This window comes from Lactuca sativa, chromosome 8 (assembly GCF_002870075.4).
Source record: "Lactuca sativa cultivar Salinas chromosome 8, Lsat_Salinas_v11, whole genome shotgun sequence".
Taxonomy (NCBI): Eukaryota; Viridiplantae; Streptophyta; class Magnoliopsida; order Asterales; family Asteraceae; genus Lactuca; species Lactuca sativa.
In genome coordinates, this window is record NC_056630.2 from 90,349,710 (window position 1) to 90,414,437 (window position 64,728).

Consider the following 64,728-nt stretch of genomic DNA (forward strand, 5'->3'; position numbering starts at 1 on the left):
AAACAACAACGAGGCCTCTCATCTGTTTATTACACACCAACTATCTACCCATGTTCTACCCAACATATTAGTAGATAAAAATATACATTTTTATACATAGTTTAAAAACCTGTATAGCATGCTTTAATCAATACATATTTCACATAACAGATGAGGCACACACACACATAACACGTATTTCATAGAGAATAATCATATCTATGAGATAAAAAAAAGTGAATACACATTCACACATATAAACAACAATATACTTAATACACTCAAACCATACTTGTATTATTATCGTGTTTATGAAAGGTAGTATACACTCACTTGATTAGAAGATGATCAGACAGCACTACGAGTTGCAGAAGTAGTAATCCTCAGCAGATCTGGAAGATCTTCACAAAAATCGAACTTCTCGCGGGCAGAGCTTCGGCTCGGGAACCACACTTCTCGGGATCTTCGGGATCTCGGGACTTGCTTCGGGGCTCAAGAATAATACCGGGGCTTCGGGGTATTTCTAGCACGCAAATCGATGCAAAACGGGAGAGAGAAGAGAGAAAATACCAAAAGAACTCGGCTGCCCTCGCATCCTATTTATAGGAGGCTGGAGCCTCGGAGTACGCGGGGCGTACTGCTCCGAAACGTCATGGCGTTCGTCATCCGAAGAACTCGAGTGCGAGGTGCGTCATGCTTCGCTGTACGCGGGGCGTACTTCGGATCAGATCGGTGACTCCTTCGGATAATCATCCGAATTAAAGATTAAATTTAAATACAAAATATTTAATAAACTTCGGAAATTCATATCTTCTTCATACGAACTCCGTTTTCGACGTTCTTTATATCCACGCGTAGGTGAGACTACGCTCTACAACTTTCGTTTAGACTCCGTCGGCTAATTTTAACTTTATTTTTATTATTTATTTTTAATAGGACGGGACAGAAAAACTTCGTTATAAATTCATAACTTCTTCGTTTGACGTCCGTTCTCGCCTAACTTTTCATCGCTTCGATACCAACAACGAGACCTTCGATCCTCGTTTAGATTGTTTCGGCTAAAAACCCCTCGATCTCAAATTGAGTATAACAGGCTACACATCTCTAAGTCGAAACTTCAATAAATCATAACTTCCTCATACGAAGTCAGATTTGGGCATTCTTTATATATTCGGAAACCTCGTTTCAACTACTACAACATCAACCAAAGATATCAAGTTTATTTTACACTTAAATTTTGACGCTTATTTTTATTCTTAATTAATCAAACCACATAATTAAGCAATTAAGCACAAAACACATAATACTCAAATAATATACTTCTATTATTTCAAAACGGGTTACAAAGGTTAACCTAGACTATTACATTGCTAAAAATGGCAAGCCCGGAAACACAGGCGTTACAGCTAGACTCGGAGGGTGGACCAGGTGGACTGAAGGCTTGGTACGACGGACCAGTCACACAGTAGACCCGAAGTGCATGGCTATTATGTGTCCTATTATGATATGACATGTTATGTGGTTGGTATTTTGGGGGTATCTCACTAAGCTTTTGGGCTTACAGTTGTGGTTTAAATGTTTCAGGTACTTCAGGAGACTGTGGCAAGGCGAAGGCGTGATCATACCGCTCCTCATGATTATGTTTTTATGATATGGTTCTGGGAAAACTCTGATAATAATTGTATTGAAAACCTTTCTGTAATAACTTAATGAAACTAGGTTGTTTTTGAAAAGTTTAATTTGGTTGGAATTTTTAGAGTGTTACAACATGGTTCCAAAATCATTAGGATGATCATAAAAAATGATACTAAAGTACTCTCTTTTGCTTTCTAATTGAAGAAACTTTTATCCATCTGTCCAATGGATTCTTCTTATTCGTTCTGGTATACTTTGAATCTTTTCAAGGTATCAGAATTACACTTAATCTTGTAAGCATAACCATATTCACTGAACCAACAATAAATCATAATGAATAAAATTTATTGTCCTTTGTGGTGGATCTGACCAGTTCACATCAATGTGTACTAGATCCTTTATTCCTTCACTTGACTCACATATACACGTGAGCAAGAAACTTAGTCTTAATTTTCCAAAGATCAAGATTCCCATACATCACACAATTCAAATTGTATGATTCAAAGACTCTATTCAATCAAACCTTGGGTGATGAGAATCCTTTCTTATTTGGTAAATTATGACACTACCACAAGGTATATAACTAAGAATCAAATCCATTTTCAACATTTCTAATAATAGAAATATAAAAACCAATTTTCATAAATTCCATTGCAAGTAATCATAAAGTAAATAAGATAAACCACATAATTTACTTTATTGATAATGTGCGGAAAACTTGTTCTTACAATACAAATACACATGAAAACTATGTTTATAAATATTCCTAAGCAATCTATCATAAATCCTAAGTAGCAGCTCCGAATCTTGATCATTCAACCATGGGACCGAATTCCATTTCTTCATATTAGAATCAACCTACTCTTCTTTTAAGCTTCCTTCTTTCTCTTCGATCCTACAAAACATCAAAATGTGAATAACACATCATGTAATAAGAATCTATAAATAGGAACTTAATAGATTTAGATAGTGGACGTACCATAAGTAGAGTCATACAATTTGACTTTACCATCTCTAAGATCTCTCAGGTAGTCAGGGCAGCTTTGCTTCCAATGCCCCATCAATCGGCAATAGAGACTGATGGACTCTTTAGGAGTGACACATGAAACTGTCTCATCATCGGCCTTTCTCTTACGGTCAAACTTTTTGACCTTGGCCGATTTCTCTCTCTTAGGAGGAGAAACCATTTCTGGAGTATCACCGTTGCCATCACTAACGTCCATGGAACTTTGGGAAATAGATCCTCCAAACATATTTACTTGACCAGTTCGCCAAAGCATTGCTGCTTCAGCAACAATTAGCAAATATGTCAAATCAATATGGGTTATGTCGTTCTCTGTTATATAGTAGTCCTTAACGAACAGATTATATGGCTCAGGAAGCGATTGAAGAACCAAGTTAACAGCTAGTTTCCTTGGGAAAACAAAACCCAACATTCCCAGTGTTTCAATGTGTGACTCATCTTCAGGACGTATGCACACACAAAACTTCCATCTCGATGTTGTCATGCCAATAGGGCTTGCGTGGCTTTGAACTTTTCCAGCCGATGAAAACATGGGTCAGGGAGAATCACTGGAGGAGGTGGAGGAAGAGAAGTATGATTTCCAGTTCCACTAATGCACGGAGAAGGGAACATTTTTTCACCTCGATCGACACGTGGAAGATCATCTACAAAAGGAAAGCCTTTTCCAAAGGAATGAGGAAGACCATAGTTATCTAAAATCGACATCTATAAAGGGATAAAATTCAAGTTAGTTGCTTTAAATCCTTAATATAACACTCAAATGAAATATTAAGGCTAGGACCCAACACAATAATTCACAATTGAGAAGAGGGATGTCGTAATTCAATTGTTAAATATTTGAAGGTATGTAAATGACGATTTACCAATTTCACCACGAAAACAAAATTTTAAACGAATTAGGTTTTAGATGAAATTCCTAGATATTTTGAGATTCATTTAACTTTTCAATGGGATGTTTAATCTCGATTATGCTCTCACTTTGTGACTGGGATGCCGAGGATCACAAACGAGATGTGAATAACCATGCAAATTAGCTTGGTACCATCGATGTCATTTATCATCTAATTAATATGTCAGTTAACCACACACGCTCCATTAATCAACGATAATTTACAAGAAACCCATTGCCAACAATATTAGTCCCATATTAGTGTGCCAGTTAGCATCAAATTCATATTTTCCTAAAGTAACTAAGATTGAGAATTTAATAAAATCATTTAGTTACTTTATAATTCATTATACTTTTAATGAGAGTATAATGCCCTATCCTACCCATTCGGCTAACGGCCCTCCACTAGTCAAGGGTGCGGTGGGTAAGAGTGGATACCCAATGGGGGTCATTTTACAGACCACTTCCTTAAACACCCCTTATAGACCAGCTTCGTGCATGAGGCCTACTAACGGTTAGACTGACTTTTCTTATATATATATATATATATATATATATATATATATATATATATATATATAATATTAGACTTTTAATTCTATATAGTATAAGGGTGTATTTTAAACTTTTAAAATACTAAGGTTTATTCTTTTAATAAAATAAACTTTTAATTTAATTAAATTTAAACCATTTTATGGATTTATGAATTGTCTTTTAATTAATTTATTAATAAAATCCATGAGGGTGTATTTTTTAACTATTCAAAAATACTAGGGTTCTTCCATTTAAATTTTTAAAGATAAAACTTTTAATTTCAAATTTAAACTATAAAACCAAAAGGGTGTAATTTTAAACATTTAAAAATTACTAGGTTAAATTTCAAATCAAATAATATTATCATTATCTAAATTTTGATAAGGATATCATGTTGCCATTCAAAAAAAATTCGATTTTAAGGAGTAAAAACGAAATAAGGCAATTATCCAAATCAAACCCAAATCAGAACATCAAAAAATTCGGAAACTGACGAGTCAACTCGTCGAGTTCATACATGAACTAGTCGAGTTCCAACGTCAAACAGAAAAATCGATTTTGATTCAACTCTAAATAATTCACTATTGCATAAATTCAATTGAAAAACATCCTAGGCTCTGATACCATTGATGGGTTATGAGCATATCAACATTCCTATGTATTCGTGCAACCCTAACTGCTTTGGATCTAAGTTTTTCACTAATTAAATATGCAAATTGAATACCAAAGCAATAACCCTAAAACTAGCATATAATTTTGAAATCCATATGAAATTAGGGTTACAATATTACCTCACTTGTTATGTAGCAATAAAAAGAATAATCTTAAAGATCCTTGACTCTTGAAAGCTTAGTGCCCCAAATGTTGCACCTCTAATAGAGTAAAAAACATCCAATGCAACAAGATGAGAGGAGAGCCAAGGAAAATCGGCTAGGGTTATGAATCTTATGCATAGGCCGAGAATCCAAAGGTATGGGGTTCCTTATATAGTTGTGGGCTGTTAGGGTTTCTGGAGGAAACCCTAATTTCCTGCTTAAGGCTTAAGCAACCCATGGACCTCTTACTAGTAGGCCTTGGACGAAATCTATAGGACCTCCCTATAGGATTTCGTCCACTCCTAATTAAGGAGTCCATCAACACAATTTTGTAACTATCAATGATTTGCAAAACACCCCTCCATTATTAATCAATTCCTTTAATCCCAAAATTTATACCAAATTAATTTTTGATTAAATACTAATCAGTAATATGATTTATAAATAATATATTAATCTTATAATATATTAATAAAATCATTTTGAGTACCAATTTATTATTTTAAATAAGAAATCTCACTCTCTCTCCACCAATCATCCTATCAACTTGCATGAGTGAAGGCAACCCAAAAGCACTGTGCTACTATCAAATCAGGTACATACCAATTATAGTTATGTGCTACTATCAAATCAAGTACATACCAAATATTAATTAACTAGAACATTTGTTTATTCTAATTTTTCAAATGCTCTAAGCATTGTGAGAATAGAAGATAGTATCGTCTTAGAATTACTCGTGAGAAGATCCATGAATTAATCTATCAGCGTGAATTTATCCAATACATAAAATCCCTATTTTCAAAGTACTCATGAATACTATAACAATTCAAATTGCAATGTCTTAACCTCAATCGACAATCTATAATCAACTCATGACAGTCTGAATTTACTACTTACTTCCAGAAGTATGATTGACTATGGAAGTTTTAATAGTTTAAATTACTCAGGAAGTGTAAACATGAAAAACGAAACACTAGAATAAATAACTAATTAACTATGGCATCATACCCATCGAACATAAATAAATCTCTATTGTTTAATCATCATAAAAATTATGAATTTATCCATTGTATAATGTTTCAAGTAATTAACTAACCACTTGAATTAGATAACATCGGTAATGCCAAGTCCTAAACATGCATACTATGCCTCTCAATGGTCCTTCCTTTAAGAATAGACCGATTATACATTAGTCTAATGATGCTCAATTCACGATTCTAAATTCTTATCGTTATCCAATATGTGGTGGAATTACAACTTTACATGCATTGATCTCTTGTGATATTGAGATTCTAAAGTCTCAAAGACCGAGTCTCCTATATTATAGAATATTCCACTGGAACATTATTTCTAGAAACAATTCCATGGTAATGATGTCTAAAATTCAAGGTACACTCCTTGAACGCCTTTCTTACATTAAATTTTCCAACTCACATGTAGATTTTATAGCCAACTCTTATCATGGAGACATTTCAATATACCCATCTCCCATTATGGAATCATTTCCATATCCCATATGAACATCAATTCTAACCAAGAATCATCTCAATCCAAAACATTTCACTATGGTTCTTCCAAAACAATACCATACTTTGAACTATCCACAAGTAACCAGTCTTTAGTAAGCCTCAGAATGTTCTTGACAATTTTTTTAATAACTCTAGTCACTTAAAATTCAAGTCCTTTTTTCTCACAATGCTTAGAGAATCTGAAAAATTAGAATAAACAAATATTATAGGACATTCAATCAATCCTATATCCAAAGCATATGGGACTCGATTCAATATTACAATGGTCCAATATTTGTTCAATTTCTTGCTATAATATTTCCATATGTTGAATCTCCAATGTTGAATCATTTCAACATGCTATTAATATGTGCATTTTACTAAGTTCTATTAAACTATACAATCTAAACCATTAGATATGTAACAAAGTATGAGCTCAGTCTCCCTTAAGTCCATTATAACGTAATGGTTCCCAACTTTTGCAAATTGTACATTAGAGACATTGTTCCCTATCGATAGTATTTTCAACATGTAATATCAGGCATAACAATTATGCTCCCACTAACTTTGAGAGGTACTCAGAAATCAACTAGACTTCTAGAAATCAATACCTTTTGGATTTCTCATGGAAGTACAAATTCCTAATTCACGATGCTTCGTCAAGCCTCTAATTAGGCTTCTTAATATTATGGACTTTATCTGGATAGTATATGTGTTCGAACTCTTTCAAGACATGATAAATATATCTCTTGAAAGTTTAAACATTTCTTTGTCATTCCTCACAATTTGAAATATGAAGAGGGATGCCATAATCATATTGTTAATTTGAGAATGCAATTAACACAACCAATATCCATGTTGATCTTTATAAGATCCTTAAAATCTATCAACGAAAGTGTTTCCTCATAATCATTTTCTTGAACAAGAGTGAAACCTTGTGTCACCTAGATTTGAAGGTACATATGTTCCCATCCTTTTAGAACTTTATTTTTCAACCTACAATCATAAGTAAAGGTTTAGGACAAACCAAAATCACATTTAGTTCTCCTTCATGGACTAAACCTCGCTTAATGTAAATTTCTTGCCTTATGGCAGCTCAAAAGCCCACCAGTGCTTCCATGTTGTTACCAACGCACCCATATTGATCAATATACTTTCACTGACCAACATGCTTAGCATTTTGTAGTTAAATGAAAAACATAGAACTCATGGGGGTTGCCAACTCAACTCGAAGTGCACAAAAATTAGAATGTGTCAATATTCACAACATGTTATCAACCTCAGGTCACGTGCTAGTGATAATTAAAGTTGACTCTTGAAACTCTCAAGATCAATAAGACTCCCACTAACTTCTTGACATATGAGTTTTTTTCTCACTAAACATTCCTTGACGAGCTAAAACAAATATTCAAAAGTTCTTGTGGATTTCCGACATAAAAACACTTCATAGAATAGGTCTCAGCTTGTTTTCGATCAATGAAAACATCACAACTCCAATTCTAAATGTGCTAGAGTAAGAAAACATTATTACTCCCCATTTTACGAGGTGCTATTATCCTTCTTAGTTTTTGAAATGAGTTTCATGGTTTGATTCTTTGTTACTAAATCATGGCTCTAAAACTTTGACTGGGAACAAAGTATAACTCATCTTATGATCGAACCATTTATAACAATGTTCTATTCCTCTTCTTAGTCATATAATTGCATTAAGATGTTCTTGGAGGATTTATTATGATACAATTCCACAATTACTAAGATGATCATAAAACATAATACTAAAGCATTCTTCTTTCTTTTTAGATTGGAGAATCTTTTATCTTTTTGCCTGACAGATTCTTCTATTCGTTCAGCTACTCTTTAAACTTTTCAAATATATTAGAATTCTGTTTAATCTTATAAACAAAACCATATTTATTGAAACATCAGTCAATCATGACGAATAGAGTTATCGTCCCATCTGGTGGATCTGAAGAGTGTATATCAACATGTACTAGATCCATTAGTCCTTCACTTGCCTCATATAAACATGTGAATAATGATTTGAGTCATAATTTTACAATGAACAAGAATCTCATGTATAAGACAATTCAAATTTTACGATTCCAGGTATCAGTCTAGTTGGTAATGAGATTTCCTTTCACTTGGTTAATTATGATATTACCACAAGCGATATCATAAGAATCAAATCCACAATTAATATTACTATTATTAGAAACATAACCAACACTTTCATTAATTCCATTGCAAGGAAATAATATAAGGTAACTATGTAAACCAAAACTTCATTTTTTTGCTAAAAAGAAAATTGAAACTTGTCCTTACAATGCATAAAATGAAAAATTATATTTCTAGACATTTCTAAAGAGTAATCGCAATCTATTAAATTATCCTAACTCCCTAGTAGTAGATCCAAATTATGACCATCGAACCATGTGACCAAAATCTATTTCCCACGATCAGATTTAACTCACTTAACTTAAGCTTCCTTCTTCATTTTAGAGCCTGCAATAACATCAAAATGTGATCATCACATTATGTATTAAGAGTCTAAGAATAGGAACTTATAAAACAATGGAGTTAGATACTAGATGTACCAGAAGTAGAGTCATACAAATTGACTTTACCATCTCTGAGATCCTTCAGGTACCTTGGGTAGGTTCGCAACCAATGTCTCTTCAATAAGAAATAGAAACAAATGGACTCTTTGGGTTTAACACATGGAACTATCCTTGAACAAGCCTTTCACTTAATCATACGATCAAACGGCATGACCTTAGACGACCCCTTTCCATTGGGAAGAGAAATCTTTTTTGGATCACCAAAGTCACCATTGCCAATGTCCATGGAAACCTTGGAATCAGACCCTATAAGCATCTTTGCTTCAGATGTGTTCTTGAGCATTTCTGCCTTAATAACCACCAACATTTGGGTCAGATGTATTAGGGTCACATCGAGATTCATCATATCAAAGATCTCAACAAACTGACCATATGACTTAGGAAGTGAGATAAGAACCAAACCAATGGCTTGCTCCCTTGGAAATACGACACCCATCCTATCCAATTTATTAATGTACGACTTCATTTTCAAAACGTGCGCACACACAAAATTTACATATTCATGTTTACATGCCAAAAGGGCTTGAGTTGTTTCATATCTTTCGACTCGTGACGTTGGGAGAGTCACGTGAGGAGGAGGTAGAAGATTTGAATAGAGATGATGTCCATTTCCATCATATCCTAAGGAATGAAAAAAAAAATTCACCTTGAATTGAAATTGGAAGACCAACTCTAAAATATTGAGGAAAACCATTTTCATAAGAACGAGGAAGACCATTTCTATCTTCATAAGACATCTAAAATGGGAGAAATAGAGAATTCAAGTTAGTTGATTTTAATCCATAATTACTAACCCATAATTAAATTAAGGCTAGCATCCATATTTTCAATTCGACATTTGAAGAGGGATGTCGTAATCAAATTCGAATCTATTTTAGGTAGGTAGAGTAATCTCACCAATTTCAATCACATGAAACTCCTAGATCTTTTGAGATTCATTGAATCTTATCAACGACATGTTTAATCTTGATTATGCTCTTACCAATTGTGATTGGGATGCCGAGGATCACAATTAAGATGTGAATAACCGTGCAAACCTGCTCAAACACCCTCAATCGATTTTTGCTCTCGCATTGATGGGTCGGTTAACCACACACGCTCCATCAACAATCATAAAACTGAGTTGTTTCACTACTTCACCTTTATAGTCCCAAATTAGTGTGTCGGTTAACCACACACACTCCACTAACGACTCATAAGGAAACAATGTGAGTTTTCATGGATTATCTTACAATTTCACATTTTTTCCTAAAGTAACTAGAGTGAGATTTATAAAAGGTTTAGTTACTTTATAGTATCATACTTTTAAGAGGTTATATCCTATTAAATCCATTCGGCTAACGACCCTCCACCATATAAAGGAGCGGTGGATGAGAGTGGACACTCATTCAACGATCATTTTATAGGTCGCTTCCTTATACCCCCCCCCCCTTTAGAGTATGGCTTCGTGAATGAGGCGTACTAGCCATTTGATTGATTTATCTTACTAATATAACATATTAATCTTTTAATCATATATATCGTATAAGGTGTATTTTAAACTTTTTAAAATACAAGGGTCTAAAATTAATTTTATCGAATTAAACAATTAATAATAATTAATTTTAAACAAAATAATGATTTAATCTTTTATCTTAATTAAACAATTAATTAAATAAGCTTAAATCATATTATTTACCAATTAAACAATTAATTAAATAATTTTAATTTCATGGATTAAATAATTATTTACCAATTAAACAAATAACTTAAATAATTCAAATTTAATCCTAATCCCTTATACTTCGTTTGATCAATTCATTTTAGTGCACAATCAAATAGCATTCACCCGGTTCTCGAGCAATCGTGTGAGCATGGTAAATCTATGTTTGGCCATACTTCCTCTAGGTGGGATTAGACCATGGCAGGTCAGGTCATGAGACCATGGGAAGACCACAACATTCATGGAAGTAAGGAAGGTTGTGGGTCGGTTGAGACCGGTTGTTATATGAGACAACAGCTAGGCATGTAGCATTCACATATAGCAATGTGGATTTGGTTGCAACAGGTTTGAAAGTTGGTTATGTTTGGTTGGATTAGGAGGGTTGTTAGAGCTAGTATGGCATGCTAGCTAGTATAAGTCATACCTAATAAGACCCTCATTCATAGGTCGCGTGGTGCGACTATGTGAGGTTATTAGTCTTAGCAACCGATTGGAAATCTGGTATATTAGGTAGTTGGTAGGTGAGTAAGAGACCTTGGAGGCCTCAGTTGCGTCTATAACGTGACTATGGGGAAAATAGATGGGCCTGAGGTGGTGCTAATGATTAAGACTCGTGTCTTGATTCGCTTGGCATTCACTGAATAGGTTATGTCACTTATTGTATGGGTTAAATAATATCAGAGTAATTAATTTGATCCTACATCATAACTCTTATTTGATTCTAACCATTGTAGGGATGAATCTTTTAATCAAAGGATTATCTAGGCCCTCTATCAAGTGAAAAGTTTCCTGTAGCAATGGATAGCCAATGATTCTATCTCAGTGGAAACAACAAGATATCCAGAGGTTGGTAATGTTATGATTAGCTGGTTTATGAAATGGGGTTGGGTTAGCAGTTATTCAAAGTGGGATGTCTTTTAGGGAGTCAAGCAAGGTCTTAGGATCTCAGATTTCGGGTTTCGGGCAGGATAGTAATGGTTGTCTTAAGGGGTTGTGGAAGAGGTGTTCTAGTTGTCTGGAGTATCGGGGAGGTGGTAACGAGTGATTTTGAGGATCAAATCTAATTTAAGTGGGGGAGAGTTGTAATACCCTGTTCTGGGTCGTTTCATAATTCAGGGTTGTGAATCCGAGGATCAAGTATCATAAACCTTCGGGCCTTGGGGAAGAGAGGTTTAGACCTATTTGGTGATAGATAATGTAGATTGTGGGAATTGTTGTCACACCCCCAAACCAGAATGGCGGAAATGATCGGGGGTGGAGGACGTCATGTACAGTATCATAACAATTGAATAGTAAAGAAAGTACACACAACCATCATATACATAATTGAAAAGTTGACAAGATAGTAGTATTACATGTTTGGAAAAGTCAATTACAATATGATGTCCAAAAGATTAAACTAACACCTGAGCGTAAGTCTTCGAAAGAAGTTGCTAACCTGGTTTAGCGATTCCCTGAGAACACAAGTTATTTCAAAGAAAAAGTGTCAACATTTAAGTTGGTGAGTTCATAAGCTGTTATTTGTTTAAATGAATGTCATTGGAAAAGTCCGCGTTTGTTTTCAGAAAATCCGATATTTTCTTAAGAATGATATTGTAAATCGTTATTGTACAAATGAATGTATTTGAACCAGGAAAATCCTATATTTTCCAAAAAGTGAGGTGTAGTCTTATATGAACCAAGACCGTGAATGTAAGTAAATATGCGATACTTACAATGAATGTGTATAGGTTTATCATTTAATAAACTATAAGAGGCTTGAAACGATACGTAAAAGCAACTGTAATATTACTTTTCCCGTAAAGATGAATACCATAATAGTTGTCTATCCTATGAGTTTTCATAACCATACACACTTATCACGTTCTCCGGGAGGAGATTCTGGTTATAAAACAGGGCTTGTTGTATACCTTGTTAGGTACGATGAAGACGAAAGACTCACATATTCTCAACTAAGTCACGTATTTTGAAACGAACAATGTTATGATGAAATGGTTACCCGTGTTTATGATATGTTATATGAACATATAAATGAAACATAGTTTTTTATATACATATATATATATATATATATATATATATATATATATATATATATGTATATATATATATATATATATATATATATATATATATAAACATGTTTTATTCCACAAGGGCAAAATGGTATCGTGAGATGTTTTCCATGCTAATGTTTTTGTATGATAGTTATAAATCACATATGATTGATTATATAATGAAAAGTATAGCAAAAGATTTTTGAACATTTCATTTTTTATGCTATTTTTTTATTACTTCACAAAAAGATTACAATATTTGACTTTTAGTCATTACATTGACCTGAAATAACGGGTTGTTACATCATCCCCCGTTAGAAGGAATTTCGTCCCGAAATTATTTACAAAGTAATTGTCTATGGACTAGGGAAAAGATGTGGGTACTTATGTTGCATCTGATCTTCTCGCTCCCAAGTAAATTCAGGTCCCCGCTTAGCATTCCAGCGAACCTTCATTATTGGTATGCGACTCTGCTTTGTTCGCTTGATTTCCCTATCCATGATCTCAACGTGTTCTTCCAAGAAGTTAAGATTTTCATTAAATTTGATCTCCTTGAGTGGAATCACGAGAGTTTCATCAAATAGACACTTTTTCAGATTAGACACGTGAAACACAGGATGTACGTTGTTAACTTTGAGTGGTAGTTGGAGTTTATAAGCTACTGGACCAATCCTTGTAGTAACTTCGAAGGGTCCAATGTACCTTGGGTTTAGTTTTCCACGCTTACCGAAGCGTATCATGCCCTTCCAGGGTGAGACCTTCAGTAGAACGCGGTCACCAACCTAAAATTCCAAGGGTTTTCGTCTTTTGTCGGCATAGCTCTTTTGTCTATCTCTTGAAGCTTTCAGTCGCTCTCGAATTTGAACGATCTTTTTAGTCGTTTCTCTAATGATTTTCGGACCAGTGAGAGTGCTATCAAGGACTAGACCTCTCGCCAACTGTGTGTCGCCCACTTCCGCCCAGCACAGAGGTGATCTGCACTTGCAGCCGTAAAGGGCTTCGAATGGAGCAGTCTTGATGCTAGTGTGATAACTGTTGTTATAAGAGAACTCAACCAATGTGTAATAATTGGTAAAAATAGGAACGATCGTACGATGCTATGTTTTGATTATTAACCAATATGAGTATTTTATCAAGAATGATTGAAGGAATTTAACCGCTTTTATTTAAATAAGTTATTGTGAAATATAAAACAAGTAGCTATTGATAAATTTCGTTATGATGTATGGCTACGAACCATCACCGGTTTGTGAAATTAGCATATAACATCATTTGAACGCAACAAACTTAATTTTTGTATCAACATGTATCTAGTTGATAATTAAGTTAGGTTCTATGTAAAACGTGTGCTTAATAGTTGTGTAGGATCTAAATTCGACAAATATACGAACCAAAGTGACAAAACGTGTCTAACGATATGGTTAACCGGTTAAATGTCACGAAATTATACATTGGTCAATAAATTTTATATTTAAATAAATTAAAATATAAAATGAATTATTATAAGGTATAATTAAAATGTATCTAAGTGTTTTTGAATAAAAAGAATAAAACATAAACATTAAAGTTCAAATACACAAAAACTACATTGTTATTTTATACTAAGTATACATGTATGTATTTGTACATATGTATTATTATCTAGTGAATGACTAGTTATGGGTCATTACTTAAAGTGATTTCATGTAAGGAATATGATTTCTAAATCAATTAAGATAAGAGAATTGGTGGAGATAAGTGTCAACTTAAATAATAAGTGTTTAATCACTTAAGACATTTTACTAAGAATGCTTATTAATCCCTCTTCTAATTTTCGAGATTAAGACCTTACCTCTCCTTAACTAGAACTCCTAACTAACTAAATAACTAGTAGTTAGTTAGTTAACTAACCCTATCTCTAAGCAACCACCCAAGCAAGTGGCTAGACAAGATCACATCACTTAAACTCACATCCCATCACAAGCTAGTCTTGGTTTTGTCCCCTTATCCTCTTCCACTCTTTCCTCCTTCATATCCACGAAATTTCCTCTTCATTTTACCCTCATTTGACCAGCCAATACTCCAGGCAATTACTCTCAACCTTCATCTCATTTTCAAGCACAAGAACTTCCTTCCAAAGCCATCAAAATCATGAACTAAAGGGTTGTTGTCCCTTTTGTGTTTAGCCACCATTTCACCCATCTACACCTTCCTTTTTGCTTGATATTTTTACCACAAAATACCCCTGGAAGTTACTTGTTATGATACTCAAAATTATTGATTCAAAACAGTGAGTAAACTAGCCTTTTTCTTGCTCTTTTGTTGTGAAATTTTCGTGACAGCAACATAGCCAAAAGAGTGGCTGTTTTGGAGCATCAAACCAACAACCAAAAGTTCATCTTCAACCTTCCATTCTTCAAGTATTCACATAAGGTGAGTTCATAACCCTACATTTTCATGTTTTCTTCAAGTTTTAAGGGGGGAATACAAGTTAGAACACTAAACATAACTTAAATTTAAATGACAGCTTTCTACAGAAAAGTTGAGTCCTGTTCACGGACTGTTTTGACCATCTTAAACTTAATATATTTCAAAACTATAAAATATGCAAATAGTTCAAGTTTATACCTTTCTAAGGACTACTCACACGCGTTCATACGATTTTTCTACAATTTATGGCGATTTTTATAAAACTGTCTGTCATTTCAAAAGTGATGTCGGACCAGTATGTGAAGATGTTCATTTTCACACTAGTTTGAGACCACTAAAAATCATAATAAAAATTGGGAACAAAGTAAACTCATTTTAAAAACTCTCAGAGGTGACGGATTCAGTTTTTGACTTACGATGATTTTTCTATGAGTTTTCTAAAAACAGGGACAGTAAAGGGTAAAACTGTCAAAAGTGGTTTATAGATTTATTAACACCTTCTAACATTTTTGAGCAATGTTTATACATTAAGGAAGTTAAAACACGATCATTTAAATATGTTTAATTACCATTTTTACAAAAGTGATAAGTACAAAAAGGTCTTTAGTATCAAACTTAAGGATTATTTCATGCAAAGTTTCTAATAAAAACGTAAGAATATGAACAACAATTACGAAACATATCAAATCATCTTTTAAAACTTATACATATATATAACCATATACATATATATGTTTTGTTTACAAACTTGTCTTCTACATCAAAATTTTCACTTTACTCGTTTTTATCAAATGAATCACTTGTGATTTATTACTACTATGTGAAAACTATTGTCATACTTTGCATGCACTAGATTTATACAAAGTATTTAGAAATTCCAAAGTATCCTTCATTGTTAAACCGTTTTAATACATTTTAAAAACTTATGATTTATGCATTGTCAAAACTTTGTGAGAAAGGATGATCTTTGCATACAAAACTATTACTTTAATACAGACTTAGTTGAGAATCCGTGAGACAAGTACATCTTCAAACACTGCCTTTTTGCTAGAAGGTATCGCTACAAGTCCTGTCTATAACCAGAGTCTCCCGTTCGGAGAACGTGTCAAATGTGTATAGATCTATACGGGAAGTCATGATCCTGCGCCCTGACTGTTAGCTACAGTCCGTCCTTTGGGGTGACAGTTTGTCATAACGCTACGACGCCTGAAGAACGTCACTACAGGCATATTATGTTTAGTATGGTTATAAAACTCATCGGATATACAATTATTATAGTACTTCTGATTGATGAATGAGTAGTTATTAAAACTATTCTTCATCTAACAAACTGAAATCTTCTAATAGGTTTCATTATATAAATCTATGCTTCAACCTTCTAAAGCATGTCTTTTGCTTTCGGTTTTTAGTCTGGGACATTAGGCTAACGATTACTTTAGGAAAATATGGGATTTTCCATGTATACAAAACAAACAACTAATAGGAAAATAAGGGATTTTCTTGATTCAACTATCTATATTATTCAATACATATATTCTCATGCATTTCACACTTTTATAAGGAAATAAGGGATTTTCTTGGAAAACATACACTCAATTTGGAATGGCATACAAACTTTCTAAACCACTTATGAACTCACCAACTTAATTGTTGACACTTTCTCTTGTAAATAACTTGTATTCTCAGGGAACCGCTAAGCAGGTTTGGAAATCAACTTTTGGGGATTAACGCGCTGGCGTTAATTACTTCTTTTGAAAGATGTTTATGCATTTATCTTTTGAGCATGTAATGAATACAATGATGTAAACATTTTTAAAACCTTTATATCTGTATGGTGGTGTGTACTTTCCTTTCTATGAACTGTTATGATACTGAATATGACGTCCTCCGCCCCCGAACGTTTCCGTCGTTCTGGTTTTGGGGGTGTGACACAATGGTAAGTGGATGTACCATGCTATACCAAAGTTGATTAAACATGCTCGCAACATGTCTTTTAGGGTTTGGATCATTCTCTCACTCTGCCCTTCAATTTGCGGGTGATAGGCTGTACTCATATCTAGCTTAGTACCTAAGGCCTTCAATAGTGTTTGCCAGAACCTTGAAGTGAATCTATTGTCTCTACCCAAGATGATAGATATCGGTACTCCATGAAGTCACACGATCTCCCGGACGTAGGTTCTTGTTAGTTTCTCCATCTTATCGGTCTCTTTGATTGGCAAGAAATGGGCAGATTTGGTTAACCTGTCGACGATCACCCAAATGGTATGGTTGATGGGTTTTGAGCATTCTAACACTTCCTAAGTGTACATGCAACCCTAATAACCTTGGATCTATGTTTTTCTAATTATCATGAAAAGTTGAATTTCCAAGGTTATATTCCTATCTAGCATACATGGGGAACAATTTTAACTTGAATGAAAGATAGAATAACTTACCTTGTTGTTGCTTATGTTCCTTGAAACCTTGTGAGCCTAGCACCCCAAGTGTGATGCCTCAAATGCTTCACACAACACCAAATGCTCTTGGAAAGACTTTTGAGAGAATACACACTTCTTAAAATCGGCCAAGCCCTCTAGTTTCTTATGTGTAGCCGATTTTGGTGGAGAATGGGACTCTTATATAGTGTTGACACATCTAGGGTTACACCATGTAAACCCTAATGTGTCATGACTCTTCATTTCCATGACCCATGTGTTTGTAACTCCCATGGAGCATCCATGGAGCATCCTATGGGTGGAACCCAACTTGATAATCCATGGAGCCTCTTAGCCCACTATACAAGATATGAATGATTTACATAATCAACCCATATATTTAATTAGTTATCCTTTGATCACTTAATTAATTCTAAATTAATTCTTGATCAAACTAATCAAATAATATTATTAATATATTAGAACTTATAATATATTAATAATCTCCAAGTGTTATTCCTCTCATTTAGTCTATCCAATTGCATGGTGCCATGCAACCCAAATGGACCATGCCGGGTCGGGTCAAGTACTAACCCGAAATAGTTATGGACTTAGACACCTTATCCAACAGTCTCCCACTTGGATAAGTCTAATAACTATAACTCCAGTACTTCAGGAACCAACCGGAAATCGTAGCTCTTTCAAGGTCTCTCGGAACTGAGAAGATGATGGTACGCCATTTAAGATAAGATATCATATAATCCTCCGTTCTAGATATCAGCCGGACAAATACATGGAACATTGTCTTACTTATTGTCCAGCAGTTTGTTTCTCGATTTCCGATTTGTTTGACAGAGAACTTAATTGAACACATCAACTTAGTTCTGACCGGGCCCGGTACATAGGTCAAAACAAAATCATCGAGGGGCCCAGATATCAGCTTCTAATCCAAGAAGGAACAGATAAACTTCGACTCATATGTTTGTTCTACCACTCATTGAATTACACACAAAAGCACGTTTTATAACATCGAGTTACCAATGCGTTTTCATACAATCAATGCATAACCACATACAAGACCAAAAAGCTAACTATACTCCCACATACAAGACCAAAAAGCTAACTATACTCCCACTAGCCTTGACATACATGCAAGACTCATCTTCACTCCTAGAAAAGCCAAATTCCTTGACCTTTTCATCAAAGCAAAGATTCCATCTGCGAGGTGCTTGCTTCAATCCGTAAATGGATTTCTCAATCTTACACACTCTATTAGGGTACTCGTTGCTGACAAAACCCTCTGGCTGACTCATGTAAACATCTTCAGCCAACTTTCCATTAAGGAAAGCGGTTTTGACATCCATTTGCCATATTTCTAGTCATGAAATGCAGCTATGGCTAACAGAACCCGAATAGACTTAATTTTGGCTACTGGAGAAAAGGTCTCATCATAGTCCACTCCAGGAATTTGAGAGAAACCCTTTGCAACCAGTCTAGCCTTATATGTGTGTACATTACCATCCATGTCGGTCTTCTTCTTGAAGACCCATTTGCACCCTACTGTCTTACGACCTGGTACATTCTCAACCAAGTTCCAAACTTGATTGTCATACATGGACTGTATTTCGCTGTCCATTGCCTCTTTCCACTTGGCTGACTCAGGGCCTGCCATGGCTTCCCCGTAATTTTTAGGTTCATCCAGACCTATCAGTGTCTCATCATCGATAAGTGTATCCCCTTCTGCAGTAATATGGAATCCATAGTAATGCTCATGAGCATTCCTAACCCTTGTGGAACGCCTCAGAGGTACAGACTTGTCAATTGGCTCAACAGGAGTTTCCTTCTCAAGTTGAGTGCTAGGGTTTGAAGTTCCTTCACCGCTTGACTCTTGAATTTCTTCAAGATCAACTTGCCTCCCATTGTTTCCTTGGCTTATGAACTCTCTCTCTCTAAAGAAAGCCCTCCTAGCTACAAAGACCACATTTTCACTAGGTTTGTAGAAGAGGTAACCAAAGGATTGTTGTGGGTAGCCAATGAAAATACACCTCTCGCTTCAGGGTTCGAGCTTATCATGAGTCTCGCGTCTCACGAAAGTCTCGCATCCCCAAATCTTGATGTGGTCTAGTTTGGGTACTTTACCAGTCCACATCTCGTGAGGAGTTTTGGTAACTTTCTTTGTAGGGACTAGATTAAGGATATGGGCGGCAGTCTCTAAGGCATACCCCCAGAATGAGATTGGTAGCGAAGCTCGACTCAACATGGAACGAACCATATCTAACAAGGTTCGATTACGCCTCTCAGCCACACCATTCAATTGTGGTGTCCTGGGAGGTGTCAATTGTGAGACTATCCCACATTCCCTTAGATAGTCAAGGAACTCTGAACTAAGATACTCACCACCACGATCGGATCGAAGCATCTTAATGTTCCTATCCAATTGATTCTCGACTTCCTATTTAAATTCCTTAAACCTTTCGAAAGTCTCTGACTTATGCTTGATCAAGTAGACATATCCATATCTACTATAATCATCAGTAAAAGTCAAATAATAACGATTAGCATCCCTTGTGGCATGTTTGAATGGTCCACACACATCCGTGTGTACAAGGTCCAACAAACCTTCACCCCTCTCACACGAGCCTGTGAAGGGTGACTTTGTCATTTTTCCAAGTAAGCATGATTCACAACTATCATCTGACTTTAGGTCAAATGACTCCAAGACTCCATCCTTTTGGAGTTGGCCTATGTGTTTCTTGCTTATATGTCCAAGACGACAATGCCATAATGACGCTTCATCCAAGTTATTATTATTAATAGAATCAATACACAAAACATTATTTCCTAAGTTATCTATAACAGATACAGCTTCATACACACCATCACAAGGTAATGCTTTAAAATAAAGAACATTATTAAAGAAAGCATCAATAGAACCAACTTCATTATTAAACGAAAAGGTAAACCCTTGTTTGTACAAAGCATGAAAGGAAATAATATTTCTTGCCATTCCTGGCGAATAACAACATTTATTCAAATCTAAATTAAGCCCACTACTTAGCGATAAAGTATAAAATCCAATCTTGGTAACAGGTAAAGCTTTCCTATTCCCCATGATTAAGTTTATTCTTCCTTGATCCACATTCTCACTTCTTCTTAGTCCCTGCAAGTCACGACAAATATGAATACCACAACCGGTATCAAGGACCCAAGATTTAGAATGGGGTGAGTTATTAGAAATGATAGTGTAAATACCTGCATGGTTGGGTTTAACTTTCCCATCCTTCACATCTTGCTGGTATTTTGGGCAGTTCTGCTTCCAATGTGATTTATCATGGCAATAGAAGCATTCAGCCTCTTTTGGGTCAGAAGAAGGAGTGATGAAACCTTTCTTGGTTCCACTTGAAGAAGAGCCATCAAGGGTCCGAGCCTTGGTACCCTTCGAAGAGCTCTTTCTTTTCTTCCCTCGACTTTTCCCGATTACCAAAACCGGAGTAGGAGTGTTAACAACCGACTTCCCCTTAAGACCTGTTTCTGCGGTCTTGAGAAGTCCCTGAAGTTTGCTGAGTGTGACCTCTTCCTTATTCATGTGATATGTCATGCGGAATTGATCATAGCACGATGGTAAGGAGTGCAAAATGATATCTATTGCAAGCTCCTCAGGGAAGTTCACATTAAGCTTCAGCAAACGATCCACATACCTTTGCATTTTCTGCATGTGGCTCGTGACGGATTCCCCGTCCTTCATCATGGCTGTTATCATGGAGCAGATGATTTCATGCCTCTCTTGTCGTGCACTTTGATGGTATCTTTCCATCAAATCCTGGTGCATTTCATAAGGGTAGAAATCCTCATAAGACTTTTGGAGTTCCACTGTCATCGTGGCCATCATGATGCATGCCACTTTCGTAGCATCCCTTTCATGTGCCTGAAAGTCAGCGATCTCCTGAGGAGTTGCAGTGGTCTCATCAATCTCCTTAAGCTCCTTGTCAAGGACATATTCTTTGTCCTCGTAGCGGGTAATCATCCTGATGTTTCTTATCCACTCATTGAAGTTGGATCCATCAAAAGTGACTTTCCCACACAAGTTCATAAGGGTAAAGGAGCTATTGGGGTTAGAGCCAGAAGCAGCATTGTTTGAAGACATCTGAAAGAAATGGACAAGATTAGTTTAGATGTTAGGAGAGTCCTTAATAAAACACCCAAATGTAATATTAAGGCTAGGATCCAATCACAATATATTATAACTTGGAAGAGGTATGCCGTAATCCAAGCTATAACATATTTGAAAGGTAGGTGAATGACGATTCACCAATTTCCACCACGAAAACCGAAATATTAGATATTAGGTTTTTGATTGGTTCTTAGAAATTCCTAGATTCTTTGAGATTCAATGAACTTTTCAAAGGCATGTTTCAATCTCGAGTGTGCCCTCCAAGTTTTGTGACTGGGATACCGAGGATCACAAAACGAGGTGTGAAGTAACCATGCAAATCACTTGGTACCCTTAAAGTTTATCACTCAATTGATATGCCGATAAACCACACACGCTCCACCGATACTATAATAAACCTTAAGTCACCCTTTACCTACCTTGTTAAGTCCAAGTTAGTGTGCCGGTTAACCACACTCGCTCCACCAATGACTTACATAAAGTGTAAAGTGTAATCTCATGGATTAGCACCTTATTCACATTTTTCCTAAAGTAACTAAGATTGGGAATTTAATAAAACATTTAGTTACTTTATAATATTCATCATACTTTTAATGAGAATTTATAAGTCCTTGTCTTACCCGTTCGGCTAACGACCCTCCACCGGTCAAGCAAGCGGTGGGTGAGAGTCGACACCCATTAAGTTGCCATTTTATAGGCAACAACCTTATACCCACCTTATAGACCGGTTTCGTCAATGAGGCGTACTAGCGGTAAGATGACTTTGTTCTTATACATGTATATATAATTATTAAATCATAATAATATAAGTATAAGGGTTGAATTTTAACTTTTAAAATTCTAAGGGTTGCAACTAAAGTTTTTAACATGACTTTACTTGTTCCAAAACTTGAGGGCAAGTTTTGTAAACTTTCAAAACTTTTCATTTCTTGTAACTTATGAGTTTATTAGAGTAATAAAAATGAAGACTCTTCATTTTTCTAACTCTTGTGTTCTTTTAATGGTTTTTAACTCAAGTGACTTTTGGTTTTCCATAACTTGAGGACAAGTTATGAACTCCATTAAAACACATTATGATCAAGAATTAAACTACCACATAGGTTACAAATAATTCCTATGATCATCTAAACATCATAAGATCAAGAACATGAACATAAGCACTTTCATGAATCAAAACTACACTTAAAACTTTGTAATTTTGATAACTAGTTGTTGTAAATGGAATAGCAAAGACATTAGACCATCTAAAACAAGTTTTCAAGTACCAAAACAGTTTAGGGTAATGTTTCTAGTCCATTTCCAGCAACTAAAGTCGAAAATCTGCACTTTGTGGCTCCTACTCGCCGAGTGCATGAACCTACTCGGCGAGTAGGTTGAAGATACAAATGAACTCGGTGAGTTCATCAGGCAGACAGCAAGTTTTTCGACTTTTTTCAACTTTTTAGCACAAATAACAAACAAACAAGCCTAGTCTCTGATACCACTGATGGGTTATGAGCATTCTAACACTTCCTAAGTGTACATGCAACCCTAATAACCTTGGATCTATGTTTGTCTAATTATCATGCAAAGTTGATTTCCAAGGTTATATTCCTATCTAGCATACATGGGGAACAATTTAACTTGAATGAAAGATAGAATAACTTACCTTGTTGTTGCTTATGTTCCTTGAAACCTTGTGAGCCTAGCACCCCAAGTGTGATGCCTCAAATGCTTCACACAACACCAAATGCTCTTGGAAAGACTTTTGAGAGAATACACACTTCTTAAAATCAGCCAAGCCCTCTAGTTTCTTATGTGTAGCCGATTTTGGTGGAGAATGGGACTCTTATATAGTGTTGACACATCTAGGGTTACACCATGTAAACCCTAATGTGTCATGACTCTTCATTTCCATGAACCATGTGTTTGTAACTCCCATGGAGCATCCATGGAGCATCCTATGGGTGGAACCCAACTTGATAATCCATGGAGCCTCTTAGCCCACTATACAAGATATGAATGATTTACATAATCAACCCATATATTTAATTAGTTATCCTTTGATCACTTAATTAATTCTAAATTAATTCTTGATCAAACTAATCAAATAATATTATTAATATATTAGAACTTATAATATATTAATAATCTCTAAGTGTTATTCCTCTCATTTAGTCTATCCAATTGCATGGTGCCATGCAACCCAAATGGACCATGCCGGGTCGGGTCAAGTACTGACCCGAAATAGTTATGGACTTAGACACCTTATCCAACAATGGTGACCACCCTGCGTCTTGGGTAGTTTGGTTATGAAATCCATGGAAATCTGCTCCCACTTTTATTCGGGTATTTTAGGCTGATGGAGTAGACCTGAGGGTTTCTGATGTTCTACCTTGACCTTGGCACAAGTCAAGCACTTGCCCATATAGTTTGCAATTTCTACTTTCATGTTTGGCCACTAGTAGAGTTGTTTGATATCTAGATACATCTTATCTGAACCTGGGTGCACAGAGTATCGGGTCTTGTGTGCTTCGTTCATAACTATCTCTATGAACCCACCGAACTTCGGTGTCTAGATTCGGTTCATGAGGTAACGAACTTCGTCACTCTTGATCGCAAAATTCTTGTCCATCCCTCTAAGTGCTTCGCCTGTCATGTTTTCGGGTTTCAAGGCTTCCAGTTGCGCTTCCTTGATTTGTGTTGATAGGTGTAAATGGATCTTCATGGTTAATGACTTCACTCTTCGACCAGAGCACTCCTTACGACTAAGGGCATCTACCACCACATTGGCTTTTCCCGGATGATAACGAATCTCACATTCGTAGTCGTTGAGTAGCTCAATCCAACGTCTTTGCCTCATATTGAGCTCCTTCTGATCGAATATGTGTTGAAGGCTCTTATGGTCTGTGAAGATGGTGCACTTTGTACCGTATAGGTAGTGCCTCCAGATTTTTAGGGCGAACACCACTGCTCCAAGTTCTAAGTCGTGAGTGGTGTAGTTGACCTCATGCGTTTTTCGTTGTCGTGAGGCGTATGCAATAACCTTTCCTCGTTGCATTAGTACACAACCCAACCCTTGTTTGGATGTATCGTAATATACCACAAAGTCTTTTGTCCCCTCTGGAAGAGACAAAACGGGTGCACTGCATAGGGCTTGCTTCAAGGCTTGGAATGCAGTATCTTGCTTTTCCCCCCAGTTGTAGGTTACACCCTTCTGAGTCAAGGAGGTAAGAGGTTTTGCAATGCTGGAGAAGCTTTGTATGAACCTGCGGTAATAGCCAGAAAGGCCTAGAAATTGGCAAATTTCGGTTGGCGTTGTTGGCGCAGACCAATTCTGGATAGCCTTGATCTTGGAAGGGTCCACGTGGATTCCCTCTTCGCTGACCACGTGACCTAGGAAGTCCACCTTTCTAATCCAAATCTCGCATTTTGAGAATTTCGTGTAAAGCTTCTCCGTTCTTAGTGTCTCTAATACTTGTCTCAGGTGCTGACCATGTTCTTCTTTACTTTTTAAATGGATGAGTATGTCATCTATTAATACTATCACAAATTTGTCTAGGAACGAATGACATACCCGATTCATTAAGTCCATGAACACGGTGGGTGCATTGGTTAGTCCGAACGGCATCACTACGAATTCGTAGTGACCATATCTGGTTCGGAAGGCCGTCTTAGGAACATCGCACTCTAGGACTCTCAGCTGGTGATATCCCGATCTCAGATCGATCTTGGAAAAGTAGTTTGCTCCTTGGATTTGATTGAACAAATCGTCTATCCGTGGTAGGGAGTACTGGTTCTTAATGGTAAGTTTGTTGAGTTCTCGGTAGTTGATGCACATTCTGAAAAATCCGTCTTTCTTTTTCACGAAAAGCACTGGTGCTCCCCAAGGTGAGAAGCTTGGTCGGATGAATCCTTTTCCAAGTAGTTCATTCAGTTGACTGGATAGTTTTTACATCTCTGCTGGAGCTAAGCGATACGGTGCTTTGGCCACAGGGGTGGCTCTAGGAATTAAGTCGATTTTGAATTCAACTTGTCTTGCAGGAGGTACTCCTGGAAGATCCTCAGGAAGGACATCGGGAAAGTCACAGACATCAGGCATGCTCTTGATGTCTTCTACTCCTCGATTCACATCCACAACATGTGCCTAGAACGCGTGGCATTCCTTGCGCATATATTTTTGAGCCTTGATGCAATAGATGATACGAAGATTGGTGCTAGTTTTGTCGCCATAGATAACAAGGGCTTCGCTATTCGGAAGGTTAAGGTGAACGGCCTTATCGTAACATAAAATGTCCGCACAATGAGTACTTAGCCAATCCATGCCTATGATGACGTCAAAACTTTTTATTGATACTGGCATGAGGTTGATTGGAAAGGATTTAATGTTTATTGAGAGGGCTTAGTTTAATTATATTTCCTTAGCGCCTTTTGTTTTCCCGTTATCCATTTCTACTACAAAAGTTCCACCTAATGATTGAGGGGTTTGTTTGAGTAGATTTTTAAAACTATGGCTCACGAAACTCCTCTCCGCTAGACTATCAAATAGAATTCATGCATAAGAGTTATCGAGGGGAAACATACCCGTAACTACCGTGGGATCGGCAACGGCTTCCTCTTGGCCCATTGCGAATACTCGACCTCTTCCAACAGTATTCCCATTATTTGCGTTCGGACAGTCCCTTCGGAAGTGTCCCGTTGCTCCACACTTGTAACAAGTATGACCTACTCCTATATTTGCGGTTGGATCCGCTGGTTGGGTTGGTTCCTTACAAAAGCAGACAATGTGTCCCTTCTGGTTACACTTAGTGCAATGCATCTCACGGCAGGGTCCGTGGTGATGAAATTTGCACCTATTGCACTTCGGCAGCTTGTTGACGTACGACTTTGTTGGTGTGGGGATCGAAGGGACAGTAATAGCGTGAGCTATCACTAATTGTTTCCTCTTGGTATTCTCTTGCGGGGCTTGCACCTTTCTCTTGTTCCAGGGTTTCCTTCGGTCCTCTACCTCCTTCGGTGGCTCAGTAGCAGCGGTAATAGTACCCTACTTAACACCATGATCGATCAATCTTTGATCCAAGCGCTTCGCGCTGTCGAACGTGATTGGGTTAGAAGCCAGGACATGTCCTTGGAACTAGGGTGACAATCCCCGAATGTACCTCTCCACCCTCTTCGGTTCCGGGCTTATCATGCCTGGGCACAAGGCTGACAAGTCACTAAACCTGGCTGTGTAAGTGGCTAAGTCCGATCCAATCATCCTTAGGTTCCATAACTCCTGTTCTAACTTTTGGAATCGCCCCTCGGGCAGTATTCTTCGAGCATCAAGATTTTAAGATCCTCCCAGCTCATGGAATTAGCAACTAGGAGAGATAGGGTTTTCACATGGCCTTTCCACCAGGCGAGGGCTCGATCAGAGAAAATGCAAGCGGCGAACTTGACTTTGCTTGTCTCCGGGAATGCACAGATCTCGAAGACCGTTTCGGTCTTCTCGAACCGTTGCATAAGTGCAATGACTCCACCTACCCCGTTGAAAGTCTTTGGCTTCGTATTCGAAAATTCCTTGTATGTGCATTCCCTGATATAACCATGGCCAGTGTCATGATTCAATTGGTTAGTACTGCTCCCAGTTTCGCCATCATCGTTAAAGTTTATTTGCATAAGAGCAGCTGCTACTGTTGCAGTGATAGCAGCCTATACCATGACGGAATCATATTATGGAGGTGGTGGCAATGGTGTAGGTGTTACGTTGTTGACGCGACGTGCAGATCTACAAGGAGGCATCTTGCTGCCAAAGAATTAACAATGATAAACAATAAGTCTCTGATGATTTGAAAGACGAGTGATAAAAGTTAGTTATTTAGAATTCTTCATATGTTAAGATTCGTCTCAAAATGAACTTGTGTTCGATTCATAATAGTAGTTTATATGATAATAGATAAACCTATGAATTTGAGTGCTAACCAAGAAATTTTACACGCAAAGGAAATACTTCATTATATATATATATATATATATATATATATATATATATATATATATATATATATATACAAGTTGGGTTACATCATAGCGTTAGGAAAATTTTGACCTTTCTAAAGGTCTCCGATACAGAAGTTAAAGAAAAGTAGAACTTTTAGCCGAGATCCTATTCTATAACAAAATTTTGGCAGTCCGGCAAGTACTACTTGCGACGCGGGTGGCGCTTGGAGCTAGACTCCGCCTCTGATTTTTTGGCTTCCATTAGACGCCTCTCAAAGATGGCTTGCTACTCCCTCATTTCCCTTATCTCATAGAGGGCTACATCCATTCGGCCTGGGAGTACATCGGTATGGAGTTGGGCATTTTCCTGCAATCCGTCCAGACGACAAATGTCGGTAGCGTTACCTTGTACTTCTACGTTGATTTCACGAACCCGGTTCACTGAGACTCCGGATTGGTAGGCCTAGTAAGCTAGCTTGCCCATAATGATTGGGAGTGCCCAGTCAGCTGAAATTCCATTGCTAACATTGTAGAAGTCCCGACACATCCCATATGGAGGATGTAATCCTTGTTGTTGACTCCAGTGGTGAATGTGACTTCCCCAAACGGGAGTTGGTCCCTGAAAACCTCTCCTAACAGCAGGAGGTCGGACGGCTGGTGGGTTGATTAGCTCTGGCTTTGAGTTTGTCCCATCCGATCCTTCCTCTTCCTCCTCTTCCATGGGTTCCTCATCCTCTTCTGGGTCATCCTCCACCCACCCTCCGTTGCCTTGATTTGGGTAGTAGTGGTCCCCTGGTAGATGGAATCCAGCCATTGTGTCTGTGCGTGAATAAGGATATGAGAATTGTCTCAAAATTTAAAACATTCAAATCTAACATGTAGGTTAAATTATTGTATTTACAAAATACTCCTATAGTATTCTAGACGTTATGTTTGATTCTAAAGTTTACAAGTTTGGTAAGTTTTAGACTTGTTGTCCACTGTAGCTATTCCCCGGCATACGTTAGTCGGTTCTTGGATAAATATAGTTGATCATGCTATATTTATCCCAGTTCCGATTAAATATCCCAAGGCATACCTGTAGTGCACAACTCATTTATAATACTTCTATATTGTTTTCCCTTATGATATTGTTATTGTTACGTAATGCATGCATGTGTACTTTTAATAAAACTATATTTTCAAAAGCATATCTCTTAATTAGAGTGTTTTTGCCCAATTGTGTTTATAGTTGTATATCAAAATATGATTTTGATATACTTAGTTCGTTATAAACAATGCTCTGATACCAATCTGCCACACCCCCAAACTAGAACGGCGGAAACGTTCGGGGGGTGGAGGACGTTATGTACAGTATCATAACAATTGAATAGTAAAGAAAGTACACACAACCATCATATACATAATTGAAAAGTTTACATGATTGTAGTATACATGTTTGCAAAATTCAATTACAATATGATGTCCAAAAGATTAAACTAACGCATGAGTGTAAGTCTTCAAAGGCAGTTGCTAACCCGGTTTAGCGATTTCCTGAGAATACAAGTTATTTCAAAGAAAAAGTGTCAAAATTTAAGTTGGTGAGTTCATAAACTATTATTTGTGTAAATGAATGTCATTTGAAAAGTCCGCGTTTGTTTTCAGAAAATCCGATATTTTTCTTAAGAATGGTGTTGTAAATCGTTATTGTACAAATGAGTGTATTTGAACCAGGAAAATCCTTTATTTTCCTAAAAGTGAGGTGTAGTCTTATATGAACCAAGACCATGAATGTAAGTAAATATGCCATACTTATAATGAATGTGTATAGGTTTTTCATTTAATAAACTATAAGAGGCTTGAAACGATATGTAAACGCAACTGTAATATTACTTTTCCCGTAAAGATGAATACCATAATAGTTGTCTATCCTGTGAATTTTCATAACCATACTGAGATAAATTTTCCTGTAACGACATTCTTCAGGCGACGGAATGTTATGATAATTTTCACCTCTTGGATTGTAGCTAACAATCAAGGTGCGGGATTATCAGTCCCGTATAGATCTATACACACTTATCACGTTCTCCGGGAGGAGATTCTAGTTATAAAACAAGGCTTGCTGTATACCTTGATAGGTACGATGAAGACGAATGACTCACATATTCTCAACTAAGTCACGTATTTTTAAACGAACAATGTTATGATGAAATGGTTACCCGTGTTTATGATATGTTATATGAACATATAAATGAAACATAGTTTGTTATATACATACATACATACATATATATATATATATATATATATATAAACATTTTTTATTCCACAAGGGAAAAATGGTATCGTGAGATGTTTTGCATGCTAATGTTTTCATATGATAGTTATAAATCACATATGATTGATTATATAATGAAAAGTATAGCAAAAGGTTGATGTTTTTCACATGATTTGGATCGTGTGTTTACTTGTATTCCACCCTAAAAGTATTTAAAAGCAGTTAAAAATGTATTTAAACAGTGTTTGTAGGGGTATGAACACACTTGGTAGAAGTGGTAGCTTGAAGAAGGCGAGACTAAACTCGAGCAGTACTTCGATTGGAGAAAGTCGATTTCTCGGGAATCTCGGGGGCGTCGGGACTTGCATCATGAGCTAGCGGTAATATTGGGTCTTTAAGGTAGCTTAGAGGGGATAGAGAGGCGTTTAAGGGTGAAGGAGTTGAAAGAGAAGCAACAAAAACCCGGAGCCCTAGCCTCCTTTTTATAGTGCTGGGGGCACTCACGAACGCAGGGTGTTCCTTTAGGGAACACAGCGCATTCCCCCTGTTATGCCAGCGCTTACAAATTTTGCTCTGATGGACGATGGTATGGTTCTGGTCGAAGGACGTAGGGCGTTCCTTTAGGGAACGCAGGTCGTTCCTTTAGGGAACGCAGGGAGTTCCTTCTTAGACCAGCCTTGGTTTTTGTGCCCCGAACTTGTATAATACGTAACTTTCATGTACGAGCTCCGATTTTGACGTTCTTTATATCCATGCGTAGGTGAGAAAATGCTCTACAACTCTCGTTTAGACTCCGTCGTCTAATTCTGACTTTATTTTTATTAATATATTTTTAACAGGCCGGGACTGGAAAAGTCCGTTAAAAATCCATAACTTCTTCATCCGATGCTCGTATTCGTCAGTCTTTTTACCGTTGTATTACCATTGACGAGATCTTCGATTCTCGTTTAGGTCGCATTGACTAAAAGTCGCTCGATCTTTATTTCGATTTTGTAGTTGTCTACTGTTATGTCTGAAACTTCAAAAAGTCGTAACTTCCTCATATGAAGTCAGATTTGGGCGTTCTTTTTATGTATGTTTGCGGTTTTGGGATATCTACGACTTTCATGTAGATACCTAAGGTTAAAGAGCATTTTATTGGAAATTCCGCGTTATCTACTTAACAGTGTTTTATCGGTATTGTCGCGGATCTTCGATTAGCCATAACTTCTTTGTTATAACTCGGATTTTAGTGTTCTTTATGTTTTTGGAAACATTGTTAAGATATCTACCACTTATTATACTCAAACTGAGCTTTTTGAACATTTCATTTTTGACGCTATTTTTTTTATTACTTCACAAAAAGATTACAATATTTGACTTTTAGTCATTACATTGACTTGAAATAACGGGTTGTTACAATTATAGTCTAAGTGATCCGAGAGTTCGGTAGTGTTTCGGAGCCCAAGGGTTTCATTAAACTCAAGTTATTTCGATTGTGTATGATATTTTTAGGGCCACGACATGGTGAAACCTCAACACGACGTAGCGAGAACTTTAGGGTCGTGGGATTTTTGTGAACCACCACGACGTGGTGATTTTTTCACGAAGTTGTGGCGGTTGTTGGAGAAAACTCTAACGTTTAAGGGTTGAGCCCTATTTAAACTCCTTAGCCTCTCATAGTCTCCCACCTATCAGCCTCCATCTCTCCAAATCGTACCTTACAAACCTTATATAGATCCCTTGTGTGAGTCTTTTAGCCTTAAAGTGTGTGTGTGTTTGGTGCTTGTGAAGGAAGAAGGTGGTGGAAGATCATATTGGGAGTCCAAAGCAACATAGATCCAATAGTTTATCTTCCTCAAGCATCTCAAGGAGGTATAAAGTTTTCATCTTGATGAGTTAGTTGATAGATCTATGGATTTTGTCTACTTTTCTGTATTCCTAGTTGCTTTAGAAGATTGAATCTCATAAAGCCTGCAACTTTATGAATCTCCAGGCCACTAGGAGCATTTAACTCCTTGGATCTGATTTAGATTTGAGTTTTGAGTTCATGCATGGAATCTTGGCCCTTTTGGCTTAATTTGACCTAATAAGAGTTCAAGACATGCATTAGGCATGCATGTCTGAAAAGCACATATTTTTATGATGTGTTTGGTGTTATAAACTCTTCTAGAGCTTTTAGTCAAGTAACCTTAAAGAGTGAGTGATTATTACTTAAGCCATGTAGTTTTTTGTACCTTAAAGTTGACATTTATACACTTTGGAGGGTTCTATTGGATAAAGTCGGAAACTTTATCCATCTAGACCCTATTTTAGGCCAGATCTAAGTTGGAGACCCTTTAGAATCGAAGAAAATGGTTGAATACGTTAAGCTGTTGAAAACCTAGTTACTACGACACGATGGTGGAGCTACTCGCAACTATTTTGTCATATTCGACGCCACGACGTGGCGGTCAGGTGAGTTGACTCATTTTAACTTTTTGACCGTTTGACCTAATTTAACCCACGGGTGTATTTTGGGTATTCTGCATTATGTTTGAGAATTAGTCTTTTCATGGATAGGCGTTGGTTAGAGCTGAAATTCGGAGTCGGGACCTCATCACTTATTGCTCAAATTCAAAGGTGAGTCTCCTCACTATACTATGGGTCGAAGGCACCAATGCCGACCCATTGTCTTTGATGGGTTTTGGTCCTAAGAACATCCTATATGCTCATACAAACCCTAATGCTTGGATCTAGGTTTCTCTATTGTACATGCAAGTTATCCAAGACTATAAACCCTAATTCTAACATTCAAGTAATCATATTAACATGAGAATAGGTTTCAGATGTTACCTTGATTGTTATGTAGCAATAACAATCCCAAATCTCCTTATATTGACTTTAGAAAGCTTAGAGTCACAATTGTCACTCCTCTAATGGTTCACAAACACCATAAGCAAGAGGATGAAGAGGAGAGAGGATGGAGGCTGCCCAAAAACGTCTACAAACCCTAGAATAAAGCTTAGCCACGTTTTTGGTCCTTAAGGGGTCTATATATAGTGAGGCTATTAGGGTTATCTAACAAGGAAACCCTAATTTGGATGCTTAAGCCCTAAGCAACCCATAGACTCCTTTAATTAAGGCCTTGGACGATTTCCTTATGGGTTTCCCCATAGAATTCGTCCACCCCTTAATACAAGGCAATCCATGCCCAAATTGCAATTATCTTATAATTACAATTCCAGTCCCTTAAGTTTAATTAATCTCTTTTAGTCACAAAACTAATTACCAATTAATTATTGACTAATATTAATTAAACAATATGATTTCTCCGTTAATATATTATTCCCATAATATATTAATAAATCATATTTAATCCTTTCTCTCCATAATTCATCATATCAAGTTGCTTTGGTGAAGGCAACCCAAAAGGACCATGCACCATCGGGTCAAGTACATACCAAAATAGTTATGGACTTAGACACTAATCCAACAGTCTCCCACTTGGATAAGTCTAATAACTATTCTGCGTATGACTTCAGATCCTGATCTGCAATCGTAGCTTTCCAAAGCCGCTGTCAACTCTGATCCTATCAGATACGTGTGTCCTTAGATAAGGGATCATATATTCCTCCTTTCTAGATATCGTATGAGACATGATTTCAAATCATTCTCTTTGTACTATATCTCGATTTCCAATTTATGACGACTGACTAATTGAACAAATCAAATTAGCCCTAGCCCGGCCGAGCATTTACGTTTGTCATCACAAAATCATCGAGGGGCCCAAAGATATCGCTTTTATCCTACTTTGGATAAAAGGAATGGATAAACTTTGATACAATGCTTGCTTGCACTTACTCACCGAATCACACACAACAATATGTTTTATAACACCAAGTTACTAGTGCGTTTACATATTATCAATGTGCAACCGATTTGCAGGATACAACTCACACATCTCGGTTTCAAGAATATAAGATGTTATCGTCTCACCAATCACTTGTGATACAATTCATAGAGTGATCCAAGTGAGCGTGGGTTTAATCCAATGCTCAAATCATATTCATAAGCACTCACGAACATTGCAGCAAACCTTTTCTATGTCTAATACGCTCTAGACAATCTACAAACCAATTCATGACAGTCTTCATTCATACTTACTTCCAACGTATGATTAACTATGGTCCGTTTGAATAATTCGATTATTCTTAATAAACTCAATTATTCAGGAAGTCAAAACATGCAAATGTGAAACACAAGAATAATACTAATCCCATATGTCCTCAAACCTTTGAGTATAAATAAAACACCTTTTATTTATCACCATATCGATTACTCATTATTTGCCGTTTCGGGTAATCAACTTCTTACTTGAATTATTACACTTGTCCCATGCTCCTAGCATGCACACAATGTTTACCTATGGTTCTTACTTGGTGAAATAGACCAAATTGAGCACATTTCCAATCATTCTCATTTCACAACTCCAAATCCTTTTCCATAAGTGAAAGAATATCAAATTCTTGCCACTTATAGAATATGCTAGATTCTAACATTTTATGCAATGATCCTTTCTTAATATCACTGCACCAAAGTCACAAAGACTATTGCCAATGATATTACAAAGTTCTTTATCGGAGATTGTTACAATACAATTTCGTAGATATGATGTCTCTCACTCAACGAACATTCCTTTGAACATCCTTTTGCATAAAAGTTTCTAATCTACACATAGATATTCAATTCCCAATATGGACACGTTTCCATATTTTCCATATGACAACTCATTCTTAATAGAATCTCATCTACTCATAATAATGTCGATATGATCCATCCAATATGGAAACATTTCCATATTTTCCAATACTATACTTCCAACAACTCACAAGCGACCAATCCTCGGCTAACTTTGGATTGCCCTTTGATAGTTGTTTAATTATTTTAGTCAAAACCGATTCTTGTCCTTTTTCCCTCTAAATGCGCTAGACATTTGGAAAATTTTAGAATGGTCAAATATCATAGCATTTGCAATCGATCCAATACCCGAAGCGTATGGGACACGATGCATAAAGATTTGATACTTCATCAATCTTCTGCCATAATATTTTATTTGCTATGTTCTCAAAATTCGAATTGTGAAGAGGAATGCCGTAATCATAATCGAAATTTTAAGAACACACTATGTACCCTTGACTAAATTTATTAACATTTCTCAACCTAATCCTTTAAATTTGAAATGAAGCATAATATTCTCTCACTTAATTATAGCAAAACAACTTTACAACCTTTACGACTTTGCAAGGTATAACTCTTGTTTTCTATAATTAATATTGCCAACTTGCAATATGTGCCTTAATAATCATACAATCATAATTTTTATGTTCCCACTATCATGATGATTATTATAAACATAACACTTATGCTCCCACTAGCTTCGACGTGTATTCAGAAACAGCTAACTTCCAGAAAAACAATACCTATTGAATTTCTTAAGTCCATGTTTCTAATACTTAATGCTTTTATAATCTTTTATCAAGGCCTTTTAAACTTACACACCTTTGCCTTAGATAGTTCATATGTGTGTCTAAACAATTAAGACTAATTGCCAAACCTCACAATTCAAATTATGGAAAGGGATACCGTAACCATAATCGAATTCAAGAATGCAATTTTACAATCACTATCTTCTTAAAATATTTCTTAGTGAAACATTTCCTCACAATCATTTTCATGAAGGAGGAAATCTTATGACACTTAGATTTAAACGGTGTATGTGTTCCTATCCATGTGAATTTGTTAAAACCAAGGTTTACGACAAACTCAAACTCATATGGACCGAACTTTCTTAATCTCGATTTCTTGCCTTATGGTAGCACAGCTGCCCACCACGTCTTCCAAGTAGTTAAGCAGCTCACCTTTTCTTATCAATGTACTATTCATTGATCAAGGTCCTTGCCTTTTATGCATTCAAACCTTCTTAATACTTATCACTCAATGTCACACTCTTACCATTAAGACTTGTTTTGGAACGAAGTATGATTGACTTATTGATTTAACCATTTCTTCAATCCTTGATTCCTCTTCTTAAACATACAATTGTACTAAGACTCACTTAGAGGATCAATTGAGATATGGTTCTTAATCATTAAGACCTATCATAAAGCATAAAAGGTACTCTCCTTTCTTCTTAGAATGGAGAAACTTTTATCTGTCTGCCTACTTGATTCTTCTTATTCGTTCTGCTATTGATTTAAACATTTTCAATCAATTCAGAATTACACTTAATCTTGTAAGTATAATCATATTTACTAAACCTTTAGTAAATCATGACGAATATTTTTATTATTCTTATGGTGGACTTGATCAAAACGCAACTTTGTGTACTCGATCTCCTAGTCCTTCACTTGACACTTTGTCAATGAATTAGTCAAATTTTCAAATATGAAATTTCTCATTCATCGTGCAACCAAGTTGCATGATTCCAAGTTTCTGTCCAATTGAAACTTGGGTGATGAGAAACTTTCCTTATTCGATAACCCACGGGTGTATTTTGGGTATTCTGCATTATGTTTGAGAATTAGTCTTTTCATGGATAGGCGTTGGTTAGAGCTGAAATTCGGAGTCGGGACCTCATCACTTATTGCTCAAATTCAAAGGTGAGTCTCCTCACTATACTATGGGTCGAAGGCACCAATGCCGACCCATTGTCTTTGATGGGTTTTGGTCCTAAGAACATCCTATGTGCTCATACAAACCCTAATGTTTGGATCTAGGTTTCTCTATTGTACATGCAAGTTATCCAAGACTATAAACCCTAATTCTAACATTCAAGTAATCATATTAACATGAGAATAGGTTTAAGATGTTACCTTAATTGTTATGTAGCAATAACAATCCCAAATCTCCTTGTATTGACTTTAGAAAGCTTAGAGTCACAATTGTCACTCCTCTAATGGTTCACAAACACCATAAGCAAGAGGATGAAGAGGAGAGAGGATGGAGGCTGCCCAAAAACGTCTACAAACCCTAGAATAAAGCTTAGCCACGTTTTTGGTCCTTAAGGGGTCTATATATAGTGAGGCTATTAGGGTTATCAAACAAGGAAACCCTAATTTGGATGCTTAAGCCCTAAGCAACCCAAAGACTCCTTTAATTAAGGCCTTGGACGATTTCCTTATGGGTTTCCCCATAGAATTCGTCCACCCCTTAATACAAGGCAATCCATTGCCCAAATTGCAATTATCTTATAATTACAATTCCAGTCCCTTAAGTTTAATTAATCTCTTTTAGTCAAAAAACTAATTACCAATTAATTATTGACTAATATTAATTAAACAATATGATTTCTCCTTTAATATATTATTCCCATAATATATTAATAAATCATATTTAATCCTTTCTCTCCATAATTCATCCTATCAAGTTGCTTTGGTGAAGGCAACCCAAAAGGATCATGCACCATCGGGTCAAGTACATACCAAAATAGTTATGGACTTAGACACTAATCCAACAGTCTTATGTTATAAGAAGACTAGGGGATGGCCCTTGGCGTTTGTAAGAAAGACCTGGAGGTGGCTCATGGCAAATCGTATGCAAGACCAGGGATCAGACCCTGGAAGATAAGTATATATATATATATATATATATATATATATATATATATATATATATATATATATATATATGTGTGTGTGTGTGTGTGTGTGTAGATAGTATGTTAGCTGTCTTTGCGATACTTGCATGGAAGACTAGGAGGTGGCTCTTAGCACTTGTCTATAAGACCCAAGGTTTTGGCCCCGGCTTGGCAAGGAAATACCATGATATGGCTCGTGGCATAATGGCAAGACTATGGTTGTCACATAGAATTCTCTATTGTGTGTATAATATGTGGTATTTTGGGGAAATCACTAAGCTTTATGCTTACAGTTTTCAGTTTGTTTCAGGTACTTCCAATTCGAAGGGGTCGGGCTCGGCTTGGTCACCGCACATCCACCCATGTTTCAGCAACTTTGTGATTTTGGGATTGTACGTTGATAACTGTTTTTACCTTATTACACATTTAAATAATTTGGATATGTTAATGGTGTTTATGGTTGAATTAAAAATGAAATTTTTTACCTTGGATTTTAGGGACGTTACAAACACCCTTCTTTTAAGTATTTTCGTTTTGAACCTTATCATATTCATTTTGGCAAACTTGGTCCTACGCAGGGCATACAGTTTCCCTCTAAGTAGGGCATAGAAAGAAAGTGGAGGCGGGGTTTTAATGCGCTACATAGGGCGTACATGGCCTTTACTCAAGGTGTAATGTCATAGTGCTCTAACCCTAATTTTTTTGGGTTTAGACCCTATTTAAATGACCGTAAGTCCTTGATAGCCTCCCCAAGCTCATCCTTTACCCTCATTTCCAGAAGCAGTGAAAACCTAGCCACCTTGTGAGGATCTTGAGCCTTTTGAGTGTTTCTTTTGTGTGTTTTGTGAAGAAGGATACCATTAGAGGAGCTCTTGGGAGTCTATTTCTTGTGGATCAAGACCTTGATTTTCTTCTAGCTTCTTCTAAAGGTAAAAAGTTCTCACCTTTGTGGGTAATTTGTTAGATCTTATTAATATTGGTGGTTTTTATGTGTGTTTACCATTGATTTTGGTTCATGTGAGTAAGAGCTACTCCAGAACTCTTGAGCATCATTTCTAGCCATTTATGAGCTTATGAAGTCATAAAAATGGGAACTTGGACACTCCCATACTTCCGTATATGAGATTTTAGACATTGGAGAGTAATTTAGATCTAGGATTTGATTTTATGCTTTATTAAGCCATGCAAAAGCTTTAATTTGATGACTTTATCAATTAAGACCTCCTTTAGATAAAGATCTGTGAGTTGAACATTTAGTCTTTAAGCATTAAGGACTTAACGAGAAAGTTGATGAAACAACAAGGTTATGCAGGGTGTAAACCTGGCTATGTGGGGCATAACCTATTGTTTGCCTGATTTCTGGATAAAGCTCTATGCAGGCCATAGAGCTAGGTGTATGTCATGCGTAAGTCAACAGGATTTGACCATTAACTTTTTGACCTGTTGACTTTTGGTCAACTAAGAGGATTTAGGACTTGGAAGGAAAAACAATATTTTTCCCAAATAAGTAATAGTATAAGAGTTGGACTTGTTGAGTTTGGATAATTACCTTAATTATTAATTAGGGTTGGATTTTATATGTATAGTGTGAGGAGATTCTCAGACTAGCAACTCGGGTGTGAGATTTATCTGTTATCGATTGAGGTGAGTCTCTTTGTTGTACTTGTGGATCGAAGGCTCCAATGCCATCCCACTGGATTACGTTTGTAGGATCAGGGTCGAAGCTAGGATTTAAGGATAAGGGAGGCTCACATCGCAATAATATAATAAAAGTATAAGTCTACATTTAAAAAAAAAACCACAAAGAATTAATAAACATTATTTTAAACTAATGGCCTATTCTTACAACTTACAAATTAATATATAGGACTTGATATATATGATTATTGATTAATAGCCAATTAAATTAAAATGAAAAGGGTGAAGGCAGTCTTTATAAAGTAAATGTGTCCTCATAATTTTCATACCTTGTTGACTCATTATTTTATATTTTTATAATAATAATTATTTCTTTTAAATAACTGAGAGGGCTCAAGCATTATCAATTAATCGATGTGGGATTCTGGGCTAATAGTTTACCATTGGCTTATCTTATCAATAACATACATTAGCAATTTGGAATGAGATTTAGGGGGGCAGAGCACCCGACAACCCCCCCCCCTACTGCCTCCACCACTGTGTAGGATGTTAGTTGTCTTTGTGACTCTTACATGTGCTTGTACGTATGTTGGGCTGGGTGAGACCTTGCAGTCGAAGAATTATCTAGTTCCTGTTTCATGTAATTGTATTCATAACGTAGTTAGCGGGTATTAGTGTAAGTTTCTTCTGCAGCTGGTGGTGGAGAGAGGTGTGAAGGGAATCCTAGGAGAACCTTGGAAATATATTAGCGTGTCAAACTCATGGTCTAGATATTACAAGAAAACGAAAGCAGCCCCAAGATATTGACTAAATTCAAGATCTTGGGCTCACGCAAGATGTTAATGTGTTATCATAAATCAAGATGTTATCATACACACACAGATATATATATATATATATATATATATATATATATATATATATATATATATATATATATAGGGGACGGTTCACTTGAGATTAAAAAAAAAGTAGAGATTTTGAGATTCAACCTCAGCCATATATTTCTCATTTGTCGCTCTAATGCTAGTGTACCGGCAGCAACGGGGTATGCCTAATCATAAATGATTATATGGCAGAGAGGTATAATCATATAGGATTATACATGTTTATATGTATATGCCTAATCATAAATTATTATACATATATGTCTGTTCATTCACAGATTGAGTAATCATAAATGATTATGACAGTTGGTGGCAGAAGGGGGTCCAGGGGCGTCCAAGAGGCGGCATTGGTTTGACCCTTATCCAAATACTCATTTTTTATGTCAGTTTTGGTAGTTTTATATGACAATTTTCAGACAGAGATCATAAATCGGTTTTTGGTCTCATTTTCTAGTACATTCGAAAATCCTAACAATCACATTCTCTTTTCTTGCTCTCATATTTTGAGTCTTATCCAATTAAAGATTGAGAGTACCACCAACATACTTTAATTTGAAAGTTATATCACAATTCTCAGTATTTCCAAGCCTTTCTATACCCAAATTTATAACAAATTGTTTGTTTTTCTCCATCGGAGAAACTCAGGAGTGTCTTTTGGTGGTGGAGTTTTTATTCCATCAAAGTAAGAGTTTAACTCCATAGTCATGAGAATTGTTAATATTTGGTGTTTCTATACCAAATAATTTTCCCCATTTAATTGAGTGAATATAAAATTTGTGATGTAGAAAAAGAAAGAAGAGTTACAAGATCACCCACGGTTGAAGAAGAATATGTACTGATGGTTTCGGAACCAATTGTCATGGTTGAAAAAAATGGTATGTACCTTGATTCTTGGATTTCTGATGTTGTATTTGTAGAAGAGGTCTTAATGTTTTACTAGAATATTTGAATTCTGATTGGAATTCTTTATAAAGTAATTTTGATGTTCTTGATGAATTCATCGATCTTTGAAAGTTGGATTGGAATTCAAAAAAGGAGACTGATGTTATTTCTTTGTTGTAGGTTTCAACGAAAAACTCTGAAGATGAATCGGAATCAATGAAAAAAAAATTGTTTGTATCTTGTGATCTTTTTTGATGGGTAAAGGAGAAAAAAAAGGAATAGAGAAAGAGATTCTTTTGTTGTTGGGCAATATGAAAATAAAAGTATATAAAAAAAATGATAGATGGAGTTATCTGAGTATTTGTTGTGATACCATAAAGAGATTAATTAATCTCCACATCTTGAATGTTTTCTGTATATTTCTTTAGAATAAAAAGATACATAATATATTTATAGTGTAGACAAAACGATTCCTAAACTAAAACTAAAACCAAAGAGTTTCCATAGTAATCAAATACTGATAGTTAATTTTTTAGAACCCAAAGACTTGAATTCAATTGAAAAAAACTTGCCTTCTAGATCGAAAAAGCCAAAGCCAAGAAGGTTATAATCATTTTAAAAGTGGAGTGTGTGTATATATATATATATATATATATATATATATATATATATATATATATATATATATATATATATATATATAGAAAAGTGAATATACATTACAGTTCAACTAAGCTTAGGTACTATACCTCCTGAAAATACATCGTTTTATTATATAAAGATTGCGATTAGGAGACTCACGATTAACACTTGAAGATGTAGATACAAGATCGACGCAATAGTTTTGATAAGGAAGTAAGAATATTAATTATATTCGACCTTCATGATAGTGAAAAAAAAAAAGTAATGTTCACTAAGGTGAATTAATAAACGATTACAGAGAAAAAAAAAACATGGTTGGTAAACGATAATGAAGGAAAGAAATGTTATCGATGATGGTATATTTAACAAATGAAAACCAAATTGGGTATATTTACTAACTTAAAACAGCATACTTTAGAGGTTTAGTACCTAAGCTTAGGTTGGGCTGTAATGTATATTTCATATCCGTATATATATATATATATATATATATATATATATATATATATATATATATATATATATATATATGTCTTTTATGAAACAAAAATACTTAATTTTATCTGGTGGTCACTTTGCTAAGATTTAAAATAACAAGTAATCGGGAAAAAAAATTATAACTTCTTCGAAAAAGAAAAAAGTTTTAAGTTTAAAAGAAGTCAAAACATAAGGTCTTTTATGTAAATAACCCAACAAAGCAAAATTGTGGAAATTACTACATCAAATTGCGTCGTGGACAAAACAAAGCAAAATTGTGGAAATTAGATTTAAAAATCCATGGATTCTGGTGAAAAATTTACACTGTCACCACGAGAAATCCCCAGTTAAGTTAGAGCATATGTGATCTTCACACATCTTATATGTGTTTCCTCCGGCTGCAAATCATCGATGGGTTCAGACAGGGCTTTGACTCATTGAGGATTTGTAGACGGTAAGGGTAGGGTCTTTTAGAAGTAGGGATGAGTGTGGTCTGATTCGACAATAATGAATGAAATGAAAATGATGATGAATGATATGTGTTCAGAGCAAAGAGAAAGCAAAAAGAAGGATTAGAAAGATGGACTAAAGAGTCGCCAAAAAAGCTCTTTCCAAAAAAAAAAGATGGACTAAAGAGTTACTAGGTGCTTTTCTTTTATTTATATTGATAAGGAGATAAGAAGATTATGTTGTTTTTCTAGTTTACTGGTGGTGTCAAACGCTAGAGCTACTAGAGCTCTTTCTTAGCTTGCGATAGGAGGGAAGAGGGATAGCTCCGTCGAGATTTGGGTTACATGCTTGAGAAGGAGAGGCTTCTCGTAGGGATAAGGGTGGAGGAGATGGAGGTAGTTGACGACAGATGGTGTTGGGGGTTAACGGTGATGACAGGAGGAGATCAGGTGGTGGTGTTCTTGATAGTATGTTGTAAGGGTGAGCAAAAAACCACACCGCAACTAAAATTAACCGCAAAAATCGCAACCGATAAACCGCAACCGCAATAAAAACCGATGGTGAGGTTTTCTGTTTTTCAAAAACTGCAAATTTGCGGTGCAGTGCGGTTATTAGTTTTCAAAAAACCGCAAAAAAACCACACCGCACCGGATATATTATATACAACTTTTTTTTATTAATTATTAATATATTAAACATTAAAAATAAGACAAGTTTCATGAATGAAAGATAAATAAAATAATAGAATACAAAAGTATGGGTTTTTGTTATGTTTAACTTTGAAAAATGGTGAAAGTAGACAATTTTAAGAAATTTATTGTTAATTACTATTGATTTGACGTTTTTAAGATAATAATTGTTGGTGATTTAAGTTAATTGTCTTATACATTATAGTTTTTTTTGTTATTACAAGTAATATGTTTGAACTCTTAAAACCGTTTGAGCTTTAAAATATGGTTAAAACCACAAAAAATAACCGCACCAAATCCATGCGGTTAATAACCGCAACACAAAAAACCAAACCGCAACGTAAAAAAAACCGTCTAACCGCATCAAGCGGTTTTGAATATGGATTAACCGCATTTGCGATTTGTAGTGAGGTTTTGGCTAATAACCGCACCGCGCTCACCCCTAGTATGTTGTGTGTGTGTTTGAGAGAGAGAGAGAGAGAGAGCACACCTTTTTTTATTTTTAATTAATTAAAAATATTAATACAAATATACATATATATATATATATATATATATATATATATATGATCAGGTTTATTTGAGACCATGCTAATTTTGTGAGACCGTGAGACGTAATCTAAAAATAATTTTAAAATGCAAAATAAAAGGATAAAACCTGAAAATTCTTTTTTAATTATCATTTTTGTCATTTTATTTACCTAAATAAATAAATAAATAAAAATTACCATTTTTTTAAATACGTGAAATATTTTATAGAATATTACACTATAAATATTCTAATGTGATTTTTAGAATGTTAAAATATTCTATTATTCTACTAGATTTTGTCAGATATATAAAATACTCTAATATTAAAAAAACGGTAATTTTTTTACTTTTTATTTATTTATTTGTTTATTTTTTGAAAATATAAATGACGAAAATAATATTTAAAAAAAATCAAAAATTTTCAATTATTTTGCATTTTAAAAATGTTTTTTTTATCTACAAAATACTGAGTAACTGGTTAGGATTACATTTCATAGTCTCATAAAATTAGGTTGCCTCACATGAAATATATATATATATATATATATATATATATATATATATATATATATATATATATATATAGGTTAAGGTTCTATGGAAAACAAAAAAACCCTAAAAATCATAAAAATGCATAAAAAAAATACTTAGAGATCACAATTTTTTTTTAATTTTTTTATAAAAAATCGTAGGTTTTTGTTAAAATTCATTGAAAAAAAATATAAAAAATCAATTTTTATTTATTATTTTTTTTTTTTGTAAAAAAAATTGTTTTTTTCATAAAAAATTTCACCGATTTTGTATAAAAAGCTGCGATTTTTCAAAAAAAAATTGTGATCTCTAAATATTTTTTTATGCATTTTTATGATTTTTAGGGTTTTTTTGTTTTCCAAATAACATTTCCCTATGTATGTATATATATATATATATATATATATATATATATATATATATATAGAGAGAGAGAGAGAGAGAGAGAGAGAGTTAGGTGCATATATAATCCATAATTATTGTGTGAATGTATGACAAAATTTTAACCACTAGATTAAAAGAATGAAATGTTGTGATCTTAGGGTACATCTTATTTACATAGACTCGCATATACTATATAGTTACATCCTCTCTCTCCTCCGCCGGATCTCCGACTTATCTATCCTTATATTTATATTGTTCCCTCTCCTATCTCTCTATCTATGTTATTTAAAAAACAACAAAAAGAGTTGGGAGTTTCTAGGGTTTATGTGGTTTGCTTTGTTCGGAGTTGGTAAGGCTTTCTGATTTGCAGGCTATTTATCTATCTAGGTTTGGATTCATATCAATAAAGGGAGAGGGAAGTTAAAAAGGCCAAAAAATCAGAAAATTTGGGGAAAGGTAAATATTTCTAGGGTTTTGAGATGGCGGCTCAGGTTCAAGTTCAACCTTAGGCGGTGAGTGTTGGTGTTGGTGGTGCTGCTCCTGCTGGTGCTCAGCAGTTTGTGCCGACTTCATTGTATGTTGGGGATCTGGAGTGGAATGTGATGGATTCGCAGCTGTATGATATGTTTAACTAGTTAGGTCAAGTGGTTTCTGTTCGAGTTTGCAGGGACTTGTCGACTCGACAATCGCTTGGTTATGGCTATGTCAACTATGCAAATCCTCAAGATGGTTAGTGTTGTTTAACAAATTCACCTTCTCATAGTTAGATATTGCAATTCCTTATGATGTCAACACTATTGAAAGCATTAGTTCTTACTCCTCTTGTTATGTTGATGACAGCTGCAAGGGCAATAGAGGTACTGAACTTCACACCTTTGAATGGGAAGGCGATCAGAATAATGTATTCTCATCGAGATCCAAGCGTACGCAAAAGTAGCTCTGGAAACATATTTATCAAGGTATTCAAAGCAGAAAAACCTTAATCTATTAATCACTGTTTCTACTTTCTTATAGTCTTCTTTACCTACTGACTTGTATGAACAATCTAAACAAAAACAGATTCTTGATAAGGCAATCGACCAAAAGGCCTTATACAGCACATTCTCTACATTTGGCAATATTCTCTCCTGCAGGATTGCGACAGATTCAAGTGGCCAATCAAAGGGGTATGGTTTTGTTCAATACGACGCTGAAGAATCTGCACAAAAAGCCATTGAAAAACTGAAGGACATGCTTTTAAACGACAGACAAGTATACGTGGGACCCTTTTTGCACAAACAAGAAAGAGACCTGGTTGTCGACAAGACAAAGTTGACTAATGTCTATGTCAAAAACCTGTCCGAATCAACAACATATGATGATCTAAACAAGACATTTAGTGAATTTGGAACTGTGACAAGTGCTGTTGTGACGAGGGATGCTGAAGGGAACTCCAAATGCTTTGGATTTCTTAATTTTGAGAATGCTGAGGATGCTGGTAAAGCAGTGGAAGGGCTTAATGGTCAGAAATTTGATAACAAAGAATGGTATGTTGGAAAAGCACAGAACAAATACGAAAGGGAACAGGAATTGAAGCAGAGATTTGAACAGAGTATGAAGGAGGCAGTTGATAAATCACAATCCATACAACTTTAGTTTTTCCGTTTCTATGGTCATTAAGGAATCGAAGCAAAGATTTGACAACATATTCTTTTAGAATGATAAAAAAATTCTTTAAGAATGTTTTATATTTTATAAATTTTATGTATATTCTTCACAAATGATAACAGATTCTTATAAAATGTAGTATAAAAGGTTATGTATATTTTTTTAATTTTTGTATATATTCTTGTTTTGTGTTATAAAAATGATTCTCATTTTACAGAATATATTAGAGATTGTATTGCAATATATTTTTCTTAAATAATGATAGGTTATTGTCTAATATTTGAGGTATATTCTTTAAGATTACTTAATGGATTCTTTTAGAATCAAAGAATCAAAAAAATAATTAATGAAATCATATTCTTTATAGAATGTATTGGAGATTGTATTGCAATATATTTTTCTTAAAGAATGATAGGTTATTGTCTAATAATCGAGGTATATTCTTTAAGATTACTCAATGGATTCTTTTAGAATCAAAGAATCAAAAAACTAATTAATGAAATCATATTCTTTAAGAATGAATGAATCAAAATATGTGTTGAATGCAGCCGTTTTATAAAAAAATCTGATTTAATTTAAATACATTGAATAAAATATGAGATTTGATTTAATTTTCATTAATTAATCTAACTTACTTGCCTAAAATGTAGATAATTCTAATTTCTCTCTCTTTATTAAATGTCATATTTTCCTTTATACTTAATTAAATGTAATTATATAGTATATGCTAGTCCATGTAAATAAGATGTACCCTAAGATCATAACATTTCATTCTTTTAATCTAATGGTTAAGATTTGGTCATACATTCACACAATATTTGTGATTCATATTTGATCCTAACCCTATATATATATATATATATATATATATATATATATATATATATATATATGGGTTAGGTTATTTTGTTCTAACTATCTATTGTGTGCATGTAGGATTGATTCTAGACCAATTATTTTAGTTATTTTAAAAAAGTAATTAATGCATATTAAATGTTGAAGATATAATGAGTATTAATTAAATCTTCAGCATTTAATATGCATTAATTACTTTCTTAAAATAACTAAAATGATTGATCCAGAATCACTCATACATGCACACAATAGATAGTAAAAACATTTAAACCTAACTCGAATATATATAAGAGATATAATAGTCTTTTTAAATTGATAGTGATCAAAACCAATAAAAATATCTAATTTTGGATCACTGGTACATCACCAAAAATTTGGACCAAAACCATAAAAATTTTCCAACCATAAAGACTATTTTTTCAATTTTGTCTAATTTATACAACTAAACTTAAATTTATATTACTTTAATGAAGAATTAAGTAATGGACATCTCATGTAGTTTGTTTGTTTTTTACCTCGTTAACCCATCAAAAAATGCTTTAAATATTTGATTTGAGATTGGGTTTTCACACACATAAAAATGCAACCCTTTTATATAGTTATCAATTTTCAACTAATTTTGTTGAAGATAAATAAAAAATAAAAAAAAAATAAGTCTTATCGTTCACATCTTGATTTCGGGTTGCATGGTCCACTAAACATGAGAGGATTCAACAAGAAAGTCCCTTGAGGAACTAGCACCCTTGCATTTTGTGTTCCTGCATTACATGCATCTCTCCATGCATTTACAAATGCTTGAGAATCATCGATTTCTCCAAAACCACTAGCTCCATAGCTAAAGACGTTGAATTCATCAATAGGCCAAGCAACGACACTGATAAACAAACTAAGAAGCAACATTAGTTGAAACATATTTTTCTTCATTGACACAAGAGAAAGAGAGAGTTTCATATGAAAAAGTATATCATAGAGGTGGAATATGTGCTAGAAAGATGGTGTAAATGCTTAAGTTAAAAGTTATATAAATATATGAGGAGTTTTAGTAGGATGCAACAAGCAACGAAGTATAATGGTAATGTAAACTTAGCATTTGACCATTCTAGAGTTAACTTGTACCATATGACATAATCTATTGCAAAAGTCATGACAAAGTTACAAAGGCATTTAATATAAATGTGAAATAACAATCTATCATTTACCTTATTATGCGATATGAATAGCTTTATTGTAAATGAAATGTTTAGTTTTATTTTTAATTATCACAAACCCCAAAAGGTTGAATGATGACAACCACAACTTCGAACAACCCCAATGATGAGAGGTATTCAACGTCGGCTTACCAGGCTTAAAGAACCGGCTAGCAGTAGAAACGAGAAACTACAATCGAAGGAAAACCCTCATACCGTCATTGCCAAGATATGAACCAAAACCATTTATTTTATCTCAAATCCCAAACATGAAATCTTGATCCAGTTAAGTTAAAGATAACAAATTTATTTTATCTTAACTCCACCATTTACATGAATATTGTTGTTTGATATTTTGTCAACAAGATAATATATTACAAAAATTATCATATCATCATACTATACTATAAAAATATATATATTTTCTATATCACCATACGCATTTGAAACCTTCATAATTTTTCAATTTCCAACTTAATATAATTTATTTATTAATTGAAAATATATTATTAAATATAAAATATTATCTTATTATTGATGGATTTTTAGAATGATTATTATAAAACACTTATTACTTCATTAAATATTATGTTAAATCCAAAATATAAATCAAAATATAAATAAACTCATAAATATATTTAAATATTGTAAATGTAGAACAAAAGGTCAAATTAATTAAGAAATTTCAAATATATATATATATATATATATATATATATATATATATATATATATATATATATATATATATATATAAACTTTTTTCCAAATAAGTGATTTCTAATTAATTACAGTATAAAAGATTTATTTTTCCTATCATCATATGCATTTGAAATCTTTATAAATTTTCAATTTCCAACTTAATATAATTAACCTGTTAAATTAAAATATGTTATTAAATGTAAAATGATATCATATTATTGGTAAAATTTTAAAATGATTATTATAATATATTTATTTATTAATTTAAATATTATGTTAAATCCAAAACACAAATCAAAATACAAACTAAACTTAAAAACTATATTCAATACTATTTTTCAAAACAATTCAAAATGGTTATATATATATATATATATATATATATATATATATATATATATATATATATATATATATATATATATATATATATATATATATATATATATATATATATATATATATATATATATATATATATATCAAAAAAAAATTTATTATAATTCAACTTTTTCCAAATAAATGGTTTTTAATTAATTGCAGAAAAAATAATATATTAACTGGCAAACAATAGTTCATATATAAAATTAACCATGATGATCGGAATTAAAAAAGATAATCAGTAAATAAGTACTTTCTAAAGAAATCAATTAGTAAGTTAAATGGTAATACTAAATCGAAAAAAATTGCATGTAGAACTAAATCGAAAAAACTAAATGTAGATGCTATTGAATAATATAATTCTGTTAGTTATATGTTTTATAATATGATTTAAAATAATTACAAATTTATCTATGAGTTATTATTTTGTAGTTAATGTCTTATTAATTTCACATGCAAAAAGATTAATTATATAGTTTTATTGTGTGCAATGTACAAATATTGGTCTAGTTATTTAATATCCTCCGAGTTTGTATCCTTTTTCAAGAAAACAAGTAGAAGTGTAGAACAATTGTAACACCCAAAATATATCTTCTTTTCAGGAACTGATAACTAATCGAGTGTAATATAGGCTTATGTAGCATCTTCAATGGCTTCAAATAAATCTTTATTTTTGTAACAATATCTTAACTTTGTTTAATTTATATCGCTAATGAAGTGTCTATAAACATTTCGTGCAATCTGTAAACAATCGTATCACTTCCAAATTCAACTTCCTCTAAAATCAATTACATCACTCATCTACCTATCAATTGCTACAATTACACAAAAAACCAAATACAAACACTCTATCACCCCATAATCAATCAATCTAATCATCTTTGAAGAGCCAAAAAGATTCATAACTAATAGCTCTATTTAGTGCAATGAGCATCAGTACCTTGTTGCACACAATGAGTGTACCCAAGATCACCAAGATATTTCCTTATCTCTTTTGAACTACTATTGCTAGCTTGTAAAAGTCTTTCATCTTCTTCATAGATCAAGTATGGAGCTTCACCTTTCTTTCTTGATAGCAACTTTTTTGCACCTTTCAACACATGATACTCCCAACCCTGAACATCTATTTTCAAAAGCAACACGTGTTCATTCTCTGGTATTACTTTATCAAGAGGAATCGATCTCACTTTCATTTCAATTTCTTCATTTGATTTGAAAGCCATCTTTGCACCAGTTGCTGAAACTGCACTATTGTCAAGCCTTCCAACCAACTAACAACAAGTCCAAACAACCCAAATTATCAAAATTCCCAAATTGTGTATTTGAAAGAAAAGACGATATGAATTAATAGAATTATGATCGACATTCAACAATTACGGCGATAGTCAACATACCTTGTGAAATGTTATGTTTCCGATTTGATCGGAAGTAGCGGCTTCAAAAACGTTAACTAAATCTCCAACTCGATTGAAATAAATCCCGTTACAAATGCTCTGTAGATTTTCAAGAACGGGTTCAAATGCGAAAACCCTAAACCCCATAACTGCAGCAGCGAAGGTAGCCATGCCTACATTTGCTCCAACATCAATGAAAATCCCGGTTTTTCCTTCAGCCTTCTTCTTCTCCAATAAGTCCTGAACAGTTACAGAGATGTCGGGTCTTCTGAATAACTTTCCTTTCAAGATCCGGACGATGTTCTTGTGGGGTTTATCAGGTAATGTTCCGAAATCAGATAGAGAGTAGAGAAATGGATACTTAACGCCTTCAACTAGGTTTGCGATGACTGGATGTGATTGAGGTGATTTGTAGCAATCGAATGGTTGGATTAGTGAGTTGGGGAGATTTATTAGGGTTTTGAAATTAGGGTTTGGGTTTGATGAGGTTGTGGTGTGAGTGCAGAGGTAGAAGAAGGTGAGGAGGACGAGAGAAGTGGAGAAGAGGAGGAAGATGCTTTTTGGGGTGGCGAATTTAATGGATCGGTCTTTCTTCCAAGCATTTGCCATCGAAGTTTGGGAATTTGAATCAGGAAATTAGGGTTTTTGATTGATCGATTTCAAGAATTCAATTTACGGGAGATGGAAAGATTGGATCTTGAGAATGCGAGTGGAAAAGGATGCTCTTACATGATCTGAAGAGATGTATGCTACCCTGCATAGTACAACACTCAATGCATGAAGTACAAGTTACAATCCAATACCTATCCTTTTGACGCAATTCTTTAATTGTTTTTTCATTACCTCGTCTTCCCCAACTTAGCTTAAAAATCGTGTTCCCAAAATACCCTTCTGTTGTTTCTGTAGTGTAATTGCAATTGAAGTACTCACCCAACTCCTACATGATTCAACACCACTGAGGTTAGTAGAGGGTGTAAGGTTTAAAACCCAATATTTGTAAGCTTCACCCGATTGAGTTATAGGAAGCTAGACCACTGATATTATTTGTATATAGCAGTCGTCTTATAGAATTTAGGGGTTCCATTAACCAGTCGATTACAGTAGTTTTATTATACCAATCAAACCAAGACAAAAGTTAACTTTTCTAAGATCCAATCTCACCGAACTTTTTACAGACGATAGTGTGGATCTACACTCACCGTGTAAGAGAGGCGAATCGGCTGTGGTTGATGAAGACAGATGGTGGACCCGTCGATGATGATTTTGATGCAGAGAGAGACAGAGAGGGAAGGAAACAGAGATGCGTTGCGTTGGTGTGGTGGATGGTAGCTACGGAGATGGTGAGTAGTTGGTTGGCGTCCGCTTTAGGGTTTCAGAGAGAGGATTCCTGGAGCGAGAGTATTTGATTGAATGGGGTTTCAATTTTTGAAAAAAAAAGGTATGAATGCTGATCCGATCTTGTGTCGAATTGAGGGGGTGTTTGGGATTCAATTTTGAAAGAGGTTGTGTATGCTGATTCGTTCATGTATGACTGTTTCATTGTTCGGATAAAACCGAATTATCCAATTGGACAATTTGGATTGGATTATTTGGTTCGGATATTCGGATTTTTGAATTGGTTTTCAACAAAATCAAATTATTATTTTGGATTTCGGATTGGTTTTGTTTTATAAAATAAGAACCGAATAGTCTAAAAAAACCGAATAAACATTTATTATATATCTATTTAAAATATATATCTATAATTATTTATTAATTTTGTAATTTATTTTTTCAAATATGTTCAAAATGTTTCACCCGATAAAAATAACATTAATATGCATTTCTCTAAAAAGTTTTGTATCTATAAAATATTTAACTATAATATACCTTCTTATTAGTTGTTTATAAATTTCAAATCACAAATAAATTATTTGTTTTTGCTTCTTATGTAAAGTTGGATAATATTATAATTATATGTCGTTTTAAAATGTTTTGGTTTTTGAAAACCGAATTATAAAAACCGTTGTAATTGGATCGGATCGGATCGGATTTGAATTTAGTTTGGACAATTCGGATCCATATTTTGAAAACCGAAATCAATTTGGATGTACTTGATTGGATCGGATCAAACCGATCCATCCAAACAAACATCCCTACGTTCATGTGTTAAAAGTAAAGGGTGTTTTTTTTAACATAAATTTACAAAAAAACAGACTAACAAATTTTAGGGTTTTTTTTAAAAACAGCCCACAAAACTGCAAACAACTGAGGCAAGGTAAACATATAATATGCGGTTTCGTGTCTATAATTTTCTGATCCCTACAAAATCTCATTTTAGAACAAACGAAATCACATATTGCATATGTCATTTCTTTTACTATTTCAATGTAAATTGTAAATTTGATTACGGTTTTGTACGTAGTTACTACGATTTATGACATGTTTTACTATGTTTTTGTAATTTTTTATTCGTCTAATCGTTAGATAAAACGAACTGAATTATATTTTTGTGTGGTACGAATTCTAGTGAATATTTCGTTGTTTTGTAACGTGCGGGAAGTGAGAGATAGTTGATTTTAAAATCGCAAGAGACCATATGTAAAACACTATTTTATTAAAATTTTAGCCCTATATTGCATTTACCCGGCACGTCTTAGATAAGAAATATGAAATGATTTTCGTATTTTTCTATTTTAGCCCCCAATTGGTAACGAAGGTTGGATGATTGTAGATGGTAGTCTGGTGGGAGTCACAGTAACTTTGTCCAACAAGCGTTAGGGATATGTTCAAATTCAGAAATAAAATTAAATTATTTCGATATCAACATCCATTTTAAGTTTATTTGAAACAAAACAAACTAATGTTTAACAATGTTGCTTTTATAAGACTTATTAGCTATACTATTACACAACATCAACAAACCAATATAAATAACATATAATATAATAAATTAACTAGTGAAGGTTTTTGTTTTGCGGGGTTGGAAGGCTTCAATTGATTCCAAACAAATGACATTCATTAATTCACTCCATTGCCATTTCCTTTGAAATAGAAGGAAGAAATCTGAAAAATTAATTAACAAAAACAGAAAAAGAACAACATATATGCATGTTGCTTACTTACATCAGTTGAGACATGTCACTGTGAAGAATGTTTCAGGCTGGAGAAACTTGCATACAGAAAATACAATTTAGGCTTGTTATGCAATAAAAAATAATAATTAAGAGGATACCAAAAGGGAAAAAAGTTATAAACCAAAAACGTTTCTCTTTGAAGCATAAAAACAAACAGGTTGCATATTGTTTATGTAACAAATTCAAATATATTTTTAGTAAGAAATTGATTCGTTATATCTTAGACGCAGACGAAATGAATAAAGTACTAACTATTTAACATAAATGTGGTGTTTCACAATTAGTTAAGTTTAATGAATTAAAAACTATCATCAATTAAAAATGCTATTATGTTGTTGAAAATAACATTCTTACTCTTGTACTGCATGAAAAATACATAAAACTACAAAATTAACATTTTTCTGCATATTAAGTAAATTGTGTTAGTAAGAAATATTATAATTTTACATTGTAGTAATATGAGGAAATGACAATATATTTGTATCATGATGCATATTAATAATGAATTAAATAACTTTATTTAAAATACATAACCATTTTAAAAATTATGTAAACATATAATCATTATAAACATACTCAAAGAGTGATCAGAAGTTGTAATTTAAACTATAATGTTGTTTTCGGTACAATTTGCATCAACATAAATGGTTCATGTGGTACTTCTTTTACCATACAGTTACAGAAATGGTCTCTGTAGTACTTCTTTTACCAGACAGTTACAGAAAATGGTCTCTGTAGTAAACTGTTACATAAATGGTTTCCGTCACATTTTACAACTTCCTAAATGGACCCTTTGACTATAAAATTGTTACGACAATCGTCCATGTGGGAGTAAATTGATATTGAAATGGTCTCTGTCACAGTTAACTGTTACAAATTTGGTTTTTGTAATAGTATACAGTCACACAAACCATTGATGTAACAATTTAATGTCATAATCACTTTTTTGTAATATTTAATTGTCACTCACTGGGACCATTTATGTAATTGTTTGCTATAACAGGGACCATGTCTAGAATGAACAAATGCAAATATTTTGTATTGCATTTTATGATTTTATATAATTGATAAAAATAAAATATGGAATTTAGGGTGTTACCATAAGCGGAATATGAAGTCAAAACGATGATGTACGATGAAGCTCTCTTAATGGAGTAGCAAAAAGGATATTGGTGAGGGTAAGGCTTGAAAGGTTCATCTTCACCCTGAAAAAAATTATCAAACACTGAAAGTGGGATATAAGAAGTTAAAAATCGTAAACTTTGTGACTTTTTTAGTCAAATGAGTTTGTTTTCAACTGCTTAAACTAGGTCCACAAATCTTCAAAAAAATTACTAATATGTAAATATTTTTGTAACTTTAAACTTACAGATGAGGGGGTGGGTGTGCCCCTTCAATCGATCATCCTGTCGTTAAAACTCATGAAATGGGATTCAACAACATAATCATTTTAACCTAAAATAGGAAAACATAAACCTAGAAAATCAAATATGACCTTCAATAAATGAAAGAGAATAATTTTGAATTAGTATCCTTCACTGAAGCTTCTTTGTTGGATCACTGTTAGATTGTTCTGAAATAAATTGTTAGATTGTTCTGAATGAAAAAAAAAATATATCATTTCCATCCGATAATTTTATTCAAAACCGAAATTAGAATTTTCTACAAAAATCCATTTTCTTGAAGATTCAAAGAAAGAAAAACTAATGAATGAAGCGGGAAGAACATTACTCGCATTTGAGAAGTTGAAGAAAGGAGAGATAGTGGTTTCATCAAGAAAAAAACAAAATCTCGAACCTTTCTATGTAATTTTGATGATGTCGTGTTGCTTCTCTTCCACCTATAACAAACACGAAATCAACGAAATTGTGGAGAATCAAAGGAGTTCAGTGCCTGAAATAATCGATGGCTAAAAGAGTGGAAATGTTTGAAGAAACTATAATAGTTACTAACCTTGTCTGAGAAATCATCTTTAGGGCTCCTTATAACCACAACTGAAGACCAACAAAAATTGGAGACGTGCCACTGAAGACGGGAAATCGAGGACTTAGGCCCTCCATCAACGAAGGGTGTGAGTAAAAACGAAAGCAGACAGAGGTATATCCCTAATCGAAATGAGAAGAAGTAGCGGAATCGAGAAGATAGAGAGGCGATGTAGACGGTGGTAGAGCAGGCGAAAAAACCCTCAAAATATATAACATCATCTGATTGGATGATATGGGCGGTGGAGGGATAAAACAGCCAATATCACAAACTATTGGGCCAAAGACGGATAGTTAGGTCAACAACTCTCCTTGAGGCGGCAGCGGGAGAGGTGTTGGCCGGTGGAGGGAACTAGTTCGACATTGTATGGAAGGAGGAAGGACTTGTTCGTCGTTTGAGAGGAGGCAAACAAAATCGAGAAGATAGTGGAAAATACTAGAGGCGGTGAGGGAGAGAAAGAGGCGGCGACTGGGTGACTAGACAATAATAAAAGAATATTTAAATCAAAACACGTAGCCGGTGGATCTCCCTACGCCAACAGTGTATAGGGAAGATTCAAAACCAAGAGCCAGGGTAAACTTTCATAAACCAAAAGGGGAAAACAAATAAAATACGGACAGATTATAAAACAATTGACCAATAAGAACAATGTACTGTTTATAGGGGAGTTGTAATCAATGAAAAGCCATTAGTGTTCACAAAGGACTTCTAATTCATATATATATATATATATATATATATATATATATATATATATATATATATATATATATATATATAGTATCCTAAAGTGATTCTTATTGCACTTCACACCAATTGGCTTCACCACTACCCCTATACTTTTTTTCTTCCAGGTTGGACTTCAAGAATCTTCCTTTCTTATCGGATCTTGAAGATCCCTCTAGCTTTATCTTCTCCCCAACCTCCATTTTCTCTAGACCTTTTCCCGAAGTTAGGTCTCCACATTCTTGGCTACCCTGATGGTCGTCTTCAAAGTAGTTGTCATTTTCACTGTTGGACCAAAGTTCGCCAACAATCTGTTAGAAAACCTCTCTATATTGGAGAGTTCAGTAGGCACCAAGTAAGGGAATAACTTCATCTTCTCGGTGAATGTGGTGGCATACTCGTCAACACTCATCTTCCCCATTTTCCGGTTATGAAACTCATTGTTCATATCTATCAAATCCACTTCCGAGAAATACTGCATCTTCAACTGCTCCCGTAATGCTCCCAAGACATCCTCATGGCTTCTCCCTGCGGCATTGTATCCGCCAACAACTTCCACCAACTTAGAAATCTGGTCTTCAGTTTCCTGACTACAAGGACGATTTTCTGCTTATTGATGCAATTGCAGCTCTCAAATACCATCTCCATGTCAGAGATCCAATCCATAACATTTACTGGCTTTGAGCTTCCGGAAGACTTGGTGGCTTGGTACCCATGAAGTCCTTATACTTACACTCATCCTTATCAATCCCTCTGTCTGAATTGTTTATCCTTATCACTCAGGGTTCAACTTGACTCACAATCCGACTCTAATTTCATTCCTCTAACTATTCCCCCTCCAACTCTCTTTGCACAATAGGTGGAGTAGGTTCTCTTTCATTTTCCCGAATTAGAGGCATTTTCTCCTCCATTTGATGGTCTAGCATCATCCGCATCATTGCATGTACTCCTGTTATCGTGATTGGCTTGTGTGTAGTTGTTACCTCTGGTGCACGCTCAATCACTCGTAGCTCAGGCTACTAGTTCCCATTAGCATTTCCTAATATGCTTCTTATCCTCACCATGTCATTCTATTTACCCAATTGGCGTTTAGTATACTAAGACGAGAATATAGACAGGGAAGGTTTAGACGTGTAATCCTCCTTATCACTCCGAAAAGTTATATGTTAGTTATAATACCATAATTTAAACGTTTAGAAACCTGAACACATAAAATTTCCTAATTCTAGGTCGGCAACAAACCTTAAAGTAATCTAGATAGGCAACCTAAGACACATTATTCTATAGATCATTTTTTTGGAACCTAAAAGTGAACCTCTAGCAATCACAAGTATCCAAAGTCAGCAAGTTCTGAAGTAGAGATGGAGTCCAAGGTGAAGACCATTTCGAGATGGAGCTAAGATCCGAGATTGATTGTCTGTATGAATTTATTATTTCTTGTCTTTTGTGTGATGTAACATTTCATAGGACTTAGCTTTTTGTATCAGTTAGATAATTAGTTGTCAGAAGTTGTTTATTATCCCGTCCTAAGTATGAAATGTTGTTTGTACGATGTACCTCCTTTTCCTAAATAAGGAATGTTTTTAATGACAATAAAGACACAGATTGTGTAGAAGCAAAATTGTAAAAGTTGAATAGTGTGTTTGTTTTGTTTCGCATCTTTATGTTATTTTACTAAGTCAATTTTGTGCGAAGTGTATTGTTTAGACTTAGTATATTTTTTGTACACTCAGGTTCCCTATAAATAGGGACTGAGGATAGAAGTAGAGGATAACTATCTGAAACACAAATATCCTTTCTGCTTATTCTGTAATCAGTCTTCATCAATATAAGATCTGATTAATATTTACTCTTCGTGTTCTTACTTTTCAATCAATCAAATCATATTTGCTTTCGTAAATCTCGATAACAATTCTCTTCAATTGGTATCAGAGCAGAATTCAAACTGCATCGATCTGATTTTCGTGTTAGAATCATTTGCTTTTTGAGTTGCAACTTTACTCAAAATTTTCCGCGCATTTTGGTTTTGAAAATCAAATTTGATCTTCAGATTTGAATTGATTCTGTCTTTGAATTGTTTAGTCGAGTAATCGATCAGTGATTGGTGATCAATTCAATTGATCAATTCTCAAATTCATCAAGTTTTTCAAGCTTTCTGAAAATTTCTGTGTTCATCAATGGCGAACTTCAACATGAATACAGTGACTTCCTTCTCTCACTTGCTTGGTTCCTCAACCAAAATTCCGATGTTAATTCCAGAATACTATGATCAGTGGGCTGATAGAATGGAAGATTACTTAAATGAAATTGATGAAGAACTTTGGAATTGTATCGATGGAACAGTGCAAGCTCCTGCTAATGTTCAACCAATTGGACCATCTACTGCATCTGCTGAAGTTGCTGATCAACAAAAACGGTTGAAGAATAATGAAAAGAGGTGCATGAGGGAACTAAGAGGTGCTCTTCCTCTTGTGGTTTATAATTACATTCGTAGTTGTAAAACAACAAAGGAGATCGGGAACACTCTAAAAGAGAAGTATCAAGGTAGCGAAAAGACGAAGATCAACTCTGTGAAGCAATGTCTAGTTGAACTGAAGGAATTCAGACAAAAGGATGTTGAAACTCTTGAAAATTACTATGATCGTCTGAATGAGCTTATGTTTCGCTGCAATAGGTATGGAATCACTAGGTCTCTCATGGAGTTCAATTTAACTTTCATTATGGTCCTTCGCAAGGAATGGCGAAGTGTGAGCATGATGATTAAGAATCAACAGAGTTTTGATACAACTCATTTGAATGATCTCTACAATCAGCTGAAAACACATGAAAGTGAAGTTTCAGAAATGTATGAAGAATCAAAACAGAGTATTGGAGGTCCTTTGGCTCTTGTTTCAAAGGTATCAGAAGTTGATGTTAATGAAAAAGATGGTTCAGATAATGAAGGATTTTTGATGAACTCTGATGATGAAGCTGTGACATTCTACTCAAACAACAGAGTTAAGAATTTTTTCAAAAAGCCTTTTAATCCAAAAGGAAAGGCTAGTGATGCGAAAAGTGGAGTCACAAAAATTGGAGGAGAGGAAAGGAAGATAATGGAGAAAGCTGAAGAGAAACAAAAAGATGCGAAAGAAGTGAAAAAGCTAAAAGGTGACTCAGGAATTTACTGTCACTACTGCAATGGTGTGAATCACTTCGCAACCGATTGCATGTTGCGAAAGAAAGAAGAGAAGAAAGAAAAAGTTAAAGATGAAGCATACTATTATGAAAAGATTGAAGAGTTGCGTGCTAAGACAAAAGGAGTGTCTCTAGTTGCGAAGGGTGAATCTGCTGATGAAGAGAGTGGAACGTATCAAATCTGGTCATCAGGATCTGATGATGAAGAAATGAGGCATCCCACACATGGAGCCATGTTCGCAAGTTTTGAAGATTGCGAAGAGGACATTTCAGGGAGATGCTTCGTATCCAAATCCACGAACAAATCACCCATGACCACCAAGGTACGTGCAATACTTGAATCTTTTAATATTCCATTATCTGCTTATGATGCTGAAATCATTTCATTTGATGATATTGTGACTTATTTTGATTATGTTATTGTGTATGCTAGTACTGAAGCTCAAAAATTAAATATGCAACTAGGTGAGACACGAAGAGAATTAGAAATAAAAAGGAGCAGAGTAGAAAAACTTGAAAGGCAGATAAAAAATGTAGATTGTGATAGGAATAATCTTACAAATGATGTTAGGTTGTTGCTAGCACAAAGGAACATATATTGTAATTCTGCCAAATGATTGTATGCAAAATTAACTGCTTTACATCATTCTTCTGACATTAGCAAAGAACAACATAGGAAACTTTTACCTTTTCTTGAGTATGAACGTGAAAAAGTTGATGTTGTTTCTTATGATTGCGAAAGTACAATTGCTCAATTTGACAAAATACCTGATGATAGATATCCATATGGTATTGTCAAAATTGATGAATTTCTGAATGCTGATGAGTTGGTTAAAATTGTCAATGAAAGTTTGACAAAGAGTGAACAAGTGAAAATCTTAAAGAAAACAGAAACTTCAACTCTTGCCTCTCAATTCAATTATGTTGATATTGATGACAATTCAGATAATGTGAGTGAAATCAGTGAGATAGAAGAGGAAGAAGAGGTTGATTGTTCTCAATTGTCAATCATTAATATCACATCTAAGATCAAAGGTAAAGAAATTATAGTTGATTCGATAGTAGAGGATGAAATTGATAAACCTTCAACTTCACAACATTGTAAGTTTGATAATGTGGAAGTTGAAAGCTGGAAATCTGATGATAATGATGAAAACAAAGAAGAAGTGAAAGATTCACATGAAATACCTCCACGAGTTGTGGTTGATCAAGTGTTTGAGAATACAAAAGAATTTGACAAAATTTTAAATAACAAAGGCGTACATTATTTGGAAACCAACACTGTGGTATATCCAAATTTTGTATGCATTGATAAAACCATTTTTCCAAATCAAGTTTTTGTTACTACTGGAAATGCTAAGAATATTCATCCTGAATTCAACAAAATGATTGAAAAAGATAATCTATGGTCAACTACTGAAGGTTTTTTTGCAAATCAAAACACAGAAGAAAACAATTTAACTCAAAATCCTTATGTGTTTCAAAAACAAAAGTCATTACAAAAATGGGTGGTTAAAGGTGAAAAAGCAAATCAATATTTTGAAAAAGTTGAAAAACCAAAGGCTGAAGTAAAATTAAATTCTCATGAATTCAAATTGATGGTTGGAAATTATTCAACAGAAAATAATGTTTCAAAAAGAAAAGCAAGAAAAGCAATTTTCTGGCAAGTTGTGTCTAATGACAAACCAAGAGCTGAAAAAGAACAAATTTCAAAAACAACATCATCAAAATTTCAAAGCAAAAATAAGCAATCAGATTCAAGTTTTCATAAACCAATAAATTCTGTTGACAAAATTCCATATGTTCGCAAATATGACAACAATCGAAAATTTGAGAATTCGCAAAAATTTGTAAATAATCGAAAGTTTCAAAATGTTGGCAAATTCACGAATACTTCATCAAGTTTGAAAAATTCAACTCAAGCAAAAGTGAAATTTTCACCAAAACAACCAAATTTTCCAAATCCTTCAGTCTCAAAACCGACCAAAGTTTCATATACAAAAGGAAAATCTGATGTAAGTACGATCAATCGTTGGTTTGAAGGGAAAGGAAGAAAATATCAAAGTGGGATGTTTTCAGAGCAACAAATCAAGAATGCATTTGACAAGTTCGCAAATAACTCTTCCACTACTAGTTCAACATCTCATAATTCGCAAGTTCCGGTTCAAAAATGGAAACCAGTTATAAAAAATGCGAATGTTGTGAAGGATGAGATTACAATTAATGGAAATCCAAAACTATTGAACAACTATATTTCAATGTCTAGATCTGATGATGTTGATATAATGGATTCTGTCACAAACAAAGTGAAAACATGGTTTTTAAATTCAAAAAATTTGTTTCATTCTACTAATCATGGACCCAACAAGTCTTGGGTTCCTAAATTTTTCCAATAAATGCAGGTGATGTGTGACGAGCAATATGATACGAAATGGTATATTGATAGTGGTTGCTCTCGTCATATGACTGGAAGAAAGGAAAACTTGCGAGATTATAGAAGCTTGGAAAATGCAGGAGTAATCAAATTTGGGAATAATCACAAGTGTCAAGTGAAAGGCTATGGGAAAGTCACAAATGGACAATTCACTGTGAACAGAGTTGCTTATGTTGAAGGACTTCAACATAATTTGATAAGTGTGTCACAACTTGTTGTTGGTACTGGAAACCAAGTTGTATTTAATGAAGAAGAAAGTATCATTTCAAATGCGAAGTCAAATGAAGTACTTCTCAAATCCAAAAGATATGGTGATATGTTTACACTGGACATCAAACCAATTGTGGGAAAACCTGTTGTGTGTTTATTATCAAAAGCATCTAATGATGTCAGCTGGCTTTGGCATAGAAGATTGTCACACTTGAACTTTCGCAATATTAACAAACTTGTCACTGAAGATTTAGTTCGAGGGTTACCTGTACTAAAATTTGACAATGATTCTCTGTGTGCAGCTTGCGAACAAGGAAAACAACATAGAAAAGGTCATCCGATTTTGATCGATTAAAAAATTGTAGAACCATTGGAACTTCTTCACATTGACTTATGTGGACCGTCGACTGTTGCTACAATCAATAAAAAGCGGTACATTTTAGTTATTGTAGATGATTTTTCTCGATTCACATGGGTATTTTTTCTCAGGTTAAAATCTGAAGTTGCTCAGACGATGATTGATTTTATCAAAAAGATTGAGCTAAGTCTGAAAAAGAATGTTCGCAAAATTAAAAGTGATAATGGTTCTGAGTTTAAAAATCAAACTCTTGATTCTTTTCTCACAAGCAAAGGCATTTCGCATAATTTCTCATCACCATATACTCCGCAAAAAAATGGTGTTGTTGAAAGAAGAAATTGATCTCTATGCGAAGCAGCCAGAACCATGTTAACATATACGAATCTACCTCAATATCTTTGGGCTGAAGCAGTTTCCACTGCATGTTTTACTCATAATCGATCATTCATTCATCGAAGATTCAATGTTACTCCATATGAAATAATCAATAATAGGAAACCTAATGTCAAATTCTTTCATGTTTTTGGTTGCAGGTGTTTTATAATGAATCTCAAAGATACTTTGTCCAAGTTCCAAGCTAAAGCTGATGAAGGCATATTCTTAGGTTATTCACATAATTCAGTTGCATACAGAGTGCTTAACAAAAGAACTAGAAAAGTTGAAGAAACTTTTAATTTAACATTTGATGATTATTATCTTAAACAAACGGATAGTAAATTTGAAAATACATCAATACTTGTTGATTCAAATACTCAAATTGATAATTCTGAAATAAATGATTTTGATTATGACTTAATTTTCGGAATACCTGACAGGGCAATTGAAGCGGAAAATAATGCTCCTGACAATCAAACATCAGAATCCTCAAAACATACTGATGATTCGACAATTACTACAAGGTCAATATCTTGTGAAAGGGTGCCTGATGTTCGTATGGAGGGGGAGCATACGATCAACAATGAAGATTGTCAGTCAACTTTCGAGGGGGAGAATGAAAATATGAATCATCAAGTTGAGGGGGAGCATTCGCAAAATCAACAGGAACATCATTTTGAGAGGGAGCATCAAGATGAACATCATGTTGAGGGGGAGCATGATGAAACAGAGACAATTAATCTTGATGAAAATGATGAGTTTCATGAACTAAATGAAAATTTTTCTATTGTAGGATCTGAAAATGAAGATATGTATGAAGATGCACCATTGGAATTGGATCCTAATTTTCCACCACTTGAGAAATGGACAAGAAATCATCCAAATAAACAGGTAATTGGAAATCCACAAGATAGTGTGTTGACAAGAGCTCAAATTCGTGCGAAAAATGAGGTACTGAATGCGAACCAAGAACTATGTATGTTTAATGTCTTTATTTCGAAAATAGAGCCAAAGACAGTGAAGGATGCTATGGAACACTCAGATTGGGTTGTTGCTATGCAATCTGAACTGGCTGAATTTGAACGAAACAAGGTTTGGAGATTAATTTCTAAACCTTCTGATGTTTCGATTGTCGGATTAAAATGGATTTTTAAAAATAAAACTGACACAGATGGCAATATTATTCGCAATAAAGCTAGACTAGTGGTTAAAGGTTATTCGCAACAAGAAGGAATAGACTATGAAGAAACATTTGCACCTGTTGCAAGACTTGAAGCAATTCACATATTTTTAGCTTATGCAGCTCACAAAGACTTTGATGTTTATCAAATAGATGTTAAGTGTGCATTCTTAAATGGAGAACTAGAATAAACAGTGTATGTTGAACGACCACCAGGGTTTATAAACGATGAACATCCTGATCATGTTTACATCCTAGATAAGGCTGTATATGGATTAAAACAAGCACCAAGAGTCTGGTACGCAACACTTACAAATTTCTTGAAACA

At 34.5% G+C, this 64,728-nt stretch overlaps 2 protein-coding genes and 1 long non-coding RNA gene across 3 annotated transcripts; 2 read left to right on the forward strand and 1 right to left on the reverse strand.

Annotated features, from left to right (window-relative positions):
- Nucleotides 1–32,349: 32,349 nt before the first annotated feature.
- On the forward strand, nucleotides 32,350–46,313 carry LOC111887391 (polyadenylate-binding protein 2-like). Its single transcript, XM_023883558.1, has 4 exons — nucleotides 32,350–32,406; nucleotides 32,512–32,571; nucleotides 45,442–45,579; nucleotides 45,693–46,313. The coding sequence occupies exons 1-4, from the start codon at nucleotides 32,350–32,352 to the stop codon at nucleotides 46,311–46,313; spliced, it is 876 nt and encodes a 291-aa protein (XP_023739326.1).
- A 3,879-nt stretch (nucleotides 46,314–50,192) lies between these two features.
- On the reverse strand, nucleotides 50,193–52,379 carry LOC111887398 (uncharacterized). The gene is made up of 4 exons (XM_023883568.3): nucleotides 52,044–52,379; nucleotides 51,688–51,781; nucleotides 50,845–51,598; nucleotides 50,193–50,721 (listed from the first exon to the last, which is right to left on the reverse strand). Exons 3-4 carry the CDS (start codon nucleotides 51,451–51,453, stop codon nucleotides 50,365–50,367), a joined length of 966 nt encoding a protein of 321 aa, XP_023739336.1. The 5' UTR covers nucleotides 51,454–51,598; nucleotides 51,688–51,781; nucleotides 52,044–52,379; the 3' UTR covers nucleotides 50,193–50,364.
- On the forward strand, nucleotides 51,598–52,266 carry LOC122195319 (uncharacterized). Its single transcript, XR_006185609.2, has 2 exons — nucleotides 51,598–51,804; nucleotides 52,020–52,266. It is a non-coding gene; the product is annotated as an uncharacterized LOC122195319 (long non-coding RNA).
- Nucleotides 52,380–64,728: the final 12,349 nt, after the last annotated feature.

Bases quoted from the DNA above. Each gene is read 5' to 3' on its own strand.
- LOC111887391 (XM_023883558.1), top strand. From the start codon at position 32,350: ATGGTGGAGCTACTCGCAACTATTTTGTCATATTCGACGCCACGACGT. The intron at 32,407-32,511 runs GTGAGTTGACTC...TTTCATGGATAG, and splicing joins CGCCACGACGTGGCGGTCAG to GCGTTGGTTAGAGCTGAAAT. The intron at 45,580-45,692 runs GTATTCTCATCG...ACTTTCTTATAG, and splicing joins GGGAAGGCGATCAGAATAAT to TCTTCTTTACCTACTGACTT.
- LOC111887398 (XM_023883568.3), bottom strand. From the start codon at position 51,453: ATGGCAAATGCTTGGAAGAAAGACCGATCCATTAAATTCGCCACCCCA. The intron at 50,722-50,844 runs GTATGTTGACTA...ACTTGTTGTTAG, and splicing joins GAAACATAACATTTCACAAG to TTGGTTGGAAGGCTTGACAA.